The sequence below is a fragment of the Lygodium microphyllum genome, chromosome 1, assembly GCF_053477565.2.
Source record: "Lygodium microphyllum isolate KBCC chromosome 1, Lygodium_microphyllum_v1.1.10, whole genome shotgun sequence".
Lineage (NCBI taxonomy): Eukaryota > Viridiplantae > Streptophyta > Polypodiopsida > Schizaeales > Lygodiaceae > Lygodium > Lygodium microphyllum.
The window spans coordinates 38,719,530-38,791,618 of record NC_141135.1 but is presented as its reverse complement, the minus strand read 5'-3'; the positions used below and the strand labels follow the sequence as shown (position 1 = coordinate 38,791,618).

Below are 72,089 nucleotides of genomic sequence, written 5' to 3'. Positions count from 1 at the left end.
ATGCAATTCTTAGTCATATGAAATGTGACGAGGCCTCACATGGACAAGAGAAATCTAACACCCATCGTGTTTCATACATGCATGCTCATGCTATAACATTCAAAGAACAATTTGTGGTATCCAATTACTTAAAAGCTCCATGATTAGATGTTAATACTTCTCTCTTTTAAAGGTCCTCAAAAGCTATAAGATTCAAAAATGACATACAAACATTCAACACATCTATTCTACAAGGGATCTTCACCTAGTACCTTCTAGCAACGTTTCCATCTCACTATTTGGTAGCAAAATTTATATTTCAAGAAATTTATATTTGAAGTTTTATTGTTCCACTAAGCTTTTGGACTTCTTTTTGGGCAACAATATTTACCCTAACCATCTCTATCCTTCTTCATTGATTTTTTTTAAAAATGATTTTGTAATATATGTTGTTTCAAGAGACACACCTGCATTTGGAAGATTCAAAGAGATTCTTTCACTTCAACTCATTTATTTACTTGAAGCTTGAAGTTAAAGGTCATAGAGGATATTCAAAGTTCTATAACTTGCATGTGCATGTGCATGACATATGAAACACCTATCGTCACAACAAAAACAATACAGGCCTTAGTCGTATGAAACATGAGGAGGCCTCACATGGACAAGAGAAACCTAGCACCCATCGCATTTCATATATTTGGCATTTTTGGGGATGATTTGGTAGGACTGTTCAAGTGATTCAAAGCTTACTCATATTTCGGCAAAAAACTTACATTCTTTAAGGTTCGATGCGTATGTTGGGCGATGAAACCTTCTTTAGTAGCCTTGTGCAAAAGAATGATTTTATACTACGATCAAATTAGCGTTGTGTTGATGTGGTTTAGCATAGAGAGGGCTTTGTCTTCAAAAAAACTCTTTTATGGTTCAAAAATCAGGTTTATAAGGAGGTTGGTTTACATGGGTTGCTGTTGTAATACATAATTAATTTCACACGTGTGACTGTAGACCATTTTGCTTGGGAAGTTGTGCCACGCATCACTTACTTCTTCGGCATGATAGCACTTTTATGGCTCCAATTTTTCAATTTTTACCCTTTTCTTTTTCATTTTAAGTGCACCTCCTCCGAATTAGTGCAGCATAATTTTTTATCAGACGTGCGGTGACTGTTGGCATATATATATATATGAACACTCAAGTTTGAGTTTTGGTTACTATTTCTTTCATGTATCTTGTCTTATCTTTGACCAGCTATTTATCTTGTAAGCATCACAAGCCAAACCAAGCATATTCTTACAAGAAACCATTTATTCTCACGAGCAAGGTCTGCAAATATCAAGTATCACACTTTTCTTAATATTTTTCTCTGCAATCTTGAATTTTGAGGCATTGAAGATGTTGGTCAGTTTAAGAGGAGAAAGGTACATCAAGGTTTACTTTGTTTTTCTATCAATATTGGCCTGGTACACATGTTAAATGATGGGGTTTTGATATTCTTGACGCATTGTTTTATTCAAAATTTTCGGATGTATAAAACATAAATGCTTCAAGTTTTTTTGTATAGGTGACGTGTGAAACACGATTTTGTGAATTGTGAGGCGGTCTGAATCATTGTTTTTGTGTCTCATGAGTCATAAATGTTAAACAAAGTTTGATCAATGAGACTTGAAATTTCATGCTTTTTCTACTGCATAAAGTTTTATTTCATTTCAATAATCTTGTATTTGTTAATATCTTACATAACAAACATGTTAAATTTTTCAAATTACAAAAGAAGTGCCTTATAGGTTTTGACTAAATTTTTTTAGCAATCTTTCTTTAGTCTACTAGATATGAGCAAATGTGGATTTGTATATTATGCCCCTAATTTTTATTTTTCATTTTCTAGATTTTCCTTTGTGAGTAATCAGGATGACTAAAAGGAAGTTGTCTTTAGAGGGAATGGAGGAGAAGGATCTGGAAGATACCTATGATGAAAAGCTGTTTGATTTTCTTCATGCAACTGGAAATTCATCTAGATTTATTTACATTAGAGATATGCTCAATGTTCCCTTTTATTTGTAAAAGCTTTTGAAGGATCTTGAAGATAAACTAATGGATTTTAGGGTGTTTTATGATAGACATGTGGAAGGCCTAGAGATTGAGGGATTTTTCCATTATAGAAATGTAATGGAAGCTTCTAATGCTGCTAGAACAACTTTGCAAACAAGATTTAGCCTTATTGATGAAGAATTCAAGAAATGAAAAGAAGATTGTCCTTTTTATCATATTCAACATTAATGTCTTCTTGTACAAAAGGATGTTGGATTTCTTGTATATCTTCAATATATGGATAGCTGTTCTTCAGATACAATACAAGAGAAGAAGATGGAGGATTTGCATGCAAAGACAAAGAAGTTGAAGAGAAGGGAAAAAATTTTTAGGAAGATATTGAGAACCAGTTAGTGCAAGGATTCTACGTTGCTTTGTTTAAAAGTGAGAACATTAAAAAAGGGGAAGAAAAGGAGATAGAGTTGAGTGCAGAGATTGAAACATGTCCTCTTGAATGTGTCCCAACATTTCCCAGTTATCTCATCAACAAAAAAATATATGTATTGCTAAATGATATTCAACACTTTTTTTATCTTAGAAAAGATTATTGCTTGGCAATCGTTGCTGCATGGGGTCAAAATGATAAGAATTTTATAAGTTATGAAGAGGAATTGCTAGCAACTCTTGATGTTGAGGGAGAGAAGTTTCAATACAGTTCTATAGCCTTGCATTCTTGTATTAATAAAATTTTGGAATATGAAAAGGGGGGGATACCTACAGAGGAAAAGTACTTATAAATTCAATAGAGACTTGGTATTGATAACATGGGGTATGAAGAGAAATTGACATCTCCATTAGAGGAGAAACCAAAAATTTCAATAAATCCATACGATGATAGTCTTTTTGAAGAAGATGAAAACCCTAAGGTATGAAAGATAATTCTAAGATATCCATTGCTATTTATATTAGAGTATGTTATGCATTATAGACAATATTTTATCTACTAACATCTTATACTATTGTGGTTTATTGTGCACAGATAGAAATTGAAGATGTAGATAACTTTCTTGGAAGAGCCAAGGGCTTCTTGAAACCCATCTTTTTCCATCTCTTTGTCTAGTTTGTAACCATTCAAAATATCTTTGCTTTGCATAAGAGTTTAAATATCCCTCTTTTCTTCTTTGGGTAATAGTGGATATAGCCCTTGCCAAAGATGATGTATTACATGATGCGATTGTGTCTTTAAGCTTGAATTTGTGCCAAATTTGTCTATAGAATCATTGAAAGATCTCTAATAAATTGTTTGCTTTGTATCTTCCACCTCCATGTATTGTGTATCCAAAGTATTTTGTTCTTGCTTGATAATGTGATTTTTCCATACCTTGGGTTGACCAAATAGATAGATATTCATATTTCTTGATAAAATATGGAGCATGGTTGTATAAAATATGCTGCATAGTTAACAAATAAAGAAATTCAATTAGAAAACCCTATATGAGTCAAAAAATAAAGAGACATACATATGCAAACTTCTTACCATATAGTGAGTGGTGTTGATTACCCCAAGCGTTTGTCATTGCCTTTTTAAAAATGTTCAATTGGTTTTTGAAGTCTTTGAGATGATCATCATTCCACTCTTTTTATCACAATAAAATAATACTTTGTCTAGTGTTTTTCAAACATTGGCTTTTCTATTCTGAGCTTGTCCATTATTAGCATGATCCTTAATTGCATTATGTAGGCACTTCCATTGATTGTATATAATAGTTGAGCCACCATTCCTAGAGTTTATCTTATCAAGTCTCCCATGAAAGTCTAGGAACCTTCTAGCCTTCACTGCACCAATAGATGGATTTTTTGGGACACAATTGCCATCCTTAGAAATTTGAAGATCAAGTTCAATAACAACATTACTACCATGGAAACCAATTGTAGATAAGACTTTTTAATTCTTTGTTATATCATCTATTCTAGATGATAATGGCTTCAACTTCCATGCAAATCCTATATAAAGATGAACAAGCTTTTCAATTATCCTACAAAGCACATGAAGTGTACAGATATGGGCATTCACTAAAGGAATATCTAGGACCTGGCTTAAACTATGGATCCTTGTTATGCCTAGAGGGATCTGTATTCCAATTGCTTGAGTTCAATTTTACGGCTAGGGACATGCAATATAGGCAAGGAGATCTAGAGTTGGCTCCCTTTGATACATTGTACATACATTTAAGTGTCTTCAAGTCACCAGCTATATGTCACTCAATCTTATAATTTCCAAATCCTTCAACGAATAGCTCTTCTCCTACTTGTTGTCTCTTAATAATATCACGTATTAGTGTTTGATAAAAAACCCAATACAATATATCAAAATCCTCTATATCTACTTCAAATGCTCCTAGCCACCAAATGCTGTGTTTAAATTGAACACTGAATGATATTGAGTGATTGCAATGATCTGATGAAAGTGCTCTATTCATTAAGGTAATAGAGACCCTCTCTAGTTTTGTACATTTTAGAATCTCACTTTCATCAAGTTTAACTACAGATCCAGTCACTCCTTGTGCCTCTTCTAGTGACAAATCATAGAATCTAATCATTAAGCATCGCAAGGTGGACAAGTCAAGAAAAATATTGTTAAATTCATTGAATACAACTTCATTTTTCTTACCCTTGAAGCTAGCCTTGATATGGAAAGGCTCACCCAGTGTAATATTTCCATGCAATTAAAAGTTAGTTGGTTAGTTTGAAAGTTAGTTATTCAATTAATAAGTTAGTAAGGTTACTAACTAAAGATTAACTAAGGTAAAAACTAACTAACATTAATAACTAATCATTTTTATTTAATTAAAAATATTTTATTTAGAAAAATCGAGAGTCATAAATCTTATATTTTTCTCGGATTGACGAGGACTGTAGCCACCCTTCACGGAAGTTACAACGTGAACGAGACTTATGAGCTATATTAATTACTAGTATTAATGTGTATAGTTTGGATGGTCCAAAAATATTAGATTTTGGGCAAAACTAGTATATTTTAGATCTTTTAGATATTATCCTAAAAAAGATATGGAGATTTCTAGAACTGGATGTCATTTAAAAGAAAAGACAAGTGATGTTTTAGTTAGTTTTGAAATTTTTTAATTTTTTTTTTAAAAGAGAGATTTGTGAAATCGCCATGCCCCCATACTATGATGCACGAGTATAGGTCATCGGAAGGGATAAATTTTATCTCACGTAATCAAAAGATCGAGCTTGCAAAGTGCATGTATTAAGGAAAGTTAATTACACCTAGTTGCATATGGTTTATTCGTTGATAAAGTAATTACAAGGAAGATTTGGTTAGGGGTTATGGATGGCATAATCATGACATTAAAATTTGTTACAATAATTAAGTAAATTTTACATAGAATCGCTCTTTGATCCCAAGGGGAAGAGCAAATATGCGATGGAAATATTACCGTGACTATTCTTGTATTGTTTGGGAATAACACAATTGGTTTTTTTTATTGATTGATCGAAAAACATCCTAAATGCTTTGACATTTAACCGGTTGTTAGTTTGTTGTTTGGATGATTATTCCAAGTGCTTGTGATTTATGCTAAATGCATGGCAAGGGTCTGTGATGATGACAAGTTGCTATGGGGATAAAGGAATGTTTTCCTAGAAATTGATATTAGGGCTGAATGCCTTGTTGTGCTGGATTCTTAAAGGATTTAATTAAGGAAGGATATATTGCATAGGTGGATCACCTCCATGATCGCACCGCAGATTAACCCAAGAGGACACTGTGCTCGATTCATGGGCCAAAGGTCAAGTGGTGAAAATGCCAACCATGGGAATAATATTTTGCTCCTAAACAGTTTGCGAGTCAGAAGGAGCTCTGGACACCCCTTGCTAGGTCTAGAATGGAGTTGAAGGCCTCCATGGCCCCCAATGTCTGGGCATGTTGGGAGATCCTATTCTAGATAAATGATTGAACTTGTGGTGCCATGTGATTTGGACCAGTTACTTCTGCAAGGCAGCAGGGATACTTGTGTTAGACAAAAGGGATACATAATTTCTCCTTGTAAGAAGCTGGGAATACTTAGAATACTAATAATATGCCATGTCACATTGACACTGGTATATAAGGAGAGAAGTTGTAATCTTTCACATCTTTTTGACATATCAATACAATTACAGTCTTTCTCTCCCTTCTTGCTCCAAGCTTCCATGGCTTCTTCATCTTTCCTGTCTTTCTCTCTCCAATTCTAGTCTTTCTCTCTCCTCGTCACTCTATTTCTCTCTCTCTTCCTGCAGTCTTTCTCTCTCCTCTGCAGTCTTTCTCTCTCCTCTTTCTCTCTCCCTAGTTCTCTCTCTGACAAGTGGTATCAGAGCTTCAGTCTTTGATCCATTATTTTCTTCCATTTTCACTCTCATTTTCCTATTTCAAAACCAATTTCAGACAAAAATGGTACAAGACAGTGACTAGTGGAGTGCTGCAGGACAACTACAGTTAGCAATGACTACATCTGGAGTTATCCAAGGTTAGATATGGCGGGTAAAGGCTTAAATGGCTGGACGTCATCAAATTTTATGCAAAAATGGAGGTAACTAGGGTAAAGAATGGTTAACCGGGCTTAGTTACAGACTAAACTCCAGTTACTTTTCAAAAGAGAGCTTCTCTCTCTCTCCTTCAAGCTTTTGGCTGAAGCTTCCATGGTGGATGTCAAGAATCTTCACAAATCTCTCTCTCTGTGCTGAATATCTCACTGCCAAACCATAGGGTAAAGAATCTTTGTTGCCTAAGCTACAGGAGGAGCACCATTGTTGATGCCTGCTGCTGAAGATCAGCCCAGAACTGCCCGAAAAATGCGCCGCAAATTGCGCTGATCTTCCTGCCCTCTTCTCACTGCTCTGCTGCTCCAAATGCTCAGCTCACTGATCAAAGACTCTTAAGGCTTCATCAAACAATGGATTACATCAACTTTCAGCCCCAGGGGAACTCTCATCAGCCATTTCTCTGTTCAAAACCCTAATACACAGCAGGGCAGCCATAGCCACAGACATGGAAGCTCAAATTTCTCATGATTTTGGACTTTCCCGACCTTCAAGGCTTCTCTAAAGCTGAATACAAGCTGGATAGACTTCAAGATTGAAGACATTGAAGAGATTTCAGCCCGTGCATGTCAATGAAGCTCAAATGGAAGGAATATTTTGGGGCTTTTCATCAGAGAGCTTGAATCTTTGAAGTTCAAGTGTTCAAGCAAGGCTGGAGTATTGATCTTTCAAGGATTTCATCATATTGAAGCATGTATGGACTGATTTCATGGAGATTTCAAGCTTTATGTTGGATTCATGGTGGATTATGAAGAACTCTTGCATCAATCGGGTTAAAGCTGATATCCATCATCATTTTCAAGCTTAATGGAGGTATTTTCTTTTGCTAATCTCTGAAATCTCTCAATAATCCTATTGCTAATGGCTTTTCCACTTGTTGATGAGAGGTTATTGATCAATTAATTCACTGAATTGATCAATAGATCAGAGAATAGTATTAATTTTCTTCAATTTCAGCCTATTTCATTGAATTCCTTTTGATTCAAAACCATTACTCATCTTAGGTAACATTTGATCAGCTTGATGCATAACCTTGATCTGTTTTGTTGAAATTCTCTCTTATCCAAGCTGAAATATTGTAAAAGGGTAAGTACTAGCAATCAGTGAGTCACTGAATTGCATAGGTAAACCCTTCTCCCATCTCAAGTTCTTTTATCTCAATCAATTGCATCTCATGAAAGGCTGAATGAATATTTTCCAAATGCATATCATGCTGATTGCTTAGTACACTAGCCTCTGCCATGTTGATATTCCCACCGAGGAAAAAGGTGGATGCCGGGGGAGATAGTGGGACAAAAGAGAGGTGACCCTCCCTCACTATCGAAGATCCCGAAGGGGTGCAACCAACCGACCCGGGGGGAACTTTGCCCACCTCCCGGTGATTCGGAGCCCGTGTAGGGAGCCCGTCCTGCCGTTTTATCCCTCACACAGGTACAGCGAGTGGAGAATTGAAGATTGAAGACTTTCCAACGACTCAAGTACCTATTGGAGTAAAACAGGGTAAAACAGGGCATTTTCAGGTTACCCACAGGGTATTTACAGGAGGATACAGGTACACCCTTTGATACTGAAGTACAGGTGCAAGTACTACAGGGTACCCACAGGTCCTATATACCCCTTTGCAGGGTTTGGTAGCCTTTGGAGGTTACTTTCTTGCATTACAGGGTCAAAACAGGGCACTTACAGGTCTAAACAGGGTGCAGGACTGGACAGTTCAGACTCTGAAAGTCAGTTATAGAATTTTCTGTCCTAAACCTGTTATAGCGTGCTATAGCTCATCTCGAAGAGGGCATTGTAAGCTTCGATTCGCACAAAAAAGTTTTGCAATCGGAGTTTTCTAGCCAAAGTTATAGCCGTTTTACTGATAGGGGGTACTGCAGGACTACACTAGTATGGCAGGGCATAAAGGCAAAAATAAGGTCCAGGAGGACTATGCACAGCAAATCAGGGATTCTATGATGGAAAGCACATTTCAAGAGAACCCTGAAGAGCCTCAACAAGGAGAAATTAGCATGCTCAATGATACTTTGTGTGCCCATGAACTAAGGCATAGAGAGCGACATGAGGCCATGCTATCAAGAATGGATCAGATGGTTCAATCTACTGATCAGACTAAGGCTTCCATTGATAGATTGGTAATGTCCAATGAACTACTCATGGCACAAATCTCTAAACTTTTACAATTACAAGTGGCATCAAAAGAAGCTAATGAAAAGGCCTGTTCAAATACTGATCCTTCAGTTCCACTTCAGCCATCCAACCAAAATGGTCATGGAGATGGAATCATAGGAAGAAGAGGCATACCCAATAGTCAATATGAAGTGGGAGAAGCTTCACAAAGGCATGATGACTATTTGGGCAGTTTGAACGGTGCCAATACTCAAGCTTTTGGACTGCATACACAGCATTCTAGGGGTGCTTTACCAACAGGAAGATTACAGGGTAATTTTCAGCCACCTGTTGGAAGATTTCAATCTCATTTTGGGGGTTCTGTACTTGGAAATTCTGATCAGCCAGTTTTGGGACAGCAACCCTTCCATGATAGAGAATTCAAGGACAAAATTGTTTTATCCAAATTCAATGGCCAGTCATCTTCACCATCAGAATTAGAGGAATGGACCTCTAAGATGGAGTCTTATTTTGATATATTTCCTAAAACTGATGTTATGAAGATATACTTTGCCTCCTTGCACTTAGAAGGATTTGCTCACACTTGGTGGAGGTATATCAAGAAAGAGAATGTACTTATTGAGAATTGGGAAGCTTTCAAGGCACTTATGGCTGAAGTCTTTGTTTCACCTCTTGAAAAAGAGAAGTTAGAACGAAGATGGTATAACTTGGAACAAAGGAGCCTAAGTGTAAGAGATTATACAAACCAATTCCTCAACTTGACCATGTATGTGGAAAACATCAGTGATGAGGCCAAGTTACACAAGTTCATGTATGGTTTAGAACCATCCTTGTCAGCTGATGTTATGGCGCAAAATCCTACTTCACTTTTCAAGGCTATTGAGCTTGCAGAGCGCTTTGGAAGGAAGTATAGGAAAGAGTCTTCATTTCAGCCAAGTTATGGACAGCCAAGGACTGTTTTAAAGCAAGGGCAAGTTGGTAACAATTATGGCAGCAACCATGTGCCTAATGGGAGCTTACGGATACCAACTTATCCCCCATTTAATGCTTCTAGGCTTCAAGGCAATTTCAGGACAGCAAACAGTCCAAAAGTTGAATTTAAGCAAGGTGACAATAAGCCTAAGTCTACTTCAGCCAATACAAATTCCAGAAATATTCCCATGGATCTTTATAAGGAAAGAAAGGACAAAGGCTTATGTTTCAAGTGTGGAGAAAAGTATACTCCTGACCATGCTTCAAAGTGTGTATACAAAAATGCCAAGCCAAAAATTCAGAGTATGTTAGTTCTTGAGGACCTTGAAAATGACATAGATGAAGTGAATGCAGTCCCAATCAATGCTGAAAATGAAGATTTCGAGGATGATGGTGGACAGGAGTACTTCTATGATCCATCTGACTCTTTTCCTTTTGATCCAGGCGGTGATATTCCATTTGATCCTGGTGGATTTTGTAATGAGTCGCCTGCTGCCACTAATTGTTCTATCTCTATGGATGCTTGGACGGGATCTAAGAACCCTAATACACTTCGTATGAAGGGAAGCATATGTGGAAAGCCAGTGTTCATCCTGATAGATAGTGGCAGTACCCACAGTTTTGTCAATAAATCCATTTTGTACAAGTTGAATTGTGTTCCCACGGACTTACAGCAGCCCATTAGAGTACAAGTGGCTAATGGTGAAGAGGAAATCAGCACACAGATTTGTCCACAGGTTTCTTTGCAGATGGCTGAAAATTTTGAAGTCAAAGTAAACCTGATCACTTTGGAAATGGGGCCCATAGATATTGTACTTGGTTGTGACTGGTTGATGACCTTAGGCAGGATTACTATGGATTTCTCACAGTTATATATGGAGTTTTTCTCCAATGGACAGCTCATCCGTTTACAGGGGATCCCTAGTAAATCTGATTTTCAGCTTATCACCATTCAACAACTCAAGAAAGAGTACAAGAAGCGCTCACAGATATTTGTATTGCATTTGAACAAAGAAACACATGATCAGCCCAAAAATTCAGCAAACCATCCAGCCTTGACAGCTCTTCTTGAGGAGTACAGAGATCTATTTGAAGTACCTACTTCATTGCCTCCTAAGAGAGCGGTGGATCACCCCATTGATTTGGAACCCAACTCAAAGACGATCAATAAGCCACCTTACATACTATCAAAATGTGAAAGAGAGGAAGTAGCCAAGCAAATCAAAGAGCTTCTTGAAATGGGATTCATTGAACCAAGTTCTTCACCGTATGCATCCCCAGTCCTGTTAGTCAAAAAGAAAGATGGATCTTTCAGAATGTGCATTGACTACAGGGATCTTAACAAGATAACAGTGAAGAACAGGTATCCTATACCCAGGATAGATGATTTGCTTGATGAGCTTAAGGGGGCTCGATTCTTCACGAAGATTGATTTGAGATCAGGGTATCATCAGATTCGCATGAGAGAGGGTGATGAGGTCAAGACTGCTTTTAGGACTGATCGTGGGCTTTACCATTTCTTGGTGATGCCATTCGGCCTTACAAACGCTCCAGCTACCTTTCAAAGCCTGATGAATAAGATTCTACAACCTTTCCTCTTTCAGTTTGTCTTGGTATTCTTCGACGACATTTTGATCTACAGCAAGACTTTTCAGGATCATTTGTCGCATATGAGGAAGGTTTTTGATGTGTTGAGACATCATAGGCTTTTTGCTAAGGAGAAGAAGTGTTCTTTCATGCAGACTGAAGTGGAATACTTGGGACATATAGTCAGTGAAAAAGGAATACAGGCTGATCCCAAGAAGGTGCAATGCATAAAAGATTGGCCAACGCCTATTACTACTACCTCTCTTAGAGGATTTCTTGGTCTATCTTCATTCTATCGCAGATTTATAAAGCATTATGCGGCAATTGCAGCCCCTTTAACTGACAGGTTGAAGAAAGAAGCTTTCTTTTGGGATTCTCTTGCAGATAGCAGCTTCAACCAGTTAAAGGAATTACTTACCTCCGCTCCTATTCTTGTATGCCCGAATTTCTCTAAAGAGTTTACTATACAATGTGATGCTAGTGGCCGTGGCATTGGGGCTGTTTTGCTTCAGGAGCATGGAGTAATTGCATTTGAAAGCCGTAAGCTTATTGATAAGGAGATGGCCATGAATGTTTATGATCAGGAAATGTTGGCTATTCTGCATGCAATCAAGAAATGGCACCATTACTTATATGGTAGCCGATTCAGAGTGCATAGTGATCATCGCGTACTCAAGTATTTCCTTACTCAGTCAAATCTTACTCCAAAGCAACGACGATGGGTAGCAACATTACAAAATTATGACTTTGACATCACTCATACAAGGGGCAAAGATAACATAGTGGCTGATTCTCTCTCTCGTATGTGGGCCTGCAAAGTATCAGCCATGACAGAATTACATAGTGATTGGATTGAAGAGCTACAAGAGGCATATCTCTTAGATGAGGAATTCAGCCAAATCTTTCAGAAATTACAGCAAGGTCTCATGGAAGAAAACTCGCACTACCAGCTTAAAAATGGTCTTATTTGGTGGAAGGGCAAGATTGTTATTCCCTCTACTTCTTCCTTCAAGCGAAAAATTATGGAGGAGATGCATTCTTCGCCTTTAGCTGGACACTTGGGAGTTTTCAAGACTTATGACAGGATCAGCAAGAGCTTTTATTGGAAAGGACTGTGGAAAGATGTCAAGGACTTCGTTATGAAGTGTATGCCTTGTCAGCAAAATAAGGATAGCACCCATAAGCCAGGAGGTTTATTGCAGCCATTGCCTATTCCTACGGGTAAATGGACTCATATTACTATGGATTTTATCACTGGCTTACCTACTACCAAGAAGGGGTGGAATAGTATTTATGTGGTGGTTGACAGACTCACCAAAGCAGCTCATTTTATCCCAACGAAAATTCAGTTTACTGCTTCTCAGGTGGCCAACCAGTTTATGGAGCATATTTTCAGATTGCATGGATTACCGCAGGTGATTGTCCATGATAGGGACTCAAAGTTTATGAGTAACTTTTGGCAAGCGGTATTTACATCTATGGGTACCAAGTTGGCTCCATCTACGGCTTATCATCCCCAAACTGATGGACAGACAGAGAGAGTTAATAAATGGTTGGAGACTTATCTTCGCCATTTTTGCTATGATGTCCAAACCTCATGGGATTCTTGGTTACACCTGGCTGAGTTTGCCTATAATAATTCCACTCATGCGAGCATAGGAGTTTCACCCTTTGAGGCTTTGTATGGTTACAAGGTGCCCCTACCCACAGTCATTTTTAATGAAAAGATCAACCCTCATGGGAAGGAAGAGTTGGATAGAATGCAGACCCTTCTTCAACAATGCAAGGTGAATCTAAGGAAGACTCAAGATCAGATGAAAATGTATGCTGATGAGAAGAGGAGGCCTTTAGAGTTCCAGGAAGGAGAGCTGGTTTTGTTGAAGGTGCCCAAATCCAAGTATTCTACATTGAAAGATGGATCCAGTAATAAGCTTGCCCACAGATTCTATGGCCCTTACAGGATCCTTAAGCGGATTGGTGATTTGGCATACAGACTAGAGCTTCCCTCTTCTACAAAGATTCATAATGTCTTCCATGTTAGTCAGCTCAAGCCCTATTATGGTGATCCAGTGGATTTAGTTGATGAGCTGCCACCTATTGATGAAGATGGTATCGTTCAGTACATCCCAGAGGCTGTTATAGGTCAGCGTGAAAAGAAGCTTCGATCACGTTCTATTGTGGAATATTTGATTAAATGGAGAGGTTTACCCTCTGAAGAGGCTTCTTGGAGACCTGATTCAATATTGGATGAGTATCCATACTTGAAGAATACATTGGTGGCTGAAGTCTACTGTTTGTGGAGCTAGTATTGGTGCAGACTGGTTCAGGACAGCACGCTGTTTTAGAACAGTTTTTGTCGTACTTCATTTTCAGAATTGAGCTATCTACATGAGCTTAAAGTACTCTTCAAGAGCTTCGTTTTGATATGTGGTACACTTCATTTGGACACTTCTATCAAAAGTTATGGCTGATTTGGTCCAGCAGGGACTGTTATTTCAGCAAGCTGTCTACTTTCTTCTGGAACTATTTGTTGAAGATTTCAAGGCTCCAATGGCTTCTAAAGTTCTTCAAACCATGCATATAGCAGGGTCCACTTTCCGTACTTCAAATTCAGCCCTTGTAATGATAAATTCTTCACTCATTCCCTATTTGTAAAGCTGTAAAACAGAGTAGTACTCTGTTCTATCCATCTTTTCTTTAGCTCTTTCTAGTTTTGTTTTTGGGGACAAAAACTTTTGGGAAGGGATGGATTGTAAGAAGCTGGGAATACTTAGAATACTAATAATATGCCATGTCACATTGACACTGGTATATAAGGAGAGAAGTTGTAATCTTTCACATCTTTTTGACATATCAATACAATTACAGTCTTTCTCTCCCTTCTTGCTCCAAGCTTCCATGGCTTCTTCATCTTTCCTGTCTTTCTCTCTCCAATTCTAGTCTTTCTCTCTCCTCGTCACTCTATTTCTCTCTCTTCCTGCAGTCTTTCTCTCTCCTCTGCAGTCTTTCTCTCTCCTCTTTCTCTCTCCCTAGTTCTCTCTCTGACACTCCTATATAGGTGAGAGACAAATATTAACTCGAAGATAAGTTAAGGAACTTGTTTGAACTTGTTTGTCAATAGATTGCTTGCTCTGTTTCCGTGTCTATGCTATAAGTTATGCGAACGAACCATGTTTCCTGAAAGGCTTAATTAATGAAGCTGACTTTAAGTGTCACACATAAATGTGGTAGGACCTAATTAGAAAACTAAAGCTATTGAGAGAAGCGGAAGAAGGGATACTTGTGTTAGACAGAAGGGATACATAATTTCTCCTATATGGGCAAGAGATAAATATTAACTTGAAGATAAGTTAAGGAACTTGTTTGAACTTGTTTGTCAATAGATTGCTTGCTCTATTTCCGTGTCTATGCTATAAGTTATGCGAACGAACCATGTTTCCTAAAAGGCTTAATTAATGAAGCTGACATTAAGTGTCACACATAAATGTGGTAGGACCTAATTAGAAAACTAAAGCTATTGAGAGAAGCGGAAGAAGGGATACTTGTGTTAGACAGAAGGGATACATAATTTCTCCTATATGGGCGAGAGACAAATATTAACTTGAAGATAAGTTAAGGAACTTGTTTGAACTTGTTTGTCAATAGATTGCTTGCTCTATTTCCGTGTCTATGCTATAAGTTATGCGAACGAACCATGTTCCCTAAAAGGCTTAATTAATGAAGCTGACTTTAAGTGTCACACATAAATGTGGTAGAACCTAATTAGAAAACTAAAGCTATTGAGAGAAGTGGATGGGCGGAACCCCCGATGGGTCTGTCCTATGGAAGGGTGGTCCTAGTGGAAATATAAGCGTTAAGTTTGCGAAGAATTTGCTTTAGTTTCTTGGCATATGCCTGGACATTCTCATTTGGCTCTTGGCATATTACATTCATAACACACAACCAATACGGTCAACCCTTCTCAGGAGCAAACTCCCTACGGAAAGCCGTAAAGAATTGGGCACTGCTAGTTATGGTTCCGACTTCTAGACCGTGATACCACACTACCGCTCTTCCTTTTAATGTCATGTTGAAGAACATCATTAGGTGTCCTTCATCTTGGATTCAATAGTTGAACATGAGCGTTTGAAACTCCTTAATGTGAAGTTTTCCATCTTCTTCTGCTAACCCATGGAATATGGGTAACCGTGCTCCTAATGCCGATAAATCCGGTGTACCTGCTGGAATTGCGATAGGTTGTACCATGGCTACAACCGGATTGACAATAGGAGTTTGTGTAGGCAACATTACATCCCCACTTGTTGTGGGTTGAATAACTACAAATAGGGAAGTACCAAGACTTCCACTTGCACTCAAAGAGCTGCTCGTAACACCTAGGTTACTAGAACCACTGCCACTTATGTACAACGGGCTGCTCCTTTGAGGAGAATAGCGTCTTACAATCTCCAACCGCGGTCTAGCCCTCTCAGCATGTTCTGCTTTTTGTATTTCGGCTTGACGGTCCTTGTCAGAGGACATAAACCAACTATTTGGTCCCTAAAAACCCTAGATTCAAGAACCACCACTTGTTGGTGGCTCCCAGTAGATGCACCACTCATGGGACCTAAAATGGGCCGGCACTAGCTATGGCACTAGCCGGACTTCATGCATACGATAGACAACCCCACCACACGGTCTCGCGGGCCAGGAGCATCTAAAACTCACTTTGCACTAAATGCTTATGACGATTTTGCGTTTGTATCCAATATGTAGTCCAACATTCACCTTCCCTTCTCCTCAGAGGGAGATCCCATAACATATAGGCATAATGCCTCGTAATACACACATAGGGAAGCACCTCTCGGCTGATTGCCGCAGCTCCACTACAACTCTTCTACACCTCAGGGATTGCCCCCAAGATTCGTCGCTAACACATATAAAATTCGCACAAACTCCGCTCTTTCATAATTCAGTATTCCAGGATATTTTGATTGCCTCAGAAAACTTTCCCCAACGAAAGCACCCATCTAAACATACAGCTTGGGTTTCATGTCCTCTTAGCGTTGGTCAAAGTTTATCAAACAAGTGCAATGCATTTCAGGAGATACCACATGGCATGCTTGATGCAAGGTGTATGACGACTGTGTACAACCATTTTATGATTAAAAAACCAGCCATGTGAGGTGCGAAAAATAGCCCTTTCATGAATTTTAACTAAGCGTTACGTACTACGCTGCTTTAGGGACTAGTACTGGAATTTCTGTGCTACTAGTCGCCTATATTTAATTATGGAACAATCCCTAAATGCTATGCACAAATAGGGAAATCATAATTTGTATCTTTTCAGCAATTAGATTGTCGCACAAACTTTATCCCCCCCTCACCGTTTAGGTGTTGTTATAGTGCATAGGTGTAAATAGTTGTTTTGTATCATTTTTGTATGTAAAAAACAATAAACACATACTATAACACAAAGGACAAGACCAAACTAAGGCTTGACCTCATGCTTTAAACTCTCCAAACATTCATGCACATAAATCTTATTTTTCCATATTTTTTTAGCACGAAAACCTTAATTTTTTCTATTTTTTACTATTTTTCATATTTATTATTCACAAAAAATGTGTATTTTCTGATTTATTTATGTTAGTTTATTATTTTGACTAAAACTTAACATTTTCTCTTATTTTATCCCATTTTCACTCCTTTCTCCCGACTCAAATTCGAAAAAACCACTAATTTCCATTAAAAATGACATTTTACGGGTTTTGAAGAATTAATAACGGCTCTAAATCATTACGGGTTTTGCATTTTTGTAGTTACAGCCCTCAAACATGATGCAAAAAAGGTTCAAACAAAAATTCATCGCATATGAACAACATTTGGACCATGAAACAACATTTGGACCGCGTGTCTTGCGTGTTGCGGGTTTTTTAATAATTATTCTGGGCAACCCACAAACTGACCAGCAACCATTCTTCAGTCCTAAACGTCTTTCCTCAGCCTCCTCTTCATCTTGAAGCAATCCGATCACAGCCGGACAAGCATTCTTCAGCCCCTCTTCTTGATTTCTTGCATGCGAATTGTCTCTATGCAGGAGAGAGAGGGAGGAGAGAGAAAAATTGGTTTTTTATCTCTTTGCTCAGTGCATCATTCCTCACATAGTCTGGAGCGATCGGAGGCATAGAGAATCTTCATCCCATAGTCAAGAGGATTCCTCTCCATTTGCCCGATCAGAAAATGATGAGAAATGGGGGGAAAATGGGGCACCGAAAAATTGACGCCCCCCCTCCCCCCCATGGCATTTCAAATCATGAGCTTTTAATCTCTTAATTAGAACTTTAAGCTTTAAACCCCAATTATCTAGTTCATGCCTTCTGCTTTCACAATTCCGGCAAATGGTTTTTTCGCTTTTGGAGGGGCAAATGACATCGGATTCGAGATCCATCTGGACGAGTGGTTCCGTGACGTCGAAATCTACAAAGCTGGGCCCGTCATGCTCTTCCCGGCTTCCAAATCCAGTAGTTGCTTCACAACCCCGAACCTTGCAAGGATTAAATGGGGGATCAAACGACCTCGGAATTGAGATCTAAGACTTGCATTGGATTCCTGATGTCGTTTTGCATCTAGGAAAACTCCAGCTTGGCCATCCACCATCATTTGATTTTCCATGATAATTAGCACTAGCGCTTTAGGGACTTGCTGCTTAAAATCGTACTGATTGCCACCGCCACCTTCGACGAAGTCTATTTTTTCCCTGAAATTCGTAATTTTTGCCTATTTTTAAGCACTTCTCGGCATCAAAAATCATCTGACATGTTCTATTTATTTCTATCCTCGCCATTCTTCTAGTTTAATTATCTTCAACTTTGAGAAATATTTTTTTAATATATATCCTCTAAATCTTCTAATGCATAAGTTTCATTTTAATATGTCTCAGTGACCTTGAATGGTCCTTCCCATTTTGTTTGAAATTTCTTTTGGAAAGTATGATCCAACTTACTATTATATCTTAAAACCAAATCTTTTTTTATTTTTCTTTTTTCCTTTTTATCAAATTATTATAGATTTCTTTCTTGACTTCTTTCATAATGGTCACATGCCTCTTGTCTGTTTAATTATGCTTCGTGCAATTGCAACAATCTCTCTCTATGAAATAATTTGTGTCCTCACACTCGTTTACTTTTTCAACCATCCTTAGAGCTGGTATTTCCACTTATATAGGTAATAAGGCTTCTCTTCCATAAACCATCTTAAATTGAAAAAATCCAATAGTCTCTTTTCTGCCTAAATGGTAAGCCCATAAAGCACTTGGCATCTCAATATCCCATCTTTGAGAACAGTCTTTTGTCATTTTTGAAAAAATTCTTATTAACTCACCATTGAATCGCTTATTTAGACCATTGCACTAAGGATAATATGGTGAAGCAAATTGTTTTGTTATCTTCATTTTCTCACAAAGATAATCAATCAATTCTCCTTTAAAGAAGGTCCCCTATCATGCCAATCTCTAAAGGTGTCCCAAACTTGCAACACATACCCTCATATATGAATTTGCCTACATCGATGGCTCTAATGTTTTTAATTGCTTTAGCTTCTACCCAACAAGAAAGGTAGTCAACAATTGCAGTCAAAATGTATGTCTTTCTTCTTGATGTACAAGATAATGGACCCATTACATCTATTCTCCATTTTTCAAAAATATCATATGCAAGAAATTTTTTCTTGCTTTTGTTTTTAATATATTCTTACTCATTCTATGGCATTCATGACATGATTTACACCAATAATTGGCATCTTTATGCACCCTTGGCCACATATATCCTTTAACTAAAAAAATTTGAAGAGTAATTTTGTAGGAATAATGTCCTCCACATTCTCTCTCATGATTATTTTCAAGAATATGATATATGTGCTCATTCCAAGGTACTCTTCTCAAAGTCAAATCCACTCCGTTAGCATAAAGAATGTTGTTCGCTAATTAATACCTTCCAATCCTTCTCAAACATCCATATTTTTTGTATTTAGGAACATTGGACAGTACTTTCCTAGTTAAGAGAGATTCTTCTTCCAATTCAAGGGTTTCTCTTCCTCTATAAAGAAAAGTGTGCTTTAATAGCAAATATTCGACAAATTGCTTCTTAGGTAGTATTATGAGCTTCTTAATTCTCTTACTTGGCTATGTGTTTTAAACTCCAAGCTTCAAACTGATTTATTACACATTCTCTTAAGTTTGGGATTCTTGATTTGCCAAACTCCAAGAATTTGCTTTGATAAAAGTAGTATATCACCTCTAATCCTCAATCTTTGAATTTCTATCCTTTGACAAAGTAAGATAACTGCTTGCAAGGTTGCATATTCAGCTTCATTATTATTGGTTGCCTCAAGTATAATAGTTTCTTTTCTTATCAACTTTCTGTGTAGATCATAAACTACAATCCCTCTTGATGATGCTTAACGTGCTTTCTGACATGATCCATTGAAATACCTCAACAATGAGTTTTCAATTTCTAGTTTAACTTCTTCTTTTTCCCCAAATTTTCTTTTAATAAGAATGAACTTCCCCTATAAGTCAAAAGATTTTCTATTGTAGGTCGACTTGAATCCTCAACTTGAAATTTATGTTGAAATTCCTTGAGCTCAACAATCCATTTTATAACTCTCCTTGAAAGATTTGAGTTATTTCCTAACTATGGCAATAGCATATAGCTTGTCAAAATTGTAAAGGATTTAGGTAACAAATACCTCCTAAACTTTCTATAAGCAAATATTACACTAATCATTACCAATACAATTTCAATATATGTTCCTTTAGTTTGCAACTTTACTCGACTTGCAAAATAGATAGGTCTCATGTATCGAGAATTCTTTCCTTGTTGCATAAGGATTGCTCCAATAGCATCTTCTCCTACTTATAGATTCACAAAAAAATCCATTTCCCAATCATGTGCTTGGACTGATGATGCATGGCCTACAATTTCCTTAACTTGTTGAAATACTTCCTTAGCTTCTACTATCCGCTTCAAAGAATCCTTCTTAGCTACCATCTACAATGGATAGAGCAACTAAGATGTCAAAGATATGAATCTTGACAGATATCCTACCTTATGAATGAAACTCGTAAGCTCCTTTGTATTTGCATGTTATATTAAGGTAACTAGAGCTTTAACCTTTTCAGGATCAGGCTCTATTCCATTTTTGAAAATCACATGACCAAGAAGTTTCACTTTTGGTTGAGCTATCTTACATTTTTTTTAATTTAATTGACAACCATAATTGTCCATTCTTTCAAACACTTTGTCTCCAACTTTTCATAATGGTCAAGCCTTGTACTATGTACACAAACATCATCAATGAAATCCCTCACAAACTTCCCTAGGAAAGGAGCTAACTCTTTGTTTACCCTCTCATAATACCATGCTAACCCATTATTGAGTTCAAAAGGTAGAACTCTATAACAAAAACATCCCCAAGATCTTCCTCTAATCTTCAAGAGCAATGGGCAATTGAAAGTAACATGAATAACCATCACAAACACTATATCTTTCATATCCCACAACAAAATCCAAAATCTCATCAAGGAAAGGAAGTGGATAACGGTCTCTCTTTGTGACTACATTTAGAGATTTATAGTTTACACAAATTCGTCCACCTCTAGTTTTCTTCGGTGCTATGACTATTGTGCTTATCCATTCAGAATGTTTAATAGGATAAATAAATCCTACTTGTGAAACAACTTTTCGATCTCTTCTTTCAAAACAATTATTTGTTCTAAAGTCAAGGGCTTTAGTTTTTGACAAACTGGCTTTACATCTTCCCTAAGTTCAAATTTTATTATCAATAAATAATTGTTTGGTATTGTTTTTTCTCTTCTTTATTCAGGTCAAGACTCTACATTTTCCCCAACAACTCTCTTTTTTCTAATGAAACTTGAGGTCATTCCACCAATTTTTCTAATTACTATAGTTTCCCTTCTTCATCTTCTCCAATCATTATACTCTCTTAAACTTCTTTCATTTTTACATTTATTACTTGAACTCTTCCTTTTTCTTCCTTAATATTCTTTTAAATTTCTTCTAAAGTCAACGGCTTTAGTTTTTGACAAACTAGCTTTGCATCTTCCCTAAGTTCAATTTTTCTTATCAATAAATAATTTTTTGGTATTGTTTTTTCTCTTCTTCATTCAGGTCAAGACCCAACATTTTCCTCAACAACTCTCTTTTTTCTAATGAAACTTGAGGTCATTGCACCAATTTTTCTAATTACTCTAGTTTCTCTTCTTCATCTTCTCCAATCATTATACTCTCTTGAACTTCTTTTGTTTTTACATTTATTACTTGAACTCTTCCTTTTTCTTCCTTAATATTATTTGAGATTTCTTCTTTAGCAACAGTTGATAATTATTCATCCTTTAGCAAAAATAAAAGTCATTTTTCATTTACTGAAGGAAACATTCTATATTTTTTAAAATTCCCAAATACTCTTGAAATTATTTATTGACAAACATGTATTCTTAACTTCTCTCTGATGTTCAAGGATTTTTTCTTTTTTTTCCTTCTCTTTCTCTATTATTATTGATGAAACTTTTGGGTCTAAGTCACTTTCTAAACTCTCATCCTCACTTTCATCTTCCTCAGAACTATCACTTTCTTCCTCTTCTTCTTTTATACTACCATCCTCATTCACCAATTTCTTTCTTTGAAGTCATATCAAATTTCTTTGTTATTCCTCTACAATCATAAATTGTCATGATTCCTCTCCCCGAATCCTGTATTGTGCCTACCTTCCTTAACCAATGCCTATCTAGGATAAGTGAAAAAGCACCCTAACCACTTGGCATAACATGACAAGTTATTTTCATAGCTACTTCGTGCACCTTAACCTTTAAATTTTGAATAATTCCTATACATTTTACTTTAGCATTATTTGCAAGCCTGATTTGAAATCCAAATCCTGCAATTATTTGGAGTCCAAATTGTTCTACACATGCTTGTGTAATAACACTGACTTGTGATCCTCCATCTCCTATATTCTCATTTTTATACCAAGCATCAACCACAAGACAAATATCAAGTAACTCCACTACACTCAAAATTCTTACTATTCCTTTTCTTCTTTCTTTCTATTTTGGATTTACTAATTTTTTCCATTGTTCTCTCATCCTAGGACACAACTCCATCAAGCTAAGAAAATGTTATATCTGATTTTCTACCCATCAAATCCTTTCTTAGTTCATAGTCACTTTCCCCTTTCCCTAAAGGGATATCGGAAGCATGATAATGTTTCCTAGGTTTTCTTTTTTTCTCTCCTTCGTTCTTTTCTCCTTTTTTTATCTTTCTTCCTCTTTCTTCACCAATCTTACTAGCCTCAAGCTCATCTCTCTCTACATTTCTCCTCCTTTTGATTGTTAGCATCACATTTTACAGATTAGTTTTCCGACACTCTTTTTTTCAACAAGGATACAATTTATAGTAGTCTTCCTTTCTCTTCCTCCATTGGCTTTGGTGTTTGAAAAGAAGTATGGTCTTTAATTTCTATACTATAATCATCCTTTCTATTTAGAAGTTTTTGAGGTAAATGATACATATCCCCTCTTGCTCTTGGTGGATACGGACAATTTGTGCTCATGTGACCTATTTCCCGCAAGAATAACATATCAGTAGTCTTCTAAAATATCCTCTTCCATTTCTTCCTCTCATATTTTCTTGATTAGTTTGTCCTATCAATCCCCCATTAGCTCTTCCTAAGGGCTTGCCTCTCAAAGCTCTTAACCTCATGTTCTAAATTTTCCTAAAAAATTGATCTTCAACTTCTAGAGTTATTTGAGCATTCTGTCTCGCTAAAATCTGAAAAAAAATTCCATCCCCTTGCTAGTTTTGGTCTCTATTTTCGATGTTTGGTGTTCTATATGGTTCTTTCTTTTTTATCTTCTCAATTTTTATTTCTTTTTCAATTGCTATCATTATTGCTTCTTTGAAAGTACTTGGCTCTTTAAATTTCTAATTTTGTTTGCACCTCTCCCTATATATTTTTTTTCAAAATGTTTTATTTTTAACATTTCGAGTACTCTCTCCCCTAGGCCTAAGGATGTATTCCAATGATCCAAAAGTCAGGTGTATTCTAGAGTGAATTTTTCTATGGTTTGTTCTTCTTTTTTTCTAGCAAGTTTTTATCATTTGCCAAAGGTCCTGGGAAGTCTCAAACTCTTCGAATATTTGGTAGCTTCATATTCCATAGGAACAAAAGGATTTCTCAATCTTAGACTTTTTTCCAGGAGTTTTCATTGGACTGAACTAAAGGGATCACAGAATTGTATTGCTGGCATCATCTTCATTCAACGGAGGCTCTGACCCATCAGATTCTGCCTCCTCAACTTTGGAAGCATTCAGATCCGTATCATTTTTGTCTTGTGCTTCTTCTTCACCAGGATCAGTATAATCTCCCTCCACATCCCATTTTTCCCAGAGGCACTAAGCCAGGAGTCAATCTTACCGGTTAATAAGGCTGCTTCCCACTGTTGGATGTGAGGCTGATGCAGCTACGCAGTATAGTGTTGATGAAAGGGATGCATTAGACACAGATTCTGGAGTGGACTTGCTGGCTTTTCATACTAGTGGTTCTAATATTGCGCTTTGGCCAGGCAGTAGAGCCTTAAAGCAGAATTTTGGGGTTGGACAGACTTCAAAGTTTTACGTTACTGAAAGTGGCAAGAAGAATGCATTGGAAGTTGAACATTGCCTAGTTGATAATGGAGATCCCAGATTTCATGTCAGGATTTTGCAGGAAATTGGAATTCAAGAATTATCTGATGAGAGCAGACATTCTCCCATTCTTAAGAAAATTACAGTTCAGAGAGAAAAATGGGAGTCAGAGTTTAGAAATGGAGAAGTTTTAGGAGGCTGTTCCACAAGTGGTTCAGCTTTTGCCAACACCCCTAAACTTCAGGTTGCAGAGCTTGAGGGAGCGTGGGAATGCAAGAATTTTGTAGCAGAGTCAGAATCATTTGATGCAAGCATGCTGTTAAGTGTTCTTTGGCCAAAGGTTCTGCTAAACCGCTTTCTGGAGGCATGTTTTCATCATTCACAAAAGCTCTCTCCGCTGCATTGAACTCCAGTGAGAGACCAAGCTTTTGGTGTTTTGTACTGAACCTACCAAATGACTTTGAGGATGTTATTTGCTGAGGTAAGGTAGAACCATCATTTGAATCCAGCTCCATGTCATTCCCTGACCAGTTACATACATCATCAACTGTGCAGTTACCCGTAACTAAATCTAGACCAAAGCTCCATATTTCCATGCCTCCTTTGCATTTGAGGATAGATTTGAAACTCCAGACTCAAGAGAGAGCCTCTCTAAAGCCATGAACTTTTCATGAATTTCAACCAGTAGAACTCGGTTGGCATCCATAGTGGAAGACAGGGCTGCCAGCTTTTCACCTGTACATGCAACTGCAATTGCTTTACTCGAGTCTGGAAACTGTGAAAAGAGATCCTCCAAGCAGTTTAGTAGCTCTTCCAAAAGGTTTATGGAGTATGATGATCCCCAGAGAAGAGGGGCATTTTCTGCTTGTCCTGTATATAAAAATGTGAAGCTCCAAAACGTAGAGGATATCGTAGTGTCACATCCAAGCACATATATTACAACAAACTGCTATGTTAACATAGAAAGCAAAGAGTTTTGCAGAATGAGCATCCATGTTAACTGCCTCCAGGTGATCCATGGTTACTACTCATGATACCATCAATGGCACTTATGTTCACAATTTGAACAGTTCAGGCAACTCTGCATGCTCTAGAACATACGAGCTGAATTATCTTGTTTAGATTGGGTAGTGTATGACGAGGTCCAACACTTTCTGCTCCCAAATAGTTCAGCACTTGTTCCAGATTTTTGTTCAACAAAAACACTGCATATGGTGATCTTTTCTTCTTAAGCACACCAGGCTCCTGAGGCTTGGAAGAATTACAGTTAGCCTCCAGACCTATCACTTGAACTGGACATGATTGCAGGCTGTACTTGTATGTAGCATCCTCTTACTTTTGTGCCATTCAAAAGTGAAATGGCCTCAGCAGCCCCTTTGGTGGAGGAATAGGTTATGGTTCCCCACTTTTTTACTACTTTCTGAGGACAAGTGGCTTGGCAATTGTTCTCATCAATCATCCACTCTACAGAAGCAACATCAGGAAATGGCATATGCTGTACTGAGATTTGCATCTGCCTGCCTTCTGTCGCGAGGTTGATAGATCTTGGCTTGTGGAAGTGTTGACGACCTTTGATCAGTCAAGGTTCATGCCAGATCTAGATTTCCAGCACATTGTAGTGGGTGTACAGAGACGGGAAAGATGGTTGGATGCATTGTGGGAGGCTAGAGTTGTACATGCCATATGTGTCATCATCTGCACTAGTTAAAACAGGGTGCAGTCCAAACAGGGACAGAATTGGAAAAGTTGCTTCAGAAATTAGTAGCATCATTCTAATGGCAAAGAAACAACTGGAAGTGATACTAGATATCATAAGCTTCAAGTGGAGCCATCGAACGTCTCATTTGGACACATATTTCTTGAGCTAGAATCTATTTGGTACCGACAGTTCACTAGCAGTTTACTGTGGACACTTCTGGAAATTCTTAAACAGTGAGGGGTATTGCTACTCCTAAATTCAAACCAGGATTTCTAATTGATACTAGACATCCTAACCTTCGAGTCAAGCTATCATACACCTTATTTGGACTTCTATTTTTCAAGGAACAACATATTTCTTCAACTTGACTGCAATGTCAGCTGAGAACAATAGCTCCAGCTCTAGTGAACAACATTGGCTTCAAATATAGGCTAAAATGGACAAACTTGGACAAGGTTGGCTTCAAACACAAGCTAATATTGACAAACTTGTAGTTTCAACTGATCAATGTATTGCTCTTATAAAGGCGGTTATGGAAAAAACAGTAAGACCTGAATCCAATGCTTATGCTCATGGCCAGCATCAATATGCTGATGGTACACTTGGATCAAATGCTTATGCTTATGGACAACATGTATATGCTGATGGTACACACTATGATCTACATGCATCTTATGAATATGAACAGCAACAACATGCAAATGAATATGACCAGTATGCAAGTACATCTGGACAGCATGTTAATGCTTATAAATATGATGTACCATATCATAATGCAGAGTATCATTCCATTGAACCTTGGCAGCAAAGTGGTTACTATGGTCAACATGCTTATGCTTATGAGCATCCATCTCTTCAACAACAAGATTTGGATAATGAACAACATGATCAACAAGAGGATGAGCAAGAAGAGGACCAAGAATATGTACAAGAAGTGAACAATGAAGAGCAAGATGTACAAGCTGATGGTATCTTCGTTGATGAATTACATGAGGCACTTGCAGAAGAGCAAGATGTACAAGCTGATGGCATCTTCGTTGATGAATCACATGAAACACTTGCAGATGTAGATGGTCATGTTGAAGGTTTTAGACTCTTAGAGAAATCTCATGATGATATTTTTGGGCATCAGTTTACACTTAATCAAGGTCTACAACAGCCATTGAATGCATTTGATAATGAGTACCTTGATCATGGTTATGATGACCGGCACATGTCTGATGATGATATAATACATGATTTGGGCATACATGAATATGAAGATGGCATTGTGCTTCCCTATGATCCAGGGGATTATGGATGTGATCATGGATTTGATTATGGGGATACTTCATCGTATCCATTTGATCCGGGTGGATTGGGGTATGTGGTTGAGAGGCATTCTATTCTCCTAGACAATCATTATGATGGAATACCTTTTGATCCAGGAGGTTTTAAGCAAGATTTTGCACCTTCATTTTCCACTTACGATCCTCTCCATTACTTTGTACAAACTAGTGCTTTTCCTATTTTTGTAGCCCTTGTATCAGAGTAGTACTCTATTTCATCTATCCTTCTCTAGTCTTTCAGGTTTGTTTTTTAGGACAAAAACTTTTGGGAAGGGATGGATTGTAAGAAGCTGAGAATAGGGAATTAGTGTAAATAATATTGACATTATGCCATGTCACATTGACATTGGTATATAAGGAGAGAACATGTAATTTTACATATCTTTTAACAAATCAATACATTTACAATCTTTCTCTCCCTTCTTGCTCTAAGCTTCCATGGCTTCTTCATCTTTCCTGTCTTTCTCTCTCCAATTCTAGTCTTTCTCTCTCCTTGTCACTCTTATTCTCTCTCTCCTTTGCAATCTTTCTCTCTCCTCTTTCTCTCTCCCTGGTTCTCTCTCTGACACCATTAGCATATGTTATCATTGGGATGATCCTCCTATAAGGTGGTATATATTGTCTCATTAGCTAGTTTTTACAAGGACAAATAGATAGATGTTTGACTTGAAGGAAACTCCTCTGACTTCATGTACTAGGTGTATTTCTTTGCAAGAGAATCTAGCTCCATGACATTGACTTCTACGAGAGTGACCCCATGTGTGCTAGCAAGGTACATGCAACACTGATCATATGTAATATATGTATAATTATAGTTGTGTTTTGTCAACTTTCAGGAGTAAAAGAACATGGATGATGGGATTTGAACTCATACATGTTGTATAATTATCATCTTTGCATATTCTTTCTTTTTAAATGGATAAAGTGCTTTTGTTAGCTTTTAAGATCTTTATCAAGCAATCCATGTTTGATAGGATAGGAGATATGGACGATGGGGACTTGGCCTTGCCTTGCAAGTGACCATATCCCTACTCTTTCTTTTTCTTTGCATTCATCAGTATAGCCATCAATATTATTTCTTGGATATGTTAAAATATGGATTGGTATACACATTGCTATTTAGTGATGAGATTGTCGTTAAATCCATATAGTAGGAGAGGATCCATTTTCTCTTTGCTTGTGATCCCACCAAGACCTAATAGAAGCCCCTATTGAGAAATCTACAAGAGACCAAGCTACAATGGCTTGAAAGGTGTTGAGAGACCACTTTGAAAATTCCTCATCCAAAGGCACATGGACCATGAAAAAGAAATGTAGACTAGTTGTGTAGAAATTGTAGCATTGACAAACAAGTTCCATAAGAATTTCCATCTAAACTTTAGAAATATTCTTCCTCTTAGAAAGGAGAGACTTCTGTCTAGCATCATTGACCTTTAGCATAACTGAGGCAAATGCTTGCACTATAGCTATCAGACCAAGGGTTTTGTCTTAGACATGTGATGCATAAGTATCAACCTCCATATCCCTATAACTTCATGCTCTTCTAACCTTGGGGTGTTTAGAGAGGTCTAGAGTTGTATCCTCACTTGTCCTCTTGGCGTACACGTAGGTAGAGGGAGGAAGAGATGTGTCAAGCAAGGTACATGGTTCCTTGCATTAGCATGCTATTTTCCTACATTGCTAACCTCACTCTCCAACTAGGACCTTTGTAGTTTGAAGCATTAAATTGTGATAGCTTGATCTTCAAGGGCTTAAAACATGCGAAGCATGGCCAAGAACACTCTCCAACTACGACCTTCATAGTTTGAAGCATGATAATTGTGATAGCTTGATATTCAAGGGCTTAGAACATGGAAGCATGACCAATGACGCTTTTGCCACACAAAGTGAGGCTTAAGGTGTGAAGCACACTCTTTCATGGATGTACACTTCTTTGCATAGCCCAGGTCACCTAATGCGAAGTTACTATACATAGGAAACTGATCCAATGGTTAGAGTATGATCATACACATTTTTAATATTATTGTCGAAACCTTAGAATCATAGTTAAATTATCATTTGATGCCTACCCAAAAGGAGAAAACATTATTAATTTTTGGATGAAGCTTAGTCTTAAGCATCAAATTTAAGGTCTGTCATCCATCAAATGTTACCTTGGATGAAGATTAGTCTTAAGCATCAAATTTAAGGTCTGTCATCCATCAAATGTAACCTTCGATGGACTAAGGGATTGCCACTCTAGAACCTACATGTGCAAATAGAGGCAGTGATTAAATACCTCGAGCCACCACCTTTCTATGATCAATGGTGTTCCTTGGTTTTCTCCTGCTTAGAATCTTCATCTTACTAATATATTATTTTGGTTGTAGGTTCAGAAAGCCTCAAACCTCCAGAGGGCTTCCTGAACCATGGGGGATTCACTAGTAGTAATAAGGAGATGTCACTTGCGTGCAAGAAATATTTGGAAATACCCCTTATCTACCCCCTATTTATAGGACCTTACCTTATAAAATGTACATTCCTTCCCTTAAATAACCCCCTCCCTTACACTCATGTGGTACCATACGGTAAACCCTAGTGGACCACTTGGGTCCTGAACCTACCCCCTTTTCCCAACCTCCCTTTTTCAATTAACACCCTCTCCCCTCCCCCCTCTCTCATGTGTCATCTCTCATTTTCTCTTCCCCCTCCCTTTTTTAATTAAAAGCCCCTTCCCCCTCTTATCTCTCTCATTGTAAGGCCTAGGCTCTCTCTCTCTCTCTCCTCCCTTTTTAAAATTAAAACCCCCTCTAAAATCTCTCCATTTCTCTTCCCCCTTCCCTTTTTAATTGAATTCATCCCCCTCCTCCCTCTCTCTTGCATGTATAGGGCCTAGGTTGTCAAGAATCACGTGGTGGGGGGACTTGCTCAAGATGCTATGCCAAACACACACAGAATACACAAGGAGAAGCTCACTCAAGAGACATGAAGAGAGATGGAGGCCAAAACATTTTCTTGCTGGTTTCTTCTTCTTCTTCCACACTCTTTACAATGTACACAAAGTATAGATAAGATACAACATAAAGGAAAGTGGCCTACTAAGTCAAACAATGCATAACTGACTACACTAGTTGACTGGCGCTATAACTATGCTAGGTGTAAATAGGTGTAACAACTTGAATATAATAAGTAATGAGTCAGTGGGGCCATGTGAGAGTCATAATGACCACCGACGTGCTAAGTGTAGACATGTGGACCCATCTAACCAGGCGGTCCATCATTAATGTCCGCATGTGTTGAGCTTGTCATCTTAACACTCCCCCTCAAGCTCAACTGCATCTCTGCAACTCCAAGTAAGCTTTGAAACTTTTGAAGCTTCTCTGTACCCAATGACTTTGTGAAGATTTCAGCTATCTGATCCTGTGTGCTGACATACGCCAAGTCAATCTCACCTGCTAGTACCTTCTCTCTCACAAAGTGGTAGTATACCTCAATATGTTTTTTCCTGGCATGGAACACAGGATTCCTAGCCAACTGTATACTGCTCATGTTGTCACAATAAATGACAACTGGACCTTCCACCTGCATATCTAAATCAGCCAATAACTTTTACAGCCATACTACCTCACATGCTGCAATAGTAGCACCTCTATACTCAGCCTTTGTACTGGATAAAGCAACTGTAGATTGCTTTTTGCTGCTCCAAGTAACTGCTGCACTACCAAGAGAGAACATGTATCCACTGGTAGATCTTCTATCAGACATACTACCAGCCCAATCTGCATCTATGTATCCAAACACCTGTACATTTGTACCTGCCTCATAGAAAAGTCCATAATGTAATGTGGACTTCACATATCTCAATATGCATCTGATTGCATCCAAATGTGGCTTTCTAGGTACTTACATAAATTGACTCACAAGACCAATAGCGTAGCTCAAGTCTGGCCTTGTAATGGTCATGTAGATCAAACTCCCCACTATCCTCCTGAACATGTTAGGGTCTTCTATCTCATCCCCAACATCAGCACTCAACTTTACATTCTGCTCCAATGGGACTGAAAGTGGTTTGCATGCTGTCATACCATACTTGGACAACATATCCAAGCCATACTGTCTTTGGGACAGCCATATACCATCATCACATCTGATCACCTCAATGCCAAGGAAGTACCTTAGCTCACCTAAATCCTTCATCTCAGACTTCTTCTTCAAAAAGTCCTTGACTTCAGCAATCCCACTATCACTATCACCTGTAATAATCAAGTCATCCACATAGATGACTATGATGACCAAACCTGCATCTCCCTTTCTCACATAAATTTAGTGATCAGTATCAGAAACATAAAAGCCAATATTGACAAGATACTCTTTGATCTTGTTAGACCATACTCTAGGTGCTTGCTTGAGCCCATAGAGCGCCTTCTTCAACCTGCACACATACATGGGATGCTCTAAATCTTCATAATCTGCTGGCTGATCCATATACACTTCTTCCTGCAAATCACCATGCAAGAAGGCATTCTTCACATCCATTTGCTGCAACCTCCAACCTTTGGCTGCTGCCAAAGCAATCACACATCTGACAGCTGCCATCCTAGCAACTGGACTGAAGGTTTCTTCATAATCTATGCCATATGTGTGGGCACAGCCTTTTGCAACTAGCCTAGCTTTGTGCCTACTAATAGAACCATATGCATTGTGCTTAATCTTATAAACCCAATTACATCCAATAGCTTTCTTGCCCTTCGGCAATGATACTAGATCCCAAGTTTTATTGGCCTCTAATGCAGCCATCTCCTCATCCATTGCTGCATCCCAATGAGTATGACCGACAGTATCCTCAAAGCAAGTGGGCTCAGCATCCTCAACTAGTTTCACCATATAAGCATAATGGTGAGCTGCATAACCTTCAAAACCAAATCTTTTAACAGGGTATCTGACCCTGCTAGATCCGCGTACCACCGAATCACTCAATGGTGCCTTTACATTACTATGAGCTCTCTGTACACCTGGTGTCCTGATAGAAGGAATACCAAGCTCATCATCCAAGCTCTCTGAGCCATTGGAGTCTCCATCAAGAACTACATCAATGCCATTTGACACTTTATTCTTTCCTTTGTCTTTACCTGTAGTGCTACTAGATGCACTTGAAGATGTAGAGCTACTCCTTAGTCTCCTAGACCAAGGACTACCAGATGATGTCTCTGGTCCATTAAGAGTTTGTGATTCTTGCTTTTCAGCCTGCACATGAGTGTCATGATCATCATAATCATCCAATGCATCACCACTAGATGTATACCAACTGCGCATTTCATCAAAGATGACATCCTTTCTCACTCTGAACTTACATGTGACAGGGTTATAACAACGATACCCTTTTTACTCTAAAGAGTATCCAATAAAGATACACTTTTCAGCCTTTGGATCTAGTTTCTTCTGCAACTCATCTAGCACATGAACATATACAATATAGCCAAACACTTTCAAGTGTAAGACATCAGGCTTCTTACTTGTAAAACATTATTTGGGGGTCATACCATGAACTGTAGTTGTGGGAGTTCTGTTCATAATATAAACAGTAGTATGAACAACCTCAAACCAAAAATGCTTAGGCATATTCTTTTCAGCCATCAAGGCACGTGCAACTTCTGCAATATGCCTGTTTTTCCTTTCTGCAACCCCATTTTGCTGTGGGGTATACCTGCATGTGAACTGTCTCTTTATCCCATGAGACCGCAGAAAATCACTGAACTCATTCGAAACGTACTCTCCCCCTCCATCTGACCTCAAGCACTTTGCTTTCAAGCCTGTTTCTCTTTCAACTGCAACCTTGAAAGTTCTAAAGTGCTCAAACACTTCACTCTTTTCCTTCATAAAATATACCCACAGCTTTCTAAAACAATCATCAATGAATGTGACAAGGTATGAACTACCTCCAAGAGATACATTTTTTGTAGGCCCCCAAATATCTGTATGCACAACATCAAGGATATTTCTGCTTACATCTCTGTCATGTGAAAAGAGTTGTCTTGTCTACTTACCAAACTGACATGCTTCGCATACCTTATGAAATTCTACAACTCTAAATGTAGGCAAACCTGTAACCACCCTTTGGACTACATTAATTTCAGCCTTTGTACATTTGCATGTCCAATGCCTTTGTGCCAAATTTCAATATTTGCAACAACACATTTTCCTTTAGCATACATAGCAGCACTCATAGTAGGAATTCCAGCATCCAGAGTAAACATACGTCCAACTCTACTTTCCTTTGCAACCAACCTGCACTTGTCATTGAAGTCTTCTACAAAGCAGCCCTTTGCATTAAATCTGACTTGCAGCCCTTGCTCTACCATCTGACCGGCTGACACTAAGTTCTTTGTAATAGATGGCACATGTAATACATATGAAAACTTTTTGTCTTACCATCATGCAAGGACAAGGGAACTTTTCCAATGTGTGAAATTGGGTGGCATGAATCATCACCCGTCTGCACATAACCTACATTTTGCAAATCCTGCATCTCTCCAAACTATTCTGCATGGCTGGTCATATGATTGGATGCACCTGAATCAACATACCAAACATCATCATGTGTTCCCTTTCCTGTAACACCATTCAATATATGCTGCAAAACAAAAAGACGTTCATTTTTGTCTTCATTCTGTCATGAACACGATGCATAGTTTCCTTGTTGCAATTTACCACTGCGAATATCATCTTTCTTAACATAACATTGGGCTGCAATATGACTTGTTTTACCATAGTAGTGACACACAATACCAGAGTTGTTAGAACCTCTGTTCTACCATCCACCTCTTCCTCTAAAGCTCCCCCTGCCTCTAAGGTTACCACGACCTTCTGAAACCTGCATATCGCCAAATTGGTGATTCAATTTGTTTTGCTGGTTGTCACTATCACGTCCTGTACTACGGCCTCTTGAAGAGAACCTACCACGTCCCCTTCCTGAACTGGAATAGAAAGCTTAGACATGTTCACCACTTCTTTCAGATGTCTCACTCTGCATGTTGATCTCTTCAATGATCATAAGGGAGACCGGCTCATCAAAATCTTAAAATGGCTTTCTGACATACGGAAGTTACAAAAGACTTCCAAGCCTTTTCATTGTTAAGTCCACCCAAGGTAGATGACACCAAATCATCATCATTGGGCATTGCATCAATCGTTGCCAAGGCATCTGCGATGCTCCTTACCTTCAGTGCATACTCATTGATAGACATCTTCCCTTTCTTCAATGTATTCAACTCTTGTTTGAGTTGAATCTTTCGTGCCTTTGTATTTACGAAAAACATACTTTCAAGTATGGTCCAAGCTGCATATGAATTCTCTACATTTCTGATATGTCCCAGCATATTATTGTCAATTACTACAGACAACCAACACATGACCTTTTTGTCTTTTGCATTCCATTCCTTCCATGCCTTTGTTTCTTTTGCAGTTGGAGGATCACTCACCTCCGGCTCCTTTTCTTCACCTGACACAAACTCATAGAGGCCTTTTCCAATAAGGAAGTTCGTGACATGAAACTTCCATGAAGGATAGTTGTTCTTGTCGAGCTTCTCAATGATGGGGTTTCCACTGTTCTCTACCATTATCACAAAACTAATACCAAACAGTATGCAAATCTTCTGCAACCCTCGACCTGTAGTGCATAGCAATATACCAAACAACCTTTTTCACTGTTTGCTCAACAATACATGCAATTTGCAACCAGTTTGCAGGATAAACCTTGTGTTTATTCGCTGGTAAACACCTTTGAACTTACAGATCTGAAATCTGTAACCTGTGCACCTGTATACAACAGACACAACTGAAATTGTAGGGTATCTCGAACTGCTATCCTGCAACCTTGCGGCTCTAAAACGGGGCCTGAAATGACCTCGGATGGCCAAAATAGCAATTGATAACCCCTAAAGGGCTTGATCTACAGATACACAGTGCTCTTTGCACACATCAAATCTCACTACAATCTGAGATTTTTGCTCTGCCCTGCTTCTGGTGCCTCCACAGGCACTGTCTAAGAGAAAGAGTGGAAGAATGGGAGAGCTTCTTACTCGCGGCTTGCTTACTCGAACCTTTGCTTCTTCTCCTTCACTTCAGCCTTTGAAATCAGCCTCTCTTAGTGGCGCGGTTCTGATACCATGTCAAGAATCGTGTGGTGGGGGGACTTGCTCAAGATGCTACACCAAACACACACAGAATGCACAAGGAGAAGCTCACTCAAGAGACATGAAGAGAGATGGAGGCCAAAACGTTTTCTTGCTGGTTTCTTCTTCTTCTTCCATACTCTTTACAATGTACACAAAGTATAGATAAGATACAACATAAAGGAAAGTGGCTTATTAAGTCAAACAATGCATAACCGACTACACTAGTCGACTGGCGCTATAACTATGCCAGCTGTAAATAGATGTAACAACCTGAATATAATAAGTAATGAGTAAGTGGCCATGTGAGAGTCATAATGACCACCGATGTGCTAAGTGTAGATGTGTGGACCTATCTAACCATGCGGTCCATCATTAATGTCCGCATGTGTTGAGCTTGTCATCTCAACATAGGTTCTCTCTCTCTCTCTCTCTCTCTCTCTCTCTCTCTCTCTCTCTCTCTCTCTCTCTCTCTCTCTCTCTCTCTCTCTCTCTCTCTCTCTCTCTCTCTCTCTCAATTAAACCAAACTTCTTTTTAAATCAACAGTTTCTCTCTCTCTCAATTAGATTAAAATTTTTAATTTAAAATTTATTTTTAATTAAATATTTTTTATTTTAAATTTTTTATATAGTTTTCATACACTTTGAGAAGAAGAAGAAGAAGAAGAAGAAGAAATGAAAAAAAAAGATAGAGAGGGGGAAATAGGAAAGAGAATAGTATTTTCTAAATTAAATCTTTTTTAATATAGTTTTTGACTTAGAGAGAGAGACAGAGAGGACATTTATAATTTGAAAGAGAGAGAAAATAGGGGAGAGAAAGGGGAAGAGAGGAAAGAGGAAAATAGATAGAAGAAAAATATATAGAGAGAAAAGAGAGCGAAAGAAAAAAACTTGAAAGAGAAAGTGAGAGAAAAAGAAAAACAAGAAGAAAGAGTGAGTGAGTGAGAGAGAGAGAGAGAGAGAGAAAGATACAAAGAGAGAAAAAAAGAAAGAAGAGGAGAGAGAGGGAGAAACAGGGGGAACAAAGAGAAAGAAAATTATAGAGAGAGAAATAAAAAAGGAAAAGAGAGGGGGGAGGGGGAGGGGGAGAAGAAAGGGGGAAGAGAGACAGAGGAGAAAGCGGGGAGAGAAGAAAAGAAGGGAAAAGAAGAAGAAGAAGAAGAAGAAGAAGAGAGAGATTTTGAACACAGAGAGAGAAATAAATAGTGAGGAAATATAAAATTTAAAAGAAAGAGAAAAGAAAAAAAATAAAGAGAATGAAGAGAGAGAGAGAAGAAGAAGAAGAGAGAGATTTTGAACACATAGAGAGAAATAAAGAGAGGAGAAATATACAATTTAAAAGAAAGAAAGAAAAATTAAAGAGAGAATGAGAGAGAGAGAGAGAGAGAGAGAAGAAGAAGGAAAAAGGAAAGAAGCAGAGAGCGAGAGAGAATGAAAAGAGAGGAGAGAGTGGGAGAGAGAGAAGAAAAGCCAAGAGAGAGAGAGGGGGGGGAGAAGAGAACACGAAGAAAGAGGAAGAGAGATGGGGGAAAAGAGAAAAGATAAATTTTTTTAAATTTAAATATTTCTTGAGAGAGGGGGGAAGGAGAGAGAAGAAAAGGGGGAAGAGAGAGAAGATAAAATTTAAAAGGGAGAGGGAGAGAAGAAAAAAATGAAAATTAGTAGAAACGGGAGAAGAAGAAAAGGGGACGGAGAGAGAGAGAGAGAGAGAGAGAGAGAGGAGAAGAAGAGAGAGAATATGAACATAAAGAGAGAGAATGATATATAGGGAAAATATAAAATTTACAGATTTTAAGAGAGATTGAGGGGGGAAAGAAAGTGAAAGAAGAAGAAGAAGAAGGAGACAGAGAGAGGGGGGATCATGGTGAGAGAATTATAGAGAGAAAAAATATAAAATTTAAAAAGAGAGGGGGAAGAGAGAGAAGAAAAGGGGGAGAGAGAGAGAGAAGAAGAAGAAGAACAACAACAACAACAACAACAAGAGAGAATATAAAGAGAGAGAATAATAGAGAGAGGCAATATAAAATTTAAAAGAGAAAAAGAGAGAGAGAGTGAGAGAAGTAAAAATTTAAAAAGAAATTAAGAGAGAGAGAAGAGGAAGAAGATAAAAAAAGGAAAAAAGAGGAGAGGGAGAGAGAAGGATAAGAGAGGAGAGAGGGGTGAGAGAGTGAGAGAGAGAAGAAAAGTAGGGAGAGAAAAAAAGGAGAGAGAGAGAGCTAGGAGAGGAGAAAACATAAACTAAAATAAAAGGCACAGAGAGAGAGAGAGAGAGAGAGAGAGAGAGAGAGAGAGAGAGAGAGAGAGAGAGAGAGAGAGAGAGAGAGAGAGAGAATTAGACATAGAGAATTGGGGGGGAGAAAGAGAGAAACGGTGAAGAAAAAATTTAGAAATAGAGAGGGAAAATCTGAGAGAGAAAGAGGAGAAATGGATTGTTGAGCGAACTTGCCATGTGATGACAACTTCGCTTGGCGCTTTGGGGCAACGAAGCTACCGTGCAGCAGCATTCGCATGCATGGAATGCTAGTTCTGTGTATATAGACAATCACTAGGAGGAAGAAGCAGATCAAGAAGAGGAAGAAAAAGAAACCCAAAGAAGAAGAAGCAGTAGCAGTGAAAAGAAGAAGAAGAAGAAGAAGAAGAAGAAGAAGCATCAGTGGAAAGAAGAAGGAGAGGAAGAAGTAGTAGTGGAAAGAAACATAAGAAATAGAAAGTTGATTGGTTGGACAACTTGAAGCAAATTTCCCTTCTTTTGGCCCTCAACTTTCAACTATTGTTTTAGTGAAGGGTCTCCCATTCAGAAGCCATACATCATGATAAAAAACATTTCTTGGCTTCCTCATACATTTGTGAAGCTCTTTTGACTATAAAATTCAGAGATGGCTCAATAGTAAGCCGTTTTGATAGGTTTGTGTTTTGCTGAAAATCTAGGGGCTCTTGTACCCTACCCTTCCTCATCACCTTAATAACCTCAAATATCTCATCGAAAAAGAAGGGGTGATCTCAAATATTTCAGTACACTGGCTTTAATATCCATGGCTATTGCTTCTTTCCATTTGTTGCAATGTAAGGCATGTCAATTGGCACAACAAAAACTGTCACCATCAAATTGCGATCCCTAGCTATTGATTCCTGGCTCACATTCTTTTAGTATTCATGATTGCAACTATAGAGATGTGTCAAGGTCAAGGTTTCCATGGATTGTCAAGAGGGGATTCTTCTATACTTTTTACCCTAATGCTCATCAAAGGGAGGTTTGCATGGCAAGCCCTTACCTCCTCGAGCCTCAACACAGCCTTTCTTATCACCTTGCCCTAGGCAATGCACTAGATGCATCATCTGTTCCATGGAGCAAGGTTGGCTTCTTGCATCATCAAAAGGATCCTTTCTCTCAACAAAGGCATCCCCCCTACCTAGATTAATTGCCATATTGCCCACTACGGTGGCTTCCAATTGAGTAGGAGAGATTAAAATTGCTTAGAAGGGTTGTAGAGAGGTCATGGGTTGATCACTTCCTGCCTCACTGGCTTTGACCTTTCGCATTGCTCGCTCAGGTAGACAAGCCCATTGGCACTTGGCTTCTTTCTTGGTTGTGCATGTGTTAAGATAAAAATTACCTATTTCAGTGGGCCTTTCGTTTTACAAATGGAGCACAAATGTACACCAATAAGCTGACAATTAAGAATGGATGTTAAGGATGTTTTTTGCATTGGAGAGAGAGAGAGAGAGAGAGAGAGAGAGAGAGAGAGAGAGAGAGAGAGAGAGAGAGAGAGAGAGAGAGAGAGAGAGAGAGAGAGAGAGAGAGAGAGAGAGAGAGAGAGAGAGAGCTATGTAGGTTCTTCCATATAGCAAAGATAGGCTAGCGCTCCTAAGAGAGAGAGAGAGAGAGAGAGAGAGAGCTATGTAGGTTCTTCCATATAGCAAAGATAGGCTAGCGCTCCTAAGGGGATTGCTCATGTTGTTTTAGAGTCACGTGGCTGCTAGTTTTAGGGGTTCTTCTCAACATCACACCATTTTGGACCGAGATTGCTGCAGGTCCTTATGGGCAGGACATTCCTCAAGGGTAGTCTCTTTCAAATGGTTTTTGGGAGTCTTATTTGTTATTTATTGTAAACAACAGCATGTACACTTGATTTTTTGCTTTAGTGGGTTAAGAGTCAGGTCTTATATCTTATCTGCAATGCATAACTTGGATGGCATTGATATGGAGTTTCTTGACCAACGCATTGATTTTGGTATGGGGAAAGAGACATGTGGATTCAAATATGGAATCATGGGTTGAGGATTTTTAGGATGATGGAGAAAAAGAAGAAGTACACAAGCACCACAAGCTAGTAGTTGATTCTTTGGGCTTATGCATTCCAAAGGTTCCTCAGGTGGGGAGAGGGCTCTTGTCCTCCTCAATATCAGAAGAATGAGAAGTTGCAATACATGCTTTCTCAAGTTAAGCTTGATGAGTGATTATGTTCATGCAAAAGAAGGGAAAGCAACTAGTATGTTAGAAGGAGAACATGTAGTGGCAATTTTGGGGGTGTAGAAAATGTCAGATCTAGAGAATGGCTATGGAGGTTGAAAGAGGAAGAGTGAACTCATGAGGTAACAGACATCAAGACCGAATGTCACACAAGTGAATTAGGTTCCAAGATGGAAGCTTGGACTCATAAACACAATCTTGTGTAGTGGATTGACAATGACACAGACACTTTGCCAGATGTACAAAAGTACTATGACATTGCATTCAAAATGAGAGCAAGTACAATGCTTTATAGGAATAGACTAGGCTGCACTTTCCACCATTGTGCATATGGGATTCTACATCTTGAGCCCACACTACTCCATACAAAGAGGATAAGTTAAGTGTGATTGCCAATATCTCAAGATCCCTCCTCAATCACAACCAAAGAAATTCAAAGTGTGTCTAAGAGGCTTTAATAAGCAACCACCTGCAAAGTGTGGGCACACCACAAACATGGTAAACACCAAAGGCTTTCATAGAAAAGGCTAAGTATGGGTACCAAAGACATGGTGGACATCCAAAGGTTGTAAGAGGGGCCTTATAAAGTGTACAAAGGCTCTAGTACAAGGTTACATGAGGAGTTTACAAGCTTATGTCAAAAGCATTAGGGCTAGGCAATAGAGGGCTAAAAAAGTCTATCAGAATGGAAGGACTAACGAGGTTTCTCTTGGTGGTCTTCTTCTTCTTCTTCTTTTGCACCATGGTCTAAGCCAGACGCACAAAAATTTACAGCACTCGAATCGGAGCCCGGACGAGGAAGGAGCCAACAAATGATCAAGATATGAAAAGGTGGACATTTGAGAGGCCAAAAGGGGTAGTGCCTTTTGGAGTTTTAACCTCCCCTCCCCCCCCTCCGCCCCCCCCAAAAATTCATGGATTTCTTGATCAAAAACGTGGAGAGAGAAGGAAGAACATGGCGTGCAAACAAACGGCGCATTTTTCGCTTGATGATCATGGAGATGGAGATGGCAGGCTGTGAGTACCCCATACAACCGATCTTGGGGCTGATCTTCTCCTTCTTGGCCGATCTTATCGCCTGTCTTTGCCCGTCCAATGGTGGCCTGAATGAAGACAACCAGTTCTAGTCTTTCTCTCTCCTCCCTCTCTCTCCCTTAAGGGGTTGTTCTTGTGTGCAAGAGGAAAATGAAGAATGGTAAAGGAAAGCTTTTGTCCAGTTGGAGCCGGATTGCTTCCGGATCAATGTAGACATGAAGATTGCTGATTTTGAATATGCTGGACATTGAATGTGGGCTAACCCGCATTCCTGCACCAAAACCGAGATTCCGAGACGCAAAGCCTAAGCGGTAATTCAATTTTTATGAAGGAGAAATGAGTTTTTATGCTATTTGTTTGATGAAACATTGTTCCCATGGGCTGATTATGCATTATAAAGTTGTTTACTATGATTTTCAACAATTTATGATCAGAAAATAAAAAAATAATAAGTGATATGGATGAAATTAATGTCATAAAACCCATAAAACACGTGTTTAAGGGGGTAAATTGGGATTTTTTGCAAAATAAATGGAAAATATGAGACATAACATCTACAAAACCTGAAATTTTGCTGCCAAGGAACCTAAGGGCCACAGCCCATAATCAATCTTAATTTCTAGTCATTTTTTATTGAAGAAAATAGAGGAAAAATATCAAAAAATGGTTAAAAATGGGTTTTAAATGGGAGAAAATTAGGAAACGATAAAAGGGAAATTCTAGAAAATTACATGTGTGTTTTTGTGCAATGTATAATGAAGGTAGAGTACGAGGTTGGCCTCGGTTTACTCTCATTTCTATGTTTTCGTTCATGTTTATCCCATTTCAGGTCCCATCAGTGGTGCATTTTCCGAGAGCTACCAACAAGTGGTGGTTCTCGAATCTAGGGTTTCTAAGGACCAAAAAGTTGGTTTATGTCCTCTGACAAGGACCATCAAGCCAAAATACAAAAAACAGAATGTGCTGAGAGGGCTAGACGGCGGTTAGAGATTATAAGTCGTTATTCTCCTCAAAGGAGTAGCCCGATACGCATAAGAGGCAGTGGTCTTAGTAACCCAACTAATGCACATAGTCCTTTAGGTGCAGGAGAAAGCGAAAGTTCTTCCTCTCTCCTACCAAGTCAAGCCACTTCAAGTGGGGGCATGATTCCATCAGTTCAAAATCCCATTGTCAATCGATTGTTGCCATGGCACAACCCATTGCAATTCCTGCAGGGACGCTGGATTTGCCAGCTTTAGGAGTTCCTTTGCCCATTTTCAATGGGTTAGCTAAAGAGGATGTGGAGTTTCACATTTGTGAATTCCAAATACTAATGTTTAATTATCACATCCAAGATGAGGGACATCTTATGATGTTCTTTAATATGACATTAAAAGGAAGGGCTGCAGTATGGTATCATAGCATAGAGTATGGAACCATAACCACAATTGACCAATTTTATGCAACTTTCCGAGTAGAATATGCCCCTAAAAGAGGTGGCCAATACTGGTTGCGTGTGTTGAATGTAACGCGCCAAGACCCCCATGAGAATGTGAAAGCCTATGCGAAGAAGCTTAAGGAAGTGTTTCCTAAGTTACAAACTTACATTCCTATTCCGCCGGCTGCCCAATTGCAATACTTCTTGCATGGATTGGATTTCAATATTCAAGTACAATTGATCAGTGTGGCTTTGGCTGATATAGACACCGCCATTGCGCAGGAAGAAGGAGTAGAAGCACAATTACAAACGGCCTACTCCTCTCGAATAAATCTTAATGGGGGTTTAGTACCTGGAGGCAATTTACCATCGACAAATGGAAGTCAAGGGATGCCTATGAATAACCCTAATGGGAGAGGAGGCAGGGTTCAAAATGTACCTTTGCTGCCAACTCCTCCCAGTGTGACTATGCCTATGGCTAGTCAATTGGCCCCACCAAATGTTGGAGGCCAAGTTTCGAACCCTAATGTTATTCCTGTGAGTCAACAACCAATGCCCAATCAAATTGTTAGGCCAATGGAACGACGGATAAACGATCAAGGCTATGAGTTGAGTGCATCTAATGTCCTTGGCGGAGTTAAGGATATGATGAAGCATTACACCGACATGATTTCTAAACAATATTGGCAAATAGCTGTTGATGTCAATTTCTTGAAGAAGCAGTAGAATCTGATAGGGAGTCGACGCCCTGAAGAGGGTGGACCCTCTAGATTCAACTGTAAGTGGTGTGGTGGACAACATTTCCCTAGAAACTGTCCAAATGTTAAATGTGATATTTGTGGGAAGTTGGGCCACTTAGCTACTCCTGTTGGAGTAAGATTAGTTCCCTCCAACAAGGGAGTAAACAGCCAGGTCCAGTCAATCATAGAGCGCAAGGTAATAACCTGTAGCAAAATGATGGACCAAGACAAATATTGCAAAGGGGAAAGACCACTGTAGAAGAGTTTGCCACAAGGAAATGGAGTCAGCCTTATTGAGGCTGTACGAGTCAATGACACTGAAACCTCTAACCTAAGAGCCGTGACAAGAGGCCAAAAGGCTAAAGAGGTTGATAAAGATAAGGAAAAACCGGTTGAGGGAAACCCTAAGCAAGGGGATATGCAAGTCCAGAATACCAGCATGAAAGGTGGACCTCTAAGGCCTGTTGACAAGAAAGTTGATCCTAAGAAGGATGAGGAAGTGCCAAGAAAGAAGGCAAGAGCCAAAAAAGAAGCACCAAAGCCGGTCCCGAGACCAAAAGAAAGGATGGTTTGGCGAGAAATGAGAGCTTTGGCTACCTATCATGATTTTGATTTAGCAAGTTCTCTTTGCGAAGTTAAACTGGATGTAAACCTTTTACAATTGATTAAATTATCTCCAAAAGTACGCAAGGAATTCAAGAAGATCCTACGTATTGGGTATATTGTAGAACCTTTGGGCATAGCACGAGTAGGGGAAGATTGGTTTGATCATGCTAAAAAGAATTGCCCTAGGGTTCCAGCATATGTGGATGGAATACTAGTAGAGCATGCCATTGTAGACACTGAGTCCTCCGTCAATATCATGAGTTCAGAATTGATGGAGAGGTTGGGTCTAGGCATCCAAAAAGATAGCTCCACCCTTCTTAGAATGGCTGATGATAGTCTAAGACAACCAGAAGGTTGTGTAACTAGAGTCCATGTTATAGTTGCAAGTGTAGAATGCTTCTTGAACTTTAGGGTGATCAAATTTGCAGGACGTCCTAGCTATCAAGTTTTGCTAGGGAGGCCTTGGATCTTACGAACAGACTGTCAAGTCAATATACCCGCCGGTCGAGTGGTTCTAGGTAGAGGTGCTAATCGAGTAATAGCCAATGCTTACCCTGAGTCTCCTCAAAGTGAGAGAGCTCCTTTATCCTCTACTGAATTAGAAACAGTAGATGATCCATGTGGTAGTGAGACATCTTCCAGTGACGAATCTAAAGAGGGGTCCAGTACAGAGGATATTTATCAAATAACTCTAAATGAGCCGATAGAGCCGCAAGATAGGATAAGAGACACTGATGTGATTGAGTTAGACCTTGGCAAGCCGAATGATTCGCGGCCAATTAAATTAGGTTCCATGCTCAGTTTAGCAGAAAGGGAGGACTGTGTGTCCTTAATTCAAAAATTCCGCGACATCTTTGCTTGGAGTTATGATGAGCTAAGAGGCATTCCTCCTAGCGTGGCTGTTCATACTATTCGTGTAAAAGAAGGAAGTCATCCTATGCGTTAGAAGGTAAGGTGTATGCCTTTTGAATTGAGGGACAGGCTATTTGAGGAGTTATAGAAGTTACGAAAAGCTGGTTTAATCTTCCATGTGCTGCATACGGAATGGTGTTCACCAGTTGTTATCAGGAAGAAGAAAAACAACCAGATCCGACTATGTGTAGATTTTAGAGAGTTGAATAAGCAGACGTTTAAGAATTACTACTCGTTGCCATTTATTGACCAGATCTTGGATCAATTAGTAGGTAGGAAAATATATTCATTTATGGATTGCTTTGTAGGATACAACCAGATGGCAATCGCAGAAGAGGACAAGTTGAAAATAACTTTTATTACTGCCTTTGGTACTTTTGTGTATTATGTGATGGCCTTTGGTTTGTGCAATGCACCTGGATCATGGCAACGAACAATAGATAGATAAGACCTTTGGTGACATCTCCCCAGATGAGTTGAAAGTATTTATTGATGACCTGGGGGCAGCCACTGTAAGGGAAAGGATGTTGATTATCTTAAGAAAATGCTTTGAGTGCTGCAGACAATTTTGTATCGCTCTTAACCCACGGAAGTGTGTTTTTGGAGTGCCTTATGGGTTATTGCTGGGCCATGTGGTCAATTCAGTAGGGATCGCAACTGACCCTGAAAGATCAAGGTTATAGTCCTATGAGTCCACCACGCACTCCGAAAGAGGTACATAGCTTTCTGTCATCGATAGGGTACTATCGGAGGTTTACAAATGCCTTGGCAGAAAGGACGTTGCCATTAACAAACTTATTATCCTTTAGCTGTCTATTTGAATGGAGCGATCCTTGTAAGGTAGCTTTTGAGGATGTGAAACAGGAGCTAGTAAAAGCGCCCGTTTTAAAAGCACCTAAAAGAGGTGAGGTATTTTATATATTTCTAGCAGCCACCATGCATAGTATTAGCTGCTATTTAGCCCAAATTTGGGAGGAAAAGTGGTATCATTCGATAGCTTTTGCTAGTCAAAAAGTGGGCATTTCAGAAATTAACTACACCTATATGGAGAAGTTGTGCCTTGCGATGGTCTTTGCGACTAAAAAATTCAGGCAGTACATCCTCTATGAGAAGGTAGTTTTTTATACGAAGGTGGAAGGGCTTAGATTGCTTAGAAGGTAGTTTTTTATACGAAGGTGGAAGGGCTTAGATTGCTTATGAACAAGCTACAACCACCTGATCGTCTGGTAAAGTTGTTAATCACTTTGCAGGAGTTCGATTATGAGATTAAGAGTAAGCCACTGAGGTTGCAGGGTATTGTGGAATGCCTTGTGGATTTCGGGGAGCCAAAGGAGACTTTGGCTGACGAAGTTGATATTGAAGAAATGTTTAAAATTGATACAACTTCTATCCCATCTTGGTATGCTACTATCACGCATTATCTATCAACGGGAGAGACTGAAGCTGGTTTGTCAAAATAAAAAAAGAAAAAAATCAAACAACAGGCTTTGAAGTTTTCCTTGATCGCAGGAACACTATATCGGTAGGGAGTTGATGATATTTACCATCGATGTGTGATGCCTGACGAGGTTCCTTTCATCTTGGAAGAGTGCCATGACTCTGCATGTGGAGGGCACTTCGCTGGACAGTTGACGGCACAGAAAGCGTTAAGAGCTGGATATTGGTGGCCATCCATCTTCCAAGATGCCTTTGAGTATGTTAAGAGATGTGATACCTGTCAAAGACATGATACCAGAGAGAATAGGAAACACCCACTTACGCCTATCATGGCTATCCTTCCATTTGAGAAGTGGGCCATTGACTTTGTGGGTCCTATCACCCCGTCGTCTACTACCCAGAAGAGGTACATTATAGTAGCCACTGATTATTTTACAAAATGGTCAGAAGCGCGGGCGACGAGCAGGACAATGCAAAAGAGACTGCGAGTTTTCTTTTAGAGCAGATTATCTACCGTTTCGGTCCACCGAAGGAATTAGCATCGGACCGCGAAACTCATTTTTTGAATAAAGTGATCAAAAGCTTATTTAAAGCTTGGCAAAATAAGCATAATAAAATGACCCCTTATAATCCGCAAGCAAATGGACAAGTTGAAAGTACTAATAAGCAGCTTGTGGGTATCTCATCTAAAATAGTATTTGAGAAGAAACAAGACTGGGACAGGAAATTGTATGTGGCAGTATGGGCGTACAATACCACGTTCAAGCGATCTACCGGCCATACTCCATTTAAATTAGTTTATGGGGAAGAGTGTGTGTTACCCCTTGAAATCGAGTTGCCAACCATACGGTTTGCAATTAACTACTCCTTGGGAGATGAGGATTCACTTTTTGAATGCTTCACGACCATAGCCCACCTGGATGAGCTGAAATTGGAGAGCTTATTACACCAAGAGGTAGCTAAACATCGGATGAAGCAGTTGCACGACCTTAAAGCAAAGAAGTATACGTTTAAAAAAGGGCAATTAGTTCTATACTATGATGTGCATAGGGAGCTGTTTCCAGGAAAGCTGGAACCTAGATGGGATGGCCCCTACAAGATTGTCAGGATAGGAAAAGATAGGTCTACGGCTCTACTAGCTGATCTGCAGAGGGAGTAGAGTTTAAAAATAAGGTTAATCTTAATAAGATTAAACCTTATTATTTCTGAGTATGCTAATATAGGAAAAATACATTGCAGGTCCATGCTGGGGATGATTTGAGACCTGCAAAAGAGCTTAAAGCCAGTTGATGGGACGGTCAATTCCTTATATGGAGCACCCATATCTGGAGCAAAGACACCATCAGGGGAAACTTATCTGGTGGAGCAAAGGATACAAAGTGGTTGAGCAAGGAGACAGAACCTTTGTGTGGGAGATCAAAGTCTTCTGCCATCACTGCTTACGACTGTTGACAAGTATCCCTGTTGAGTTCAATGAAGAAGGTGGGATGGAGCCGTCAGTTCATCCTCTAAGCATGCTAAACTTTGACTGTCATAATTACAAATAGAGGAGTTCGTGATGGCGGGCTGTGTAAACCCATTGTGGACATACACATTATATTTTGACAGAGCATCTAGGGGCCCTAATAAAAAAGAAAGTGTTCGAAGTAGTAATCCGAGATCCCCGACGTAGAGTTACGATGAAGTTAGCTACTTATCTTGGGGTAGGATTCACTAACAATATGGTGGAGTATAAAGCCTTGATTATGGGACTGTATATTGCCAAGCAAGGTGGTATTCGGTGATTGTTAGTAAAAGGGGATTCCCAGGTGATCCTGAATTAGCTAGATGAGACATACACAATGTGGAATCCCATCCTTTGTATGTATCATCGAACTGCCATGACCCTACTTGAGGAGTTTGAGAGAGTGTATTTTCAGCTGATTCCACATTATTGGAATCAATTTGCGGATTCATTAGCCAATCTTGCTTATGAAGAAGACCTTTTCTTCAACTGTGGTCCTAGTTTGGATATTGGGAATGGTCACTCATAGCTAGCATGGGTGTTGGTGTTCTTGGGATGCTCATGGTGGATTCTGCTCATGATGATTCTCTAGTGGTCTTGCATGATGAAGTAAAGGACAAGAGTTCAGAGTTGAGTGTTGATGTAGAGCTGACGGTGCTTTCATTGGAGTTTTTAATACCTGCAATTGGAAAACGTCTCATGTGGTCTCTCCCTAAGGGGTAGTGCTAGTCTTCTTATCGTGCACAAGACATATTTTGATTAGTTTGGGAGACAGGTCGACGAACTCTAAGCAAGCCTAGAGTATTGTCTTGCATTTGAGGACCCAAACTGTGCATATACTTTGGTGCAGATATTATGTGAGTGCTCATGCATACTTAGATATTACGTAGGTAGAAGACCGTGGGCTGGTTTCTCATAACGACGTGTGGATGAAGCAAAGTCGTCCATGGTGGGAATAAGCACACATGAAGGTGTATGCAACATCCTATGCATTGTGATTGTTCGACGTAACAGAATAGGACGCAGGGAGACTGCACTATCAGTAGTAGCTGATAGACATTGGGCCTATGCGATGAGGACAGTGTACTGTTCATGGCCATTCATGCAGTGCTTGCCAGAATTGATTGCAATGGTATTAAGGCAGAGTGCAAGAGAGAATTGTGTGAATGGGTCAGGCTAACATGTCTAACCATAGGTGAGACCAGCTCCTTAGGTCCGTCCTGCCCTTGATGTGCCTTGAATAATTGTGGGGGATGCTAGGAGGCTAGGGGACTAGGGACGGAGCCAGCCGACCAAGGTCACTAGACGCACCTAATTTGAGGACCCCTTGGTGCGGTGCTATGATCGTGGGTGCTTCTTATGTTTTCATTCTTTTCTTTTCTTTTCTTCTTCTTTTTTTTTTTTTGACTTGCGTGAGTACAACGATTGCAATATGTTGAGGCTATGGGAAATGTCAAGCTTCGAGGGCTCAGGAAATGGATATGACAGTGATGATTGTGCCCTAGCTCCGTTGTTAGAGAAGCCGTGGTTGCGATGTTGATATGATTTGAGGTGACAACCGTCGTGAGCTCACTGTAGAGCTTGACCCAAGAAGAGAGTCTAGCCCATGACTATGCTTGGGTTTGTGTGATGTGGGCACTCGCAAGGGTGATTTTTCGCATTTGGCAACGTGGCTTTGTTGCGGTTCTTTGTGCGGTCGGTGGTCTTGCAGTGACCTAGGCATTGAACACATTTACACGAAGACCTGTGTCATCCTGCATCCACTTGTCACTTCATGAGAGTATATGCTTACGTGTGTCAAGTATGACGAACAAACGCAATCATGTTAAGACATAACTTTTCAAAATGCTATGATGCTAATTGCAATGCCTATTCCATTGCTTGTTAAAGACTAACGATAGGTAAAGGAAGTGTGTACAAGTGGGGAGCTTGCCCCTTTAATCATCAAAAGACAAAAAGTTATGGCATGATGACTTGTCAAGTTGCTTGTACTTCATAGGGGCTACTCGATTTGCATAAGGTGGGGTGAGTCCGGGTGGTCAGGCGACTAAGGCTCTGCTGGTGCGGGGCTCTTGTGAGGTTGGGCAGGGAACATGTCGGCCGGGACATGAATGGTGTAATCTTTGGCCGCCACCATTTCCAAAATGCTTTTGAACAATTCATTGAATTCTTCCCTGTCCCGAGCTGCCCTTTCTGCCTTTGAGCACCTAGTGCCCGAGTGTCCGGTTGGGGGCTTGTGCAACTAGTGTTGCCACATCTTGTGTGATTCTTTGAGCTTTTATTCCCCTGGCCTAGGGATTCTTCGGCCTTCATCCGGGGCGGTGTCACTTGGGACCTCATTTCTTTGCATACCTTTTGAGGGTGGGCACGTAGCGCATCGGCGGAGGGGCATGTACTGCATGTTTCCGCCGATAGCGGAGAGCATCTTTGCAAGCTAGCTGCCCTAGGTTCTCCATGTTTTTCTCGTAGGGGGACCTGCAAGATGCGAACCAAGGGTCAGGCTTTGATACGGGATAAAACCATTCGCATGGAAGGGATTATAGTGTGGGTTATCAAGAGCATATGACAAGAAGGGGAGGGGTGAGGCATGCAGTGTTCGTTGTAAAGGGAAGGCCCCCATGGTGATGTTCATTTGGCCTCCAGCCATTAGCAGATCATGGCTTATGCTAATTTGCATGGATCGGTTGTCAGGGGGCGGGCCAGGGCTCATCCCCGGAGGGATAGACCATAAAGAGGAAAGGTGTATAGGAAGGGATGGTACCCTGTCCCCACCTTCAGAGATATTGGCCAGAGCTTCCTATGGTGGTGATGAGGGTTGCATGCCATCCGCCTAGAGGCGAAAATGGTCACACAACTTCTAAATGTGTGGTGAGAGAAGGACCTGAAGAGCTTAGCATGTTGATCCCAACTCTTCTGCCTGCGCTTAACTATTATTGTTTGTGTGTGGTGATAGTGTCTATATAGGGTCACAAAAAGTCATTGTTTATTTATATACATATCCATGAATCCATGTCGCTTCATGAGGATAAAAACCAATTATAGAACTCTGGATTGTACTGGAGCATGGCACACGCATCTAGTACTCATGGCAGCTTACTCAATACCGATAGATATTTTGCAACATCGAGTAGCATGGAACCTTGTCTACTGGCAACATGTAACTCCTCCTCAGTGAGAACCTTATCACATAGAGGGTTCTCTTGGCTAGGTTCAGCTAATTCCATACCCCGAATGGCAGTCAACACTCGAAGGGAAGTTGGTGCCACATAGGTTGGGTCTCTTTGAGACCGCTATTTGGCCAATCACTCCTCTGAGACTATCATGATCTGGGCTCCTAGTTTGGCCATTGCAACACGGTTTTCACACCAATGCTGTTCAAATTAACTTTGGCCCTCTGATAGTCACTTTAGTTGCTCTATCTCTAAGAGATTTGGTTGGCAGAGCGCATCATTGAATGTGACGGTTAAGCACAGTTCGTCGACATCCTCGCCAGAGATGAGTCGCATGCGTTCATACATGAGCCTATTATAGTGCTCGTCAAGATGTTCTTGCTCTTCCCAAGATAAGGGAAATGTCAAGTATTCTTTGAGCTACTCTTTAGGGAATGCGCACATGTCTGCCAGGATATAAACACGTGCGAACACTTTGAGCTTAGCATCCAAATCAGTTAAGCACTCTGTGACACTTCTATGTTCAACGAGGGCTTGCTCAATTGCTATCTCATGCAAGGTTCTAGGGGTTTGCCTAGGCTTTAGCATAGCTGGGGGCTTAGTCTTAGACGCACAAGTTTGGCTAATACTAGGATTTCTTATGCTCTTGGGGTTTCCATGTTTTTCCTGAGGCTTCGTTATTGCGTCATGGTTCTCCTTGGATGTGACCGGTCGTCGCCATGTTGTGACAGCGTTATGTCCGCTCTTGATTGGTCAATGCAAGTTCCATTGTCGGTGGATTGAGCGTTCCAAGCAGCCATTGATGGTAATGACTGCTTTGATTTTTTCAGAGCACACAGATGTGTCTGAGGTTTCACTGCTATTAAGAGAGGCATCAATGGGTTCATTGGTGGATGGACTCGATGCTTTATTCATTAGCTCTCCAGCGCTCTTCGTCTCAATGTTCTTGGGGTCAACAACCACCTGCAACTGTTGTTGTTTTCGTTGTTTCCTCCTCTTTTTCCTAGTCAGTGAAGGTGCATCTCTCAACGACTTAAGACCCTGGACTAGGTCAACAATTGATGGGCTGGGTTGGGTCTCAATATTTCCTTTCTCTAGCGTGTCCTCATGGGACATAGCCGTGGCCTGCTGATTAGCCTCGCTAGGTTGTGAGGGTACAACTATCTCCCTTTTGGGAGAGTCTAGCTCTTCAACCAATTCCCATGTGTTTAACTCCTCCAACCTAGGCTTTAGGCGCTTTGGAAGTGCTAGAGTTGTTAATGAAGTTGGTTGCGACACCTCCTCCATGGGTAAACTACTAGGGACACGTTCCACAAGGGGCATTGTCATGGCCAAGAGTCGTGATTGCTGTGATCCCTGATTTGAAGTACTAGCAGCTAGTTCAGTGGACTTGCTACCATTGGTGGATGGCGGTGTCAAGTCCTTAGGGCAATTGGAAGTGGTCGTGTCTTTTGTTGCCCTTAGAGCATTCACTTGCATAGATCGAGTATTAATTGAGCTAGCCACGGTGGATTGCACACGCATATCCTTAGGTTGAGAGCTAAGGGTGGTGTCGTGTCCTGCCTCTTGGACATCTGGAAGCTTTGATGGAGGTAGAGATTGGGAGTGAACAACTGCCATTGACGACCGCTGTTGTGCTTCCTGTGTTCGTTTGGAAAAAGAGAATGTAGGAGATCTAGGACTCTTAGGTGGACTTGGCACTGGCTGAATGATTTGCTCGAGGCTATTAGACAATTGTGCCATTTGCTTTGTTGAGTGATCAACCTTGCCATGAGCAATGTCGTGCCTATGATGCCTGTTATCCTCTTGGAAAATCACAAGCTCTTTGGGCACTAATGGCTTTTGTGCACGCTCAATGGCTACATATGACATCTACTTACTAAGCATTCTAGGCTGAGGCTCTTTCTTTCGAGCACTCGTGTACGGTCTCTCGCCTCAAGACCTAGAGTTTCTCTTAGATTTCCTCCTGTGCTTCATTGCTTTTGATGCAATCTTGCCTTCAGCTGATAGAGATGGTTTAGCAAGGGATTTTGGTACCCACATCCATCGGTTATCTATGTAATACCCTTGAGCATGTAGCAACGCTTTGGATATCCATCGCGGCGTTGTGTTGACCTTCCATCGATGCCTTCGTCTATAAGGCTTGGGCTTCTTTTGGGGTCTTCTATAATATTTGTAAGTCCAAATCCCTTCCTTGGCATTTTCTCTTGACCTTCTTGTTTCAAGCATGGCCTCACTCACTCGTTCTCATTGTTCTACCTGTGCTTGTATCAGCTCTTCCAACAAGTCCTTGCTCTCGATAGTAGGCTTGACTATTATGTCAGCACCTTCCTTGCCTTTCCCTCGAGGTTCGATAAGGCCACCCTTACTAAAGGTTGTGACTATCCTCACACGCGGTAGTGTCAGGTGTATCCTCTGTGCTACATAGTCAGCCTCACATTTGGTCGCCCTTTTGAAGGGTCTTCCCAGGAGGGTTTCCTTACCATATTTAGCACTATTTGGAGGAACATGAAATAGGATAGGCAAGATTTCAATTTCAATTGTTGCAAGGATATTGCAGTTCCCCATGAGTGCTTGTGAAGGTCCCCCATAAGGGCTAAGAGTTGCATTAGTCGGTGTCAGCTCTAGTTGGCTTAGTAGGGTCCATGCCTCATAGGTCAAGACATTAAAATCTACTCCTTCATCAATCAGAGCATCGATAGTATGCTCTCTTTTCGCTGTGAGTTTGACCCTAAGATAAGCAGGTGGTACTATGTCTTCATCTTGCGGGTCTTGTCTTGTAAATTTAAGCGTTCTGACAAATGTCCTTGAGTCCCCAACTACATGACCAGATGTGGATTCTCCATTGATGTCTTGGCTCGTCAGTGCAGGGCTATTCAAGGAGCATCTATTGTCAGGACTGTCATATCTAGTCATTCTCACTATTGTAGCCTGAGGTTGTTGCCTTCCGCTTTGACTAGATGTAGACCGAATGCAATGCGTATGTGTTTTTGTAGTGTGGCCTTCTTGCCCTTGTTGGCTAAATTGGCCCATTGAGGTGCTAGGGTCTCTGTTTCTCTCAGTTCGGGTATGGGCTTTTGGTTGCTCTTTTGTCAGTGAGGATCCACGTTCATGTAGAGCCATTACTACACTAAGGTCTAATTTGGGGGGCCTGTCACAACGCACGTTTCCTCTCCAACCTAATTGGGGGAGGCACAGAGGGGGCAGAGCCCCTTTTGCGGGGGTCCGGGGGGGCAGTCCCCCCCGGCTCGCAAGGCCATTACGATAAACACCATGCACAATTTGGAGGACCATTTAGCCAAATTTTGAACTAATGTTCTAAGTTTCAGCCTAGTGATGGGCTTGTGATGTGCCTCTAGCTCTACGTAGCCTTTGGGGTCAATTTTGGGGTTCATGGTTTTTCTAATATGTTGCCTCGTCTGTTTTTGGCCAATCAGATTTTGGATGCTCAGCATTTTGCGTCTAGGTCTCTGGGTCTCACTGCTGCCTACTTCAAGTTGCTAAGCGGCTGCTCCCTACGATTTCGTCTATTCCATGTGCCAGCCAGAATCAAGTTCTAAGTGTCAGAAGGACTTTTGACAGTTTACGCTCCTGAGCTCCAACTGGGTCTGGTCAAATTTCTAAGAAGTTGATAAAAATTTACACTCGGCCTAGCTAGTCTGAATTGCAGGGCCCGAGTGGGTCACTCGGGTGGGCCGAGGCGCATGGGCCGAGGGCCAAATTCGTGACTCGGACAGGTTGGCTCGGACGGGCCGAATGGTCCAACAGTCGGACGAGGCTACTCGGATGGGCCGAGGCACATGGGCTGAGGGCCGAATATGACATGTGGCCGAGGGCTGAATTGGTCGATGGTCCGAATGGTCGACTCAAACGGGCCGAATGGGCCAAGGGCCGATTAGGGTTTCGGACCGAGTGGGCCGAGTGGAAGAGGGCCGAGGGCCGATTCTGGGACTCAGCCCAAAAGCGGCCGCTCGGAAGGGCTGAACGCGGCGCGACGACGACAGCGAGATGTCAATCTTGCTCGATTCGTGCGATTTACCCAATCGTAGCAAGCATAAACCTCCAAATCTTATCTAGGGGGATAGGGGAAGGGATTCATATACCTGAATAGAGCAGTAGGTTCGTCAATGAGATCGGAGCGAATCGTGCGATGGCTCTCTCTCTCCCTCTCTCTCTCTCTTTCTCTCTGAATTGGTCACAAATGAGCTCTCCCTTGGCCTCTTGGCTCTTATGCCCCTTCCCGAGTATGGTGTTGATGCCCCCAATCACTCACTTGCCAACCTTAGGAATCACAAGCGAGCTTTTTACTTCTTTTTTTGCACAAATTTTGCCCTATTTCACCCTATTTTGCAACAATAAACCCTAATGCTTATTTTCTTTGTTTTTCTTTGTTTTCTCCTACTCTAATGCATCCAATTCACAAAGTAATTACCTACACTATTGCATCTCACAACATAAATCTCAAAAAAGCAAAAACCTACTTGCCAAGGAGATCGAATATCATCTTCAACCCCCTCACTTCCTACCTATCTCAAGCACCGGTTTAGGGAAAGCCCTTACTTCGATGCTCGATTCGAAGCGTGTAAGCGCTCAAGGCTTGAATCCGTTTATCCTGGCAACGGAACCAAAATGTGGGAGCCTTCGCTCAACCGCCAAGACCCACGGACCGCTTATTGTTTCAAGCGTTCCAAGCCAAGCACTAATGGCTACCTTTCACCTAGCTGACACGCCATCCATGTCTACGGGTGTAGTGAGCTTACCTCCATGCCATTTGGGTTACCTCCTCTCTCGCGCACTCTTGTAGCTCCACGATCCAAGTGCGAGCTTCAAGCAAGCTCCACGCTCCACGCTCCAAGCTCCATCACCGCGAGCAAGAGAAGACAAGAGAATACAAGAGAAGAGAAGAAGAGAGGAGAAGATGGAGAGCTTCTCCACCCCACGGTCCCTCACCCTCACACACTCACTCCCTCACACTCTCACGCTTCCTCTCTCAAGCACAAGCTCAAGCAAGCAAGAAGAAGAAGAAGAAGAAGAAGAAGAAGAAGAAGAGGAGAGCTACTTTTGGCCACACACAAGAATGAGCTTCTCATTCACTTTTCAACTTTATATACAAAACCCTAAATCCCTTTTGGGCGGTCATCCCCTTTTTACATGACCGGCCATTGGCCTAGGTCCTCTTTTCTTATTTCCTTCCTATCCTTCTTGCTTCTTCTCCACTGCCTATCTATCTTTACAATTTGCACAAGAGAGAGCCTGGCACTCTTTTACAAGATTTCAGGGTGCGCCTTTGTATTTTAAAATGCACCTTTCCCCTTTTGCATTTGCCTTGGACTTTTAAGGTTGCCCTTGCACTTTTGGCATTTTCTCCTCTTCTTTCTTCAGTCGGGCTACCTTTTTTCTGCCTTTGCCCTGTGTCTTTTTTATTTCCTTTTTCTTTCTTTGTATTGGGGTTAACAGAGTATATAAAAGAATTATATTTTGCTTTATCCTACTCTAGGAGTGGGTACTTCCATTTTGGCTATCCTAGGCATGTTTCTCAAGGATTCATGGTGAGATATCTACTTGCACCTCTCCTAGTTTTACAAGATGCTCTGAAGGCATCATGGTCCACTTGGTGGGCCCGATTCTGTACTATGCTATCAATGGCTCAAATAAGGACTCTAACTATTTGCGGGGGTAGGGGCTCCTTAAACTTATTGACCTCATCAATCTTGAAATCAAAAACCACTTCCTTGCTAGATTCTTCATGTGCCTTGTACCTCTGCAATTTTTCCTCTAGCTTTTCTTTTGTGATGCCCTCCTCTTCATTCCTCATGCCTTAAGCTCTTCTTCCAGAGCATCATAGGCCTCTTTTTGTGTGGCAATTTGTTCTTTAATAGGCCTTGTTGTGAAATCATCAAAAGGTGGTAGATCTATTAGTGGTGACATGATAATTGGTGGTTCCAAAGCAATGCGGGACCTAGGGAGGGAAGGTTCATCTTCTAGAAGCCCCATTGCTTCTAACTCATGATCCTCATACCCTTTTTGATGTAGGTATTGTATGAGGTCTTGCTTCGTTGGCTTAGCTATCATTAAACAAACTTCCTTGATTTGTTCCATGCTATCCAAGATGTTACACACATTTCCAAGCTATGCCTTAAGCTCATTAGGATCATCTATCTAAGGCTTGTAGGCTCTGAGGGCCGATTCCTTATAGATGTCTTGTTGCTTGGCAAGGATGTACTTGTAAGTGTCCACTAGCTAAATCTTGTACTAGGATTCCCCATACAAAGCAATGCCTAGGTCTTTGCACAACTTCAAGAGTGTCTCCCCATGCAGTCATTGTGCTTCCCCTTCCACAAAGTTCACAACTTGGGACAATTGGTTAGTCAATGTCTAATGCAAGGTATCAAATGTGATCTTCCATTGTTCTCTCTTATGCATGTGTTAGTCATGTTTTCTTTCCTTATGTTGCACTTTAGCCCTCTCTTGAGAAAGCTTAAGGCTGTTTTGTGTAAACAAGAATTTTAATTCAATTGTCTCTCTCTTAGAGTATTACATTTGAATTAGTGCTCAAGAAAATAAACAAATGCCATAAGCCTTACAATCTAAGGCTTTGTATAGCCTTCGGTCTCACTCCTTATTAAGAGCACTTTTCGATGACACATAATCAGCATGATTGATGTGATCATGGGCATTTCAAGTTTTTCTCAGCTCTATTTGTCGAACTAATTGGATTACTTTAGGGAATCCATGTCAAAGATCTATGAGTAAAATCAAAGCTAACATTAACAAATATGAAGGTGGTTATGATGTCATATAAAGTGACAATGATTATGACAGCTAGCAGATGACTAAACGATAGCTTGAGCAGCGCTCACGAAAAAATTCTTTCCCATCCAATGGAAAAAAAGGAACAAGCTTAACCCTAGCTAGATTTGAGAGGGAAATAGACGATTTTTTAACTAAAATGCCAAAAAAATAGTCAGTTTTCATCAAATGGAGCTTCAATTTCAATCAGTTTTTTGAGAATCTTGCGTCAAAAAAATACTCTAAAGGACGGTTTTTTGTGAACACTAAGCTTGAGCTTTAAGCTTTATCAAAGCTTTTTAATAGTCAAGCTTATTCAATGCAAGGGTATTACAATGATGGTGTATTTATTAATTTTAACTTGGTAAAGTGGAACATTAATGGAACACAGTATGGTTAAGTAGGATGGGCACTCAATTATTGAATCAACTAAATATATTTCCATCCAATCTTTGCTCATGCACCATGGTAGGCTGAGAAGTTTAGAGGATCCCTAGAGGTTTTTCTATCAATTTTCTTCTTCTTTTTTACCATTCCAAGCTATTTGAGCACTCTAAACAACATTTTTCTAACCTTAATTTTGTAATTTAATTTCCTCGTCATTGGTAAGCACTGACATTGTTACCATGCCTGACACATAACTTTATTACACAAAAACTATATTTATAGTCATAATCAAATTACAATGATGTTTTCTCAAATGCTCATATCTAGTAACAATAGAAAATACATTTAAATACAATTGATCTTTGTAAGTGCTTGATTATTTCATGGGCCTGCTTGCATTGCTTCTTGGACTCAAGCAATAGCAAAGTGATCCTAGCACTCTAGTTTCCTTGGCCTCCTCACTCGCCCTTATAGTCCTTCCAACACCCCATGGTCTACAGTGTCCTCCCACATAGGCATGTGCCAAATGTATGCTTCACAAGCTCCTTTTTCACAAGAATAATCTTGTGTGCATTCCAATTGATGGTACAAGCACACAATATCTTCAATAGGGCCCTTAAAAATTTGAGAGCAGATCCACACATCTAGGGTGAATGAGGCATATATAATAGCAATATCACCAATCAAGATCTGGTTGATGTAGTGAATGATTGATGCATCCTTTTTGAAAGCTCGCTAGCCCTTTTGGTTACTTTTTAAAATCATTGATGTTGAGCACATCTTATGTTCACAATAAGTTATGTCAAAGTATTGTGCACAATAGAAGAAAATCTCAAGATAGATGATTGTTAGATTTCTTTCTCATCATTGACAACAAATTTTGAGGCTTTGATCAAGTATAGATTAGACTTAAACTCTATACTTAGACTCATCCATGGAGGGAGGGGCCTACTACTCTATATCCTACAAGGGTACATGACTACCACCAATATAGCTTACACTCCTTTTAACTCTAGGTTGTCAACTTCAACATGCTCTGTCAAGTTGATCCAAGCACCACAATAGTACCCAGAACATCTTCAAGATGTGGATTGTTATATTCCATGAAAAGGTCCTCTAACAAAAAGGAGAACTCGTTAATAATTTCTAGTATTAGTAATGCCTCATCCTATCTCACTCCAAAAACTTTCTCCACATCATGGAGAAGAACAAAATCCTTGTTATCAGTGAAGACTTTGCTCATGCTATCAATACAATCATTTACGTTGACTGTAGTTGGCTTGTCCTCTTCTCTACCAAAGTGACTTCCCAAGCTAATGTCCACAACCACTAAATCTCTAGCAATGATAAGGTCTACAACTTTTTATTCATCCCTAGCCTCAGCTTCTTCTTTTGCCTTGTCAATTGGTAAGGGCTTTAAATTAGGGGGATATCTTTTAGCAATCCTCCCACCTACTTGTTAGTACTCATTGTAATAGGAGAGGGTCCTCACCTGCATTGAGTAACAAAACAAAGGTGGCCATCCTGGAGAGGAAGTCAGTGCCATGATGATAATATTCATAAGTCTTGGCCTCCTAAGGAGTGAGCCTCTTCAATAAGGTGAGTGTGACATTATCACGAAAACAACTTAGTGGCTTGTAAAAGGCCCAACTATTGCTAATATATTTGAGGTCATAGGCCACCCAATCCTCATTGGAATCCAAAAAGACCATAATATACTATTGAAGGTGGTCATTCATGTAGTGGAGAGGGTATTCCAACCTTGGAGCATGCCATAAGATGGTATCACAATAATTGAAGTTGGGAGAAAAGACATGATACATGTCTGATCTCACTACAAGCTCTGTAGTTTGGAGAAATTAAAGGAAGTTAGCAAAAGTGCAATCCATTTGGAGGGAGGATAAACTACAAGGAGTGTTTGAGAGAGAAAAAGTGGTTGAAGAGTTAGAAAGTAAAAATGAGGTATAGTTATTGGTTTATATAGGCAATTTCAAAAGTCAAAGCTCTTCCTACTTACGCTTCCCATCAGTAAAAAATATTCCCATAGATCTCACAAGCTTTAATAACCAAAACCAGTAAAAGATGCACCCAAAGATTTAGTAGGTTCCAAAAATCACTCAGTATAATTGACCCAAGTGTTCCATCTACCATATGAATTTGAATATCAAAGGCTTATCCCATGTCTTCAAGGACTCCAAGGGAATCCATTGGCATGCCTCCTTCATCCATTGTTGGAATTAAAGTAGTTCTCACTTTCTTCACTTATATCCTCACAAATGAACATGGAGGGACAATGATGTATATTAATTATTTTGAAGATATAAGCAAAAACATAAATTGATAGAAAGGCCCATAAGCTTTTCTGACTTTCAATAGGCTATGAATGTCATATACAATCATCAACTTCAATGTTTGAAGCAATCACTCATCTAGAATGGGCCATTCCAACGAACCAAAAGATGGACAAGGAAGTAATTTAAGAGAATCATATGAATTAGCTGATATAGTCACTATATATACACGAATATAGAAGAAAATCTTGTGATCATCATTATCTCACCTATATCCATATGTAGAGCTTTGTATGTGCTATTTTAAGCTTCTCAAAGGCCGATCCTCAATAAGTTTTGAAGGGAATTTTTTTTATAAGGGTAAAAAAATTAAAACCTCAATAACAAATAGAAAACTAATGGCATGAATGTGCTGATTTACAATTTGAGGGGAAGACTTATTGAGCAATCCTAAGAGGTAGTTTCAAGACCTTTGCACCATATACATGTTGAACTAATGTAACAAGACCACCATCTTGAGATTCCCAAAATCCAAGCACTCTACCCTTCCAATGATTCTACAATATACCACAATGATGGACTCAATGAGGCCCAATTATTGAAGGCTGTATTTAAACCCATGAATCCTTCTCAGGCGTTCCTCCTTCCTATTTACCATGCTCATTCTCCATATTATCTATATCGATAGTAGAAATAGAATCACAAGGTTGCCTTTGCTAACATCTAGATACCATTGGAATGGATTTGAGAAGAATGCTACTTAGGAGGAGAGGAATGCAAGTAAGAAGATTTCAAAATAGTGATAGAAATGGAGATGGAAGAAAGAAAGAACCTGGGGGTTGTGTAGAAGATATTGGTGATTGTGTGGCTATGGTTCTGTGAGCATAGAATGAGAGATTAGACGAGAAGAATTGTGGAGTGGAGGTAAGAAAATGACCCAACTAAAGTATTTATTGTAGGAAGACACCAAAAAATGCTTTCAAGAATTTTCTTAACTGTGTATGGAATAAAAAGAGGGTTTGGGAGGAGAAAAGCCCTTTCCTAAGAGATAGGAAAATGTTCAAATTTTGGGCTTCCTTTTTGGATGCCTAGTGCGACCTACTTGACACAGGGGTGGGTTTTGTTTTGTTTTGTTTTGTTTTTTTTTTTGGGGGGGGGGGGGGGGGGGGGGGACATAGGGAAACAAGCCTATAAGTGGTAGACATAAGGGAAAAAAGTAAGTGGATAAAATATGCACACCACCCCCATTCCTATTTAGTCCAAATCTCTTCCAATTAGGAAATCCTTAACTCCTAAGGTAAAGGGCCCTTTTTGAGTTCATATTTTCCCTAATGAGTTATGTTACAAACGTGACTTGTTGAGTGCTAAATTCAACTATTTCAGGTCCTTTTATCATGATGTTTAGGTAAGATTCAAATAGCTTGAGATTCTTAGGGTTGCAATACCTCAAGTTGGTGGCTTTAGAGAACAAGTGGGTGATTGAAGATTTGTCACAAGTATGTGAACTCAAGTGATAATGTTGGGAATCTCCCTAGATGAGTCCAAATTGCATTGGTTTACAAACTAGAAGTCTCTTCTTGATCAAGTAGGTGCTTAAGTGCTCAAGAAAAATTTTATAGTCCTAAAAAACAACAATGTTAGGGTTTCAAATACAATGTCATATCGTATTTTTTGGGTTTCCAATTTCTAGCTCATTTGGCTAGGTCACCTAAATTATGTACCCCTAAATATATATGAAATGACCTAAAGAACCATTATCTAGGTTTTATGGGAGGCTTATGGTTTGTCTTGTGTAAGGGGAGACGCTTTCCTAACTAGATGTGAGGAATCGATCCTAAGGGCAATGCCTAAGCTAGTGTGATGCCCCAAAATGTGTACCTTGCATGTGATGCTATGTGACGCTCATTCCTACTTTGCCAGTGTGAGGTATTTGCATATGTTCAATCTAACATGTAATTTTATCTAATCTGAAAGGGCTAGGAGGAAATGACATGCCTCTAAATACCTAAGGTGCATATGAACTTGCAATGGCCTAAACTAATCCTAAGATTATAGGGCCTAAGGGACTGTGGGTTTTTCCTAAAATAATGTGGCATGCACTACCCTATGCGTGCACCATGTGTGTTTCTTTGTGCAATTAGGTGTGTGGCATAGTGCATGTGTGATCTAATGAGTGCAGTACCTTGTGCACTAATGTTTGAGTGAGTGATATGCCTAATTGTGTGTGTAGGTTGTGAGTAATGTGTGAGTGTGCAACTAGTGTATAGGTTACGTTTGTATTTGTGGATTACGGGCAATGGTGTGGTGGAATATACATGTTGGATGCTTGTACTAGATGGTAGGGGATCCTATGTCGAATGATTTGCTCGATGTGAGGGACACCAAAAGCACTCCACGAGTTGTGCCTATTACACATGTTATGAGTTGATAAAACATGCTATGCACTAGATGACATCTATGACATGTGTTGAATATTGTACACCATGTGATGGATGATTTATTGTACTAATAGATGAGCACAAGGTGATGTGCTAGATAGCGTGTGTTGGGGTCGTCCTCATGCATAGTGTGCTACATCACTAGGGTGGCAAGTTTAAAGTATGTGGAGTGGGCCTATCCAAGGACTATGCTAATGGGAAAGGGTGAATGTGAGAGGAACCAAGTATGTCACATAGTTTGGTGGAAGAGTATGTCAAGCACAACCAAGTGTGCCATGTAGGTGGAGGATCCAAGTAGGCTGAGATGGGAGCCGAGTTATCTTAGTAGATGGAGAGAATATGAGGCTCAATCCATGAGTTGTCACATATAGAAGAATTCACAACTTCAAGCATATATGTGTGAGAATGCAATCAATGATGTAAGAGAAGTTGGACAAAGATGGAGGAATATGTGGAGTAGGCCTTATAGGTGAAGCTAGTAATCGATGCCCTTATTGCAAAACCTCAATAAATGGTGATAAATCCTTTGATGATGATTAGGACTCCAATGATGAGATAATGAAGAGTTTAAACATCTCTTTATGGTGGGTGAGTGGCAAAACTAGTCATGTGGATTCACATGCACTAATCAACTCACATACTCGTAGAGTTGAAGTAATAGTTGAGGTGGGGCAAGAAAAATCAAGGTCAACCTCACTCAAAGGTTCATGGAAATCCAAGAAGGGTACGATCAATTGAACCTAGCCTGTATAGGCTCTTTTTAGGCTTACATATCACCTATGAAGAAGACCTCGCACTAAAGTAGCAACAAAGGTAGAGAGAGAAGCAAAACATGTCCAAGCTTATGTCCTCCACCACATGGCATCAAACTTGGCAATGCCCTATTTAGAGTGAGCCACTAAAAAGAGAAAGTGTTAGCATGTGGGTATGTTCCCAAGCTACAACAAGAGTTTTATGACAAAGGGGAGAACATTGTAGTATAAATACCAATAAACTATGTGGATGTGTTGAAAACCCAACTAAGCCTTTCCATGACTACCTGGAATCGAGTTGAAGGGGAGTTTAAGATAATACATCGTGAGCTAGCTAAAGTGATGTTGGTAGTCCATCTATATGTGAAAGAGTATGAGACGATGATCTTAAGCACATGGGTCTCTAAACTAGCCCCTTCTTTTTGTCAAATAGAGATTTCTACCCAAAACCATAGACTGGAGCCATGCTAGTAGAGGAGTTCAAATGGCTAACCTATTCAACTATGGTAAAGAAGGCTTGAGAGAGACACAATAAGCACAAGAGATGACACAAAGATATCATGAGTTAAATGAAAAGATAATTCACTAAGAACTCTGATGCAAAAAGCAGCAAATCTCCCATTACATGTGTTATAGGTTCCACAAGGAGTGGAAGAAGAGGAAGACTCTAACAAAGCCATACATAAATATCAAGAGAGGCACTAATCCAGCATCGCAATAATGTTTGATTTCAAGGTTCATTGTGATCCCACATTTAGAAGGCCACTACCCTTGCATGCAGTGTAACTTCTCATCAAAATAGGGGAGATTATAGCCAAAAAGTGGCTTGATCAAAGAGATGTAGATGTTTGGAGACTAGCATAGGGACACATGGTTGGGCTACATGGTTTCACCTTGATGATCAAGTTGACCCCTTGTATTATTCCTACCCCCACAAGCATAACATATACATAGAGAAGAAGAATGGGAGGTGCAACTTCCCAAATATTGTAAACTTCTATGTTGTCATAACTAACAAGATCTATGTATTCCAACTACGGGATGTTGTTCCTTCTATCAACAATTTCATATGGAGATTCACTAAGATCCTCAACCCATCTTTCATCACTACATGCAAATACATATATTTGTTGATGAATTTCCTCCAACAACCTATCACTCCATATCATGATGGGCTACCACCTATAGTTTTTTAGGTGAATGCAAGCATTGATAGGATGTCAATGGTACAAATACATCTCTAAGTGGACTTGCTACCCTCCTACTATATAATAGTGCTGGAACATGGTAAAAAGTAGGTTTTCCATGCATACTCATTGTTTTTTCCTAGAGTCTCCTTTTGGCTTTTGAGAAGCTATATAGGAATATCTACTAGGCAAAGGCCACCTCCAACATATGGTACACCCCATCCCTAAACAACAAAATTCAGCGTGTATTAATTATTCAAAAAATAGAAAAAGGAACATAAAAGAAAATGCACCAAAAAAGAAAGTTAAAAAGAACAGAAAAGGCAAAGCCAAGAAGAGAGAGCACCATCATGCACACTGCACTTAGAAATTTACGAAAACTTAGGCCCTCCCCACACTTTGCCATCTTAGGACACCTCTAGGAAAGGACCCCTATTTCTAATGAAGCCCTATCACCCTGAGTACCACATCACACAATAATTATGTAGGCACCAATTGAGTCCTCAAATGTGGAACTATACATTGGGCTTCGACCTAGATCATGATTGCGCTACACGTGCACTTCACTCCTCAAATGTGGGACTATATATTGGGATTTGACCTAGCTCATGATTACACTACACATGCACTTCACTCCATATGATGAGGTAGTCACACCCTTGGGAGTGCACATGCTTGCTCTTATAGGTACATTACCACCCATGAAGACAATCCAACAACATCAATGGCCCCTCACTCCCTTGCCTCTTCCATATTCCACCCTTTTTACAAGATCACCTTATCACATAGTCATCACTCACACCCTCAAGTTCCATCCTCTCTAAGCTAACCACTACACCACAATGACTACCACTCCTCCAATAGTACACAATGAATACCACCCCTCCAACAAGACACCACATTAAGGCCACATCAACATGTGTATCCCATTGTGGCATAGAGTACCAAGGGACTAACACTTATCTCAGAGGAGGGTAATGTTAAACTTTGGGAGCAAAAGATGAAGAAAGAGCAACATAAGAGGAAGAGCAAGGAGGAAGTCCAATGGCCAAGAGTCAATAAATGGATTTTTTGGGAATACAGCTCAACCTTGATTATTAATAATTGATTGGTTGCAATGTACTTCACTATAAATATCATTTTAAGAGAGCCAAGCTCACTCCTGTGCAAATCATAAAAGGACTTTCATACAAAATGAGATAAGAAAATTTGTAGCCTTATGAAGGCAATGGCTTAAAAGAAAAAGAGCCAACTCAAAGGCATAGTTAAATGGGTGCTCAATGTAGAAGGATACCTAAGGAAGAAATTAGTTCATGTGTATAAATAATAGAGATCACTCTTGTGTGTATGCCAATTGCTTCTTGCTCCCTTGCTCATGTTTGCTTCCTTGCTTGCTTCCATTGAGAGAGAGAGAGAGAGAGAGAGAGAGAGAGAGAGAGAGAGAGAGAGAGAGAGAGAGAGAGAGAGAGAGAGAGAGAGAGAGAGAGAGAGAGAGAGAGAGAGAGAGAGAGAGAGTGTGTGTGTGTGTGTGTGTGTGTGTGTGTGTGTGTGTGTGTGTGTGTGTGTGTGTGTGTGTGTGTGTGTGTGTGTGTGTGTGTGTGTGTGTGTGTGTGTGTGTGTGTGTGTGTGTGTGTGTGTGTGTGTGTGTGTGTGTGTGTGTGTGTGTGTGTGTGTGTGTGTGTGTGTGTGTGTGTGTGTGTGTGTGTGTGTGTGTGTGTGTGTGTGTGTGTGTGTGTGTGTGTGTGTGTGTGTGTGTGTGTGTGTGTGTGTGTGTGTGTGTGTGTGTGAATGACAAGGGTAATGGATTCATTGGCATGCTAACAATGGTAATATCACTCTATGAGATGTTTAACCCTTTACATAGAAGATAACTTCAACATATAACATAATCAAACACTCCACAAAAAACTAAAGAAAATAAAAAAGAAGATCCAAATATTCTTTGATATGAGGATTCTCTTTAGTATGATAAGACTATGTACAATAATGTGATTTTAATCGCATTGCTAAAGAGAATTCAATCAAATAATATTCCTTCAAGCAAGAAAGCATTTGGTTTGTTATGTACAATAGTCATCATCATAAACGATGATGAACAAAGAAGGTAGCACTAATTGTCATGATTAAGTAAGGACAATAGTTTAGCCAACAAAAGAACATGCGCTCACTTGTGTCTCTAGATGTTGGGGTTGGTATCATTGAAGGCCTATCCACATAAAGTAGTGCCTAACCACAACCCTAGGTAGATGAGGAACCTTTGACTCTAGACCCACTTCTGTGTGGGACAATGTGATAACACTAGGGCTATGTACATAGTATACAAGTGTGACTTAGGAAGTGCTTCATCAATATCTCATCTAAGATCATGCCTTAGGCCATTGGCGATAGCAATCCACATCCAAGTAAGAGAAATAAATAGAGATCACTAGGAATTCAATACTAGATTTCTTATGTGAAGGAGGTGGCCACAAATAGTTGTGAACTCATGGACTCTTGCATCCACACTATTAGAAGTCTGGCAAGGAGTTCCACTATAGATGCTTCCTTAAGAATTGCCTCCCCTACCTTGCATTAAGTTGTTTGACACCCAAATGCTTATCCAAGACTTAGAATATCTCATTCACAAGCCACACTCCACTATACACCACACACATACACACACACAAATACTAAGCACTTCACAACACGACACATCCACATACTACTCAATACAAGTTTCAAGATAGGTGCCACATGCTCGCCTCACTCATAAAAAGTACACATCCTTCATGTTGGGGGTAAAGGTGCCTATGCCTAGCTTCCCGTGTATTAGTTAGACTAATAGTACCTGCACACCTGTACACTCCTGGTAGTGAGCGTCCATCATTGTCATTTCATTATTTATTCTTTTAGTGACATTCGAATAAAGGGAAAGCCGATTGCACATTGTGGTCTCTCTCACTCTTGCTACTTCCACCATAGCTCTTGCTTCCGCTCCATGCTTCCACTTCAGGGCTCGCTCCCTTCAACTGGTATTAGAGCCATTACATCACCATTGAGGAGCTCTTTCCATTTAGTTTTTTTAGCTTGAGAAAAGCTTCAACTTGAAAGTTCCATGGTACTTCAACCCTCTTCCTCCTGGGGTATGAATCTTGCTCCTGCTTCTTTCCTAGTTGCTCCCTTCAACTGGTTTGTTGGGGGGTAAAGATGCATATCCTAGCTACCCATGTATTAGTTACATTGATAGTACTCGCATACCTGCATACCTTACATTGTAGGGCCTTACACTGTAGGTGGTGTGTGCCCCCATCACTATCACTTCGTTCTTTATTCATTCAGTGACATTTGAATAAAGGGAAGGCTGGTCACACATTGTGACTATTGTTCCCACATATTGTGTGTGTGTCTCTCTCTCTTGCTATTGCTCCTTCCACCATGGCTCTTGCTTCCACTTTAGGACTCACTCCCTTCACTTCCTAGGTGCATCATCCCTACCTCTTAGATGTTCCACCCCTAGTGCAACTACACCAACGTTATGATAGATTCCTAGTACCCTCCTAGTTGAGCCTCCTACATGTTCACCTTAGACATCCCTTGTTCCTTGCTCTCATCACTAGAATCTCATGCATTGCAAAGTAGTTACATGCACTTAAAACTAAATCCAACCAAGTGCTTATACGTATAGGATTTTGGTGGGATGTGAAACTATTCAATGCCCATCCTCTATAGCATCCATTGCAACTTCTTATAGTACATGGCCTATACCAGTCCGATGAATCACTCAAACAAGCATTTCTAATTGCAAAACAAGTTATCATGAGAAGCTATGAAGGATTACTTATCCTAAGGCACCCCAAGCATCTATAGCATATGAAATTTTTCTTCTCAAAATCATACCTAGAAGAGAAAAGAAGATCTTCTTCTCTCTAGTAGAGATACGAGGGGGGCATTGTTGTGTGGCCAAGAGGTTGGAAATGTCTACATACCATGGGGTCACAATCTCCACTAAAAGCAGAGCTGCATCAGGAAGGTCTGGAGATCATCCCTTTCTCACTTGGAGATCATCCCTTTCTCACTCTGAGGGATTTATGATAGATGACAATCATCCAGCACATAGAAATGACTAGATTCAGTGTCCACTTCAAAATCAAACTCCCAGAATAGAAGGAGCCATCTCATCATTCATCCTTTCACATCGGCCTTATTCATCAGGAAGGATAGAGCCTCATGAACCACTAAAACTTGAAATGTGTTGATAGAAGGTAATGTTGAAACTTCTCTAGGGTGAGCACTATCGCCAAGCACTCAAGCTCTATCACTATATAGTTCCTCTATCTATCAATGACTTTTTGACATAGCATTTCTTTATGTCACAGCTGAAAAAGCACTAAATATTTTGATAGGCAAGTTGATGAAGACATGTTGGCTAGAGTTTGCAACCCAAAAGGACTCGATGTTGACTCCAATTATAGTAAGATAATTTTTCTATTCAATGCTACACAAAGACTCATTAGTTCTATTCCATAGGAGAAGAGAACCATGGTGAGGATTGTAATACATTGATAATAGACACAACAAGATGTGTTAGTGATCCATCAAAGTCTTCTTTGCGATCTTTATAGATGCCCATCAAGAAGGGTATTTTTTATTGATATTGAAACCTTTTTAGACTTAGATAGTGAAGGGATGCTTGTAGCATTTCATAGATAGTGGGTGCATCCAAGTCACAAGGTTCAAACTCTATCCCATTGAATCTCTCTTTTGCAAGGAAGATAACCAAGTCTTTGGAAAATAATGAAGGGTTATCAGGGGACTTGTCTATACTAGCAATATAAAAGTGAAGTATTTTAGATATATCCTTGGGTTTGAATTCATGATTGTGGCGGGTAATATCAACAGAAGAGATTGCTAAATTTAATTTTTGGGTTATATAAGAGGATAACTTTTCTCGATATCTAGTAGTATCAAGATGGAGACTATGTAGGAAATTCTCAAACCCACTAGGTAGAGAGTCATGAGTCTCCTTCACATCATAACTTCTAGAAGGGATATGATTTAATCCTTTAGAAATCAGAAGCTTGAGATCTTTATCCATAACAATGTTCAACTACTCACATGACATGTATTCTTAAAGTAGAATATACTACCATAGAAATCATAGTTACAAGAGGGAATGAAGGTACCAGAAAAAGTATCCATGGGCTTATAGAGAAGGTCTTTAAATGATGGCAAAAGCTTCCATCCAAGGACGAGGTTATCAAAGAGATCTGGGGTAGATGTTGATTAAGTAGTAGAAGTACTCTTTAAAGCTATTTTTTGTGCATATGCATATACTTTTTACATGAAGTATATTTACCCTCTCTAACCTTGGCCTCACTATCCTAATTTCTCTTGTGATCATAATCCAAATTGAGAACATTTTAAAGGGCTTTGCTTATGAAAGGATTCAATTTAGATGCACAACAAAAGGGAGAGAGCATCATATATGGTGGCTTAATCCATCATCATCTTCTTCTTTTTCATTATTAGTAGCAAGGCTTCAATTAGCTAAGCATCCTTAGATCTCTATTTGTAGATTGGTCCACAATGAAGGTGGCCCAAGCTAATGCAAGTGTCTCTAATGCAAGAAATCTCTTGAACACTAGAGAAGTTTAGCACAACCCCTTTCCTATAGTCTTGAGCATGCAAACTCAAGGGCACTTAGCCTCTATTAATGTAATGTATGTAGCTCCATATGTCACTTCTTGCACAGCTTCTTACAAGTTTCCTTAGGAATGTTTTGTGTGACTTTCCTTCAAGTGATGGTACCTCTTATATGGACAAAGCTCAAGGTTTGATGTGCTTAGCTCTTATGTAGGTTGCTCCACTAATGTATGGGTCCAAAAGAATTGTGACTTTTAGATGTAGACCATTGATGTGATGATGTCTAGTGAATACCCTTAACATTTTAGGGAGGTTGTTTCCTTTTCTTTAGACCTAGTAGCATTATTTTTGAAATGGTGGCACCATTTACACTCATTCTCAAGTTAATGTTTGTATTAGCACTCTTGAGGCTCCCTTACTAGACTACAATGGATTTCTTGTTGAGCCTAGGATAGTAAATTGAGCTTTCTTTGTCTCCAATTTGCAGGGTCTATAGGCACAAGGCTCAAGTATTTGCAATGACTAGGAACGATTTGAGCTCATTCCATATTTTGCATTCTTCCACATCAATAGTTCAAGGAGTTCTCTCAACACAAGGAAGGTCTTCTTTACAATTTTAATTGAGAGATTCTTGCTATGTGCTAGTTAACAAATGAAGATTTGAGTTTTTACCAAAGCATTTTTGAGCAAGTGATGATATCATATTATTGCAATCATAGTGCATGAGGGCCCCCAATAGGTTCTTAGGAAAACTTTAAGGTAGTGATGCCTCAAGGTTTTCACACCACATCTTAGATTCACATAGATGTTTGTTCTGTATATGTGGCCTTCATTTTCTATACTTAGGTTTCTCTATGGTCTTCTCCAAGTGCAACAATGGTAGTTTGTGGAGCTTCTACAAGGTTTCACATGCTCTTCCTCACCTCTTTCCAAGGATGCAAAGGTGGAGTCACTAGTTCCTTTTGTTATCTTTGGCACTAATAACTTAAGTGTGCTTTGTAGGGAATTGTAATGCAACACATGAAAATTCAAGCATAACCTACCTTGAGCTTTGTCAATGAAATGATTGCATCCTCAATAGATTTCCCATTACAAGGTAGTATTGAGTCACAACATTGCTTTGGGGCCTTGGCTAGTTTGATGCCCTTAGATGGCACATGTAGGTTTAATTATATAGGTTTTAGGCATGATTCGGGGATCAATGGTAATCCTCAAGTTGTCAAAATGAAATTTCTATTCTCAATGTTGGAGAGCTTGGAGTCCTTTCATTCGAGATATATAGGCAAGATTTGAACTACTTGAGGTGTTCAAGGATCAAGACTTAAATGGCTTGAGGTGTTCAAGGGGCAATGCCTTAGATTAGTGGCTTTATTGCACAAGGATGGTTAGGATCTAGCTATGTGCCTATACACATATGCGATGTGCATGTGGTACAATTGAGTAGTGCGTATATGTCATGTGCAACTAGTGTTGGACGCCAAAGTGCATTGTGCAATGTGATAGGGTGTGCATCTGAATGTGTCATGGGAATTATGTCATGATCTATGGTCACTAATGTTGTGATATTGTGAGTGCAATGAGGGTTCTTACAAACTATGAGGAATGAAAGATAATGATGGGAAGATTCAAAGGTTTTCTATCTCAACCTACTAAATGGTGTGGTTCTAGGTGCATGCGCATGAGTTGTGGATGCCCCAAGTGATTATGCATGCACTTACGTAGGATTTGGGTTACGTTCTCTTGGAAATGTATACCTAGAGGGAATGGTGACTTTGACTACTAACTCTTACCATGCCTATGTGGATGGAATTAAAGACCTAGAGATACCACAATGAGGGTCATGCATGGTGGGAGTTCCTAATGGTAGTCCTTGTGGCTATATGTGGCTCCAATTCACTAGGAATGCTAAGGGCAATTCTATTGAGTACTAGACTCACAAGCAAAATGTCGAGGATTAGTGGTTTCTTAGGATTGGATGCTACCCCCCCTCAACTTGTGTTGCCTAATTGCCCAACAATGGTATGAGGTCCAAGTGTTGTAGGTCTAAGAATGTTGTACCGACAAAGAATCATACTAAGGAATTTGGCCTCATTACCATTATCAACATTATTATCAAATGGGCCTTCCACTATACAAAGAAATGTCTTCTCTCATTTAGCAAAGGTAATGGTGTTTG

General features: G+C 39.8%; 1 protein-coding gene across 1 annotated transcript; it reads left to right on the top strand.

Moving 5' to 3' along the window:
- Nucleotides 1-26,209: 26,209 nt before the first annotated feature.
- Nucleotides 26,210-50,111, top strand: LOC148041014 (uncharacterized). The gene is made up of 3 exons (XM_087663743.1): nucleotides 26,210-26,324; nucleotides 26,457-27,107; nucleotides 49,969-50,111. The coding sequence occupies exons 1-3, from the start codon at nucleotides 26,210-26,212 to the stop codon at nucleotides 50,109-50,111; spliced, it is 909 nt and encodes a 302-aa protein (XP_087519869.1).
- The last annotated feature ends 21,978 nt before the right edge of the window (nucleotides 50,112-72,089 follow it).

Excerpts from the sequence above, each read along its gene's own strand:
- LOC148041014 (XM_087663743.1), top strand. The coding sequence starts at position 26,210 with ATGGAAAAAACAGTAAGACCTGAATCCAATGCTTATGCTCATGGCCAG. Across the intron at positions 26,325-26,456 it reads ACAACATGTATATGCTGATG|AGTATCATTCCATTGAACCT; the intron begins GTACACACTATG and ends ATCATAATGCAG. Across the intron at positions 27,108-49,968 it reads AATACCTTTTGATCCAGGAG|GGGGCGGGCCAGGGCTCATC; the intron begins GTTTTAAGCAAG and ends ATCGGTTGTCAG.